This window comes from Taudactylus pleione, unplaced genomic scaffold, assembly GCF_031769625.1.
Source record: "Taudactylus pleione unplaced genomic scaffold, aTauple2 ptg000064l, whole genome shotgun sequence".
NCBI lineage: Eukaryota > Metazoa > Chordata > Amphibia > Anura > Myobatrachidae > Taudactylus > Taudactylus pleione.
This window is the reverse complement of record NW_028284466.1, coordinates 8,070,420-8,142,508: the sequence shown is the minus strand read 5'-3', so window position 1 is coordinate 8,142,508 and position 72,089 is coordinate 8,070,420.

The following is a 72,089-nucleotide window of genomic DNA, read 5'->3' as shown; positions in this document are numbered from 1 at the left end:
TGGATACTAAGTTACCCTCTGAGATTGCAATTTTATATTATGTTTCCTCCTCTCTCTAAGCAACATTGGCCCTCATTCAGAGCCACTCGCTATTTGTGGTCGTTCGTTCTAAAACAAGGGGTGGCTATTCAAATGAACCGTTCGCTGTTTGCGGTCTGTTCACGCCTCTATGTCTGAACGAGCAAACAAAACTTGCGTTCGTTTTTTGGAAAAATACGCCCCCTGGCCGCTCGCATCCTACGTCATGTCCGCTATTTATTAGATTAATCGAGTACATCGACAAGGGTATGAACTGCTCGCTATTCTTGGGGTTGGTGTTTGCTACCACAATTTTGCGAGCAGTTCTGACTATAAAATAACCCAGTGACGTGGTCAATGACGCTGCTGTTTTAAATATGCACACCCATAAAACGCCCTTTTTGACCTTTAAGCACGCCTGCGTTCTGATTTCCACTCCCCATTTTCAAGCACCTTCCCCTGTTACCACCCACATACGCCTCTTTCTGTCACTCAAAATAGCAGGCATTCGCTGTTTTGCGAGCACATGAATTTCAGCCGCACTGACTGGTTAGCGCATGCGTATAACGATCTGTACGCATGCGCAGTTGGGCTAACATCGCTCGGAGCGAACAAGCGGCCGCTTACGAGCGGCTCTGAATCAGGCCCATTGTGTCTAGCATTTACAGTGTATTGCTTTATAACTAGCAAGGATATAGTTTATATGCTTTGGAATTTTATTGAATATGTGAATCACATCTGATATATATTCCCGGGAGCTTATTTGATGGTATTTTAATAACTTTATCTATGATATATATGTTGTTTATGTGCAATTTATGATACTCTAAGCGCCACTACAAATACTTTTTTGGTGCCCGCTTTATCCCCGTATTCAATTTGAAAGCTGCGAAAACGGGACTCGGCGGAAAGATATCGGAAAAAAATTGGGAATTTTTGGGAAAGCATGCAGGGACCCCCATAATGATTTCCTGACATGGGGATCATTATGGGTACCCCCATTTTGGCCTGCGGAATATAAGTATGTTTTTTAAATAGTCGCGACAGGTGTTTTTTCCCGACAGGGAAGAAGGGGTAAAGATGAGCACTTAGCTTTTTTTTTACAAAACAAACTAGGTGCATCAAATTTGGGGTACATGAAAATGGGTGCAAGCCTATTTTTAAGTCCCTAAGGCGAATTTTTTAAATTATACAAAAATGCACCTGCCGCTACACCTGCATTTTTTAAAACACCTGCCGCATACTTGGGAACCCCTTCAGAATTTATTTCATTAGTTTAAAACTTGTTCACCATAATTTTTTTTTTAACCCGAAAATTGAACTTATTTTATTGGGGTGTCTCTATTTTTCTTTTTAACTCTTTTGTTACACAGTACAAAGAAGTGTGTATGAATGGATAGAGAAGTTCAAGAAGGTCGCACAAGTGTTAGCCATGAAGAAGGTGCCTGACAGCCGTCCACGTCTATGACTGATGACTGAGCGTGCACGTGAACTGATTCTGTTGGATAGACGAGTGGCAGTGGATTATGTTGCAAATCATTGCAGTGACAACTAGAGAGAAAAGCAGTATTTTTGTCTTATGTTGCAAATCATTTGCAAATCAGCCATGGTTCTGCCTATGCAATAATCCACAACAGACTTGGGTTTCGAAAGGTTTGTGCGAGATGGGTGCCAAAACAACTCACGGAAGAGAACAAACAGAAGTGTTTGGACATCTGCAAACAAAATTTGGACCTATAATCTAAGGAAGATGACAGTTTCTTAAAAAGAATCATTACTGGTGACGAGACATGGATTCATCACTTTGAGCCTGAGAGTAAATGGCAGAGTATGGAATGGAAACATCCTGAATCGCCAACCAAGAAAAAGTTCAAAAGTGAACCATCAGCTGGAAAATTGATGCTTCCGGGATTATGGGATTCTCAAGGGCTAGTATTGGAACATTATCAGGAAAAAGGTTCAACAATCAACAGTGCTCGTTACAGTAAGATGTTCACTGAAGAGCTGAAACTTAACAAAACACAGAGGACTGCTATCCAAGGGTGTTGTGTTGTTGCATGACAATGCACATCCGCACACCGCTGTTCATACTGTCAACACTCCAAAAACTTTGTTTTGAGATGTTAAAGCATCCTCCCTATAGTCCTGATCTTGCCCCATCAGACTATCACCTATTTGGTCCCCTGAAAGAAGCCTTAAGAGGACAAAGATTCACATCTGATGATGAGGTGAAGACAGCGGTGCATTTGTGGCTCGCAGCTCAGTCTAAAACATTTTTTAATAAGGGAATTTGAAAGCTTGTTGACAGATGGACAAAGTGTATTGAAAAGCAGAGAGATTATGTAAAAAATAATGTATTTGTCTTTTTTGAAAGTTGATTAAAATAAATTCTACAGCCAGAGTGTGGATAATTTTTGACTCATCCTCATACACTGTAATACACAAAGCTGTTGAAAGTGTACAGTGGCTACCTACAGTAAAAAGTTGGACAGATAGGTACAGTATAGAAAAGGGGAAAAAATCTGTGCTTTTGTCCGCTCCATGGCATCATTGTGGTGATGTTGTGGGGACATTGACAGAACATCTACTAACGTCATTATTGCTTACAATAGTGGCGGATGGACAAAGGCCTTACTGCAAGCAGGAACTTTTGATTTTAGTTAAGCATAAGGACAGGTCCCTATGCAACAATCAAGACAAGCAGCAGGCATATTTAAATGCCTGGAGTGAAATTCTACACACAGTAGGTCAGGAGAGGATAGCACGTCACTCCAGAGGCATTGGAGTGACCTCATAAGAAGGGAGGAGAGGAGACTGCAGCAGCTAAGGTCCCGAATAATAAGTGGTACAGTATACTTTTATTTAAATATTTATTTTTTATAATATTGTGTTGTATATGTTATAGGATTTCTTAACCTAATTCAATCATAAAATATATGAAAATTTCTGAGTGGTTTTTGGGACAAAAAATATTAGCTAGTTACTGTAATGGTTGATGTAGGAGCCAATGTGTGTGTGTGTGTGTGTTTTTTCCCATGTGGGGACATTTTATTTATTTTTTTACACTGTTGGGGTCAATGTGTTTTCTTTTCATGCAGGGAGTATTGTGTGTTTTTTTTCGACCCTGTCATGGCAATGTTTGTGTTATTATCCATGTGGGGCCAATGTATGTTTTTTTACCCTGTTGGTGGCAATGGGAGATGGAATTGTTTTGCTGGTTCTTAAAAATTTCCCTAAGCCCTGGACTCTCTATTTGGTCTAAAAATGAAAATTCCCAAAGTGTCTCAATTTCCACTTTAAACTTTGGGTGCCTATCCAAAATGTATTATTGTGATGATAAAAGTTGGTCCTTCGGCGTGCTTTTCAATTAGGAGATGGAAACATTTTAGTGGTACATGAATATTTTCTTAAGACTTGGACCCTGCATTTTGTCAAAAAATGAAATTTCCAAAAGTGTCAGAATTTTTGCTTTAAACGTTTTGGCGGCACATGGAAATTTCTCTAAGCCCCAGACTTTGTATTCCATGTGGGGCCATTGTATGATTTTTTTTTTACCCTTTTGGGACGATTTTTTTTTTCAAGTGGGGCTACTGAGTGTTTTTTTTTACCTTGTCGTGGCAATGTGTGTGTTTTTGTTATATATGGGGACACTGTATGGATTTTTTTTTATCTGGGGCCATTTTATGTTTATATTTTTTTACCATGTTGGGCTCAATGTGTATGGGATTTCTTTGTTACTCTTCTGTGGAATAATTTGTTTACTTAAAGATAGCAAATATTTTTATATGCTTATTAAAAGTATTAATTATAGATACACTGCAGCTGGATTTTTATTTTCACAGCACATCAACGCCATCACAGGCAACAGCCGCCACAAAAAGAGGAGGAGACAGGCACAAGCCATCTTCCACAGCCCAGTAAGAACTATACTGAAAAGTACAGCACGTTTAGCACGTTCTGCTACTGTACTGTACTTCTCTCCATTTTAAGAATGTCTACAGTACCTCATGACTGTAGTTTAATAAAAACCTCAATGTATTTGAAAGTTTCAAAAGAGAAGAAAAAGAAGCATCTTTTATGGGTGCACTCTAAACCAAATAATATATTAAAAGTAATATTTTTTATTGATATGCATTAAAAATAGCATTTATTTTCAGAGAAATTGTGAAATATTAAAATGTCAGTGTGAAAGAACAGTGTATTAAAATATATATATATATATATATATACTACTGTTTCTTTGTTATAGACCATATTATTCTCATCCCATAGAAATAGCTACAGTATATTGCTTGTTCTCTGTGAGAACTATGCCATAGACTGTTACATTTGTATCCTTAACGGTGAGTTTCATCAGATTGTTACTCTGTTTCTAGGCTCACATTACAAAGTGTTAGTGGTGAGATTCTAATATAGTTTCATATTCACTCTATGCCCAGTGTTAAATTCTATTATTAGGAATGATAGTCTTCAATGCCAAATATCATCAATCTATAGCAGATATAATGTACGCATGTGGGAAGATTCCCAAGATAATAAATTATTATATACCCTTATGTCTGTTTCCCATTGGCTGAGACACCCTGTCCATCAAAAGTGCTGTCCAATGATAATTCTTGAATATAGTTCAAAAATCTTATAATGCATTATAATATCCCTATTAATCCTAAACTGTTAAAATGATAGTAAACACAAATTGTGTAAAAATGTAATCTTTATTAGATATATATTTAAGTTTTTAAATACCAGTAGAGAATTTATATATACACACAGGACCTGCAGGGAAGTGGGGTCCCGTGATGTGGGCTGCAGGCTTAAATGCATTGATCAATCCATGAACCAAAACCCCATTATTTATTTATATTCCATAAGTATGACAGCTTTTGTAGAGCAGTGTAGAGAAGTGGGGGTCCTGTGATGTGGGCTGCAGGCTTAAATGCATTGATCAATCCATGAACCAAAACCCCATTGTTTATTCATATATTATTGTGAGTGATTTAACAATGGTAAGTGCTGAGTTTTCTGTTTTTATTTATTTAAGCAATGTGATCACAAGCCACTTGCACCCCATTCCTGGGAATGGAGAGTGCAGGTCTGCACCCCAAATCTGGGAGTGGCGAGTGCAGTGGATTTTTGACTTTGTTTATTTGATTAATTTTTAATTAACCTTTTGTGATCATAGCTTTCTCCTGCACCCCTGTGCAAGCTAATTTATAATAACCTGTGTAAGCTGCCTTTTTGGTAGTATGATAGAGGCTATGTTTGGTGACTGCCTTTAGCCATTAGTTGGCAGGTGAGCTTTAAACCAGTTCACAATTTTTTAGTTTAAACTCTGTGATAGCAGCTACCAGGTTTCCATTAGTATGACAGATAGTGTAGGACCTGCAGAGAAGTGGGGTCCCGTGATGTAGGCTGCAGGCTTAAATGCATTGATCAATCCATGAACCAAAATCCCATTATTTATTTATATATTATTGTGAGTGAGTAACAATGGTGAGTGCTGAGTTTTCTGTTTTAATTTATTTAAGCAATGTGGTCACAAGCCCATGCCTGTGATTGGCGAGTGCACATCTGCACCCCAAATCTGGGAGTGGCGAGTGCAGTGGATTTTTGACTATATATATATATATATATATATATATATATATATATAAATAAGTGAAGGATATATAAGCGCCACCTGGATTCTAATCACACAGTAATATAGACTGGATACCAACTAACTGCACTCTCCCATCAGGTTCTAGGTGTCAGCTTAATACAAGAGGTACAAATAGCAGTGGTAATCTGCTATTAAAAATATTATTTAAAAAGTGAACTTGTGTATACTGACAATAGTGCTTAATAGTAAATAAATAAATAATTAATGTTTAATGAATGTGAACAAGATCATAAAAAATAACGTGTCCTACTGCAATAAATAATGTTAAAACATATTAGTAAAAATAATGGTGCAAGTAAGTATAAACCAGACTTAATATTCTCTGGTTATTAAGTGTATATGCTAAGAAGGTATATCTGATATGGATAAAGTGTCATTGCAAAGAATGTGCAAATAATGCTACAGAGCATGTATCTCTATATATAAACAGACCCCAGTCATTTTCAATTGCAAATTATGGACTCATCAACTTTGTATATAATAAAATTAACAACATTTATTAAATTAATAAGAACAATATATAAAAAAGAATTTCATTCAAGCATAAAAGCGCATAATATAGCAGAAGAAATCAATTTTTAAAAGAAGGATTTTGAACTGAGCACATTAAATATTTTTAAAGCAGGCAAATTGGTAAAGTGTCTGGTGCTAATCTTATTAGTAAGTCTTCTCAGGTAAATTCATATAAGGCAGGTATGGAGCTCCCCAACGCATTTCATCCGTTCAAGGGTAATGTAGCTCCATTGGGGATTTTAGGACTATATATACTTCACTAATTGGAGTTAATTGGCAATGATCTGTGACCTCACTTCCTGTGAGTGATAATGCCCCAGTTTGTATTAATCCATGTATTTACATAGAACTTGCTCATTTAACATATACTAGATCTAACATCACTTGGAATATTAATTATGATGGTTATTAGTTATATTATATAGACATTATATATACAAGTCTCGGGCTCCGGGGACTTCTGCCCATACTTGGGTGTCATTATGTCCATCTTTATTGGCTGTCTTGGTGTCCATGCAGACCACTTCTGCCCTCACCTTCTATGCCAGACAGTCTCCATCCCGAGGCGCGTCACTTCCGGTGAGCGTCTTCTCCTGCGCCTTCAACACACGTGGCTTTCCTGGATCTCTGGTGATGCCCCTCTCTCCAGTCCTCTCCGGGACACTTCTCGTATTACTTCCACCTGCTTTCAGGTTCTCCATCGGTACATGATGTATTTGCATTGAAACATCATTAAAACCATTAGTGCCTTATATTTTGTATAAATTTATATAGGCGTATAGTGTTAGAGTCCATAAACGAGATTACTGTCTTAATGTATAATAGATTATTTGGTGGAGTGTGTTAATAAATCACTTTTAAATATTTATATTGCTATATATCTATATTAATTATGGATCTATTGAAGAAAATTTCTCTTTTATGTATATTTTTTTTCTCAGAGAGTGGTCATAAAGGTTCCATTTGTTCATCACTGGTTATCTCAAGTTTATGGTATTTGTATTTAGGTTGTTGATAGAAGATGGTCAAATTTTTCTTTTTTCTTCATTTCCTCCTCAGTTTTTCATGTCAAGCCATTTCCCATAGGATGATTCTTATATTATTTGAATGGGGGTAATCCAATTGTCGCTTCTTTTGTAGTAGTAATTCTTCATACTTGTCTTATTAGTCAAGGCTTTGGTATACCTCTAGAAAGGTATTTATATATATATATATATATATATATATATGTTAGAGCACAAAAAGGGGGCACCATATAGTGCATCAAACAAAATAACAGTTTAATGCAGTCGGTACAACAAATCCAAATCAGCATGCGTACCAAGAAGGGCGGTATAAACCACCGCAAGTATAACTGGTATAAGACAGAACACTCCAGTTTAGTCACCCACATGTCTTCAGGCTTCTTTCCGGCAACTGGATCATATAAGGAAGGTAGTGCCAGGCCACAACTCAACGCGTTTCATCGGACTTCATCAGGAGGTCGGCCAGCATTGTCCATAGTACTCTTAAATAGCAGTGGTGAGCCAATCCACTGCTTCCTCCACAAGATGATTACAATTAGCTAATCAATGGATCTCACAATAGCACTATGCTACAACTCATTTGAATGTAAACATGCCACAGTGTTACATATTAAAAATATAAATTATGCAGTATTAAAATACTTAAATTCATAAATAAAATCATGTTATTTGCCTAAATGGGCTTCTATTCAAGCCATACTTAAAAATGAGTTTAAATAACAAATCTCATAATGCAAAACAACATACAAATATCAGCATAAAATTCACATTATATAAAGAAAAAAGACAATTCTAATCAAGACTATATAAGATCATAAACTTTGTTGTCATATCAATGTATTCTCTTGAAAAGATAAACATCATTTTAATATCACAATTATGCTTAAAAAAATAAGCATAATTGTGATATTACAACTATTAAAATGAGTATATATATATATATATATATATATATATATATACACACATACACACACACACAGTGTATATATATACATATATATAGTATTTTTACTGTATTTAAAAACAATTTGTGTTTACTATAATTATAAGAGTGTAGGATTAATAGGAATATTATAATACATTATAAGATTTTTAAACTAGATTTAAGAATTATCATTGGATAGCACTTTTGATGGACAGGGTGTCTCAGCCAATGAGAAGGAGAAATACGGGTTAAAAGACAGCGGGTATGGCAGTTCTGTGTTAGAGCCTTAAGAAAGCCCGTGATGAAATCGCTGTCGGCTTCTGCCCATCTAATGTGTATGTTGTGAACCTTACTGTGCATTATATCATTGTTTAAAACACATCCAATATGCCCATGAATACGGATTGCTATCTATATGTCAAATATGGATGTCTACTGTCCTGATTAGATAGTGACCCCACAGCAGGGAGAACATAGCGATAGTCTCCCGGTGATCGCAATAGCTGGCAGATGTAGCCGCAGCCCGGAGAGAACAAACAGCATTATTAGAGAGTGACCCCATAGTGGCAAAAGTATGGCAGTAGTCTCCCAGTGACCGCGATAGCCGGCAGACGCGGCCGCAGCCCACAGGTATTAGACAGCGGGTTGAAGTTATAATAAGATTGCATTGGTGGAAATTGATGTTCTAATTTACGGTATATAATCTACGGCCCTTGGCCCAGAGACAACAGATAATGTGTTGGAGTTATCTTGGGAATCTATTCCACACGCGTACATTATATCTAATATAGATCAATGATTTTTGGCATTGAAGACTATCACTCCTAATAATAGAGTTTAACATTGGGCATAGGGTGAACAGGAAACTACTGTATATTAGAATCTCATCCTTAACACATTGTAATGTGAGACCAGAAACAGAGTAACAATCTGGTGAAACTCACTGTTATGGATACAAATGTAATAGTCTGTGGCACAGTTCTAACAGTACAAGCATAAGTCACCTATTGGTTTTATTAATACACCTTATTACTAAACCTGAACACTAGAAATAACGACACTGAGTAAATTGGATTAAAGGGGTCGCAGCCAATTAATTTATTGATCACATCAGAATTAAATATTATTATGGTGGCAGAAAAAGACAGTGCTACCTCGGCCACAGCCCAATAGATAGATTTGAATAATGTCGGCGGATCACCGCCCTAGCGCAAACTGGGTTAGACAGTACCACCTCCCCCCAATTGGCCTAGCAATAGCCCCTCCATAAGATGGAGACCAGGTCCCACCCTGAGGTAGTGACCAACCCGCCGCTCTCAGAGGAGAAATGCCACCGAACCACTCTTGCGCTCAAATAGGCCGCCGAGGAGCGCTGCTTTCCGCAGTGCTGCACCACCATTTGTCAGAAATTATCAGATTGCAATTAAACATTCCAACCACATTAAACAAACCATAGAATAGTCGGGTTGGTGGGTGTGGTTCCAAAACTTGAAAGAGGGAGAATGCCCTTTGAACTGCCTATTTATATGCCTGACTAAGGGCCTGATTCAGAGCCGCTCGTAAGCGGCCGCTCATTCGCTGCGCATGTGTATGGGTTGTAATACGCATGCGCGAACCAGTCATTGCGGTCGGAAATTGTGTGCTCGCAAAATAGCGAATGCCTGCTAATTTGAGTGACCGAATGAGTTGTTTGTGGGTGGTAACAGGGGAAGGTGCTTGAAAACGGGGAGTGGAGATCCAAACGCAGGCGTGCCGAGCGGTCAAAATGGGTGTTTAATGGGTGTGCATAATTAACAAAGCAGCGTCATCGACCACGTCACTTGGTTGTCTCTTAGCCTGAACTGCTCGCATGATTGCGGTTGGAAATTGCTACCACAAGCACTGCGAGCAGTTCATACACCTTTCGATGTACTCGATTAATCTAATAATTAGCGGAGATGACGTAGGATGCTAGCGGCCAGGGGGCGTTTTTAAAAAAATAGCGAGCGCATATTTCGTTCGCTCGTTCAGACATAGAGGCGTAAACAGACCGCAAAGAGTGAGCGCTCAATTTAAATAGCCGGCCCCTTTTTCTGAACAAGCGAGCGCAAATAGCGTCCGGCTCTCAATCAGGCCCTAAAGCCCTCCCCATTAACTAAACTGATAGGCTAAAGAACCCTGACTGACATCTCACTCCACTCTGCTAGCAACAAACATTAACCCTTACCAAACCGTGCCAAATATTCCTTAAAAAAACAGGTTCTTATATATCAGACTTATACAGTCTTCAGATACTTATATAGCTATTTCTATGGAATGAGTATAATAAGGTATATAACACAGAAACAGTAGCCGGAAGAGTTTTTTTAATACATATTTTAATACACTATTCTTTCTTTTTGCACACTGACATTTTAATACTTCACAATTTCTCTGAAAATAAGTTATTTTTTAATGAATATCAATAAAAAATATAACTTTTAATTTATTATTTGGTTTAAAGTGCACCCATAAAAGATGCTTATTTTTCTTCTTTTTTGAAATTACTGGTCAATGACTCATAGCTTCAGGTTGGTGCTGCATTGGGGCTGTATATATATATATATATATATATATATATATATAAATAGTGGAATGTATACTTCTATGATAATAAATGTAAGGATACAGAACCAATGACCTTTGGATAGTTGGTAAAACAATTTCTTTAGATACTGGTGCAGGATTATATCACTACGAGTGTCTGCATTTGAAAGTTTCTCTCATGTCACCTTTACCATCTCTACCCAGAACTATACATATATTTTAGTCTTTCCAGTTAATTTATTGTAGCAGTCTTTAATGTGGGAGCGTGTCAAAAGCATTACTAAAGTCTATTGTGACTCTGCTTACAGTATTATGTACAGTATTTGCACAAGGCTGTATTTTAGCCTTTAAAGGTGCCCACACACTAGGTAATATTTTACACAATCAACCCGATTCTGATGCATCGGGACGACAGTTCGTGTAAAATATGTCCTAATCGTGAGTCTCTACTCACGTTTACGATGCCGATACGCGTACCCGCTGGCCGTACATTGCATCTTCAGATCTTGCCTGCTACAGCCAAGATCTGAAAATCTCAGTCACGATGCACTGGAATAGTATAGGATGCACGATAGATCCTGGGTCAATTTGGGTAGTTTTTAACACTAAATCGTGCCATGACTGCAAGGGGAGAAATCGGACATGATATCGGATCGTGACCTGAACGCATAGTGTGTGGTCACCTTCACACTACACTAGAGTATACTGTAGTATTGTAGTGAGGGGCGTTTCTATAATGGGTGCGGGGTGTCCGGTGCCTGTAGGCACATATATTTTTTTTATACTCCCCTCTCCGAAGTCCCGCTTCGGCTGTCACAGCCCTGCATAAAATTCATGGAAAAAGGCTGCCACGCCCATTTTTTCTGGATTTTGCACATGAGCAGTGGGCAAATTGCCGGGAAAATAGCAGCCGTGCTTTTTCCCAGTGTCCTGTGCATGCGCAGTAGACTCTGGGCACAGATTAGTGCCCAGATTCTACTTCTGTGGTCAGTCCGCCACCGGAGAGAGAGGAGGGGGCCCCAGACATGGAATGAACACAGACCCCCTCCTCTCTTAATATGCCCATGACTGTAGTTGATACTTCTTTTGCAAGCCACACCGACTCAGCATTCCTGTATTCAGGCTTGCTAACATACTATACTGTACATATTTTATAGACCCCAAAATTCCCTAGTATTGACAGTAACAAAATACCCCTACTACTGTACATCATCAGAAATTGGGAAATCAATTAAAAGTAACTCTCACATCTGAAAGATTTTCTCTGTTGCCCAGTGTAATTCTTTCACAGTATTAGTATTCACTTGTCATACAGTATTTCTGTGTATTCATTTGTGTTGTTATTAAAGTTTTTTCTAAAGACTTGTACAGTAGTGGTTTATTTTTGTAACTCCACTGCGACATGAGGAGGAGGCATGGCCAAGCACCCCACCACAACAAAATAAGTACTGTACAGTCCAGTGCTTTCTACTAATGAACTCTTCTTCATTTTAAGAATATCTACAGTACCTGCTGTACTGTAGCTTAATAAAACCCTCAATGTACTGTATTTGAAAATGTCTATCATGTCCCACCTTTACCTTATCTGCCTTAAACTATACATACTGTATTGTATTAAGATCCCATAGTCTTTCCTGCTAATTTACAGTAGCAGTCTTTGATGTGGGAACATGTCAAAAGCCTTAATAAAGTTTATTGTGACTCTGCTTACAGTATACTGTAAAGCATTTGCTGTCATTTGGCCTTTAACACTACACTACAGTATACTTGATACTTCTTTTGTAAACCACATTGACTCTGCATTTTTGTATTCAGGTTTGCCAACCTACTGTACTGTACCCAAAATCCCCTAGTATTGACAGTAACAAAATACCCCTAGTACTGTACATAATCAGAAATTGGGAAATCAATGAAAAATAACTATTTTCACCTCAGAAAGATTTTCACTGTTGTCCAGTGTAATTGTTTTACAGTAAATGCAGAGAGAAATCCTTAGCCAGACCTACAATAATTGTATTAGAAGGTACAGTGCGTTGTATTAGAAGGTACAGTACAGTCTGGGCCCAGAGCCCAGACTTGAATCCAATTGAACATCTCTGGAGAGATCTGAAAATGGCTGTCCACCGATGCTTCCCATCCAACCTGAAGAAGCTTGAGAGGTGATGCAAAGAGGAATGGGCGAAACTGCCCAAAGATAGGTGTGCCAAGCTTGTGGCATCATATTCAAAAATACTTTAGGCTGCCAAAGGTACATCAAGAAAGTATTGAGCAAAGGTTGTGAATACTTATGTACATGTGATTTCTTAATGTTTTTTTATTTTTTTATTAAATTTGCAAAAATCTCCAAAAAAAAAACTTTTTACACATTGTCATTATGGGGTATTGTGTGTAGCATTTTGAGGACAAAAATTAATTTATTCCATTTTGGAATAAGACTGTAACATAACAAAATGTGGAAAAAGTGAAGCATTGTGAATACTTTCCGGATGCACTGTATAATACAGGGGTCTTCAAACTTCTCCCTTCAGCTGCTAAGGAACTACACATCCCAGCATGCACTGCCACCTTTTTGATATAACAGCATGCTAAAACTATGTGCAGTGCATGCTGGGATGTGTAGTTCCACAGCATCTGGAGGGCCAAGTTTGAAGACCCCTGGTATAATAGGTACCTCCATGGATGTTTCCGAATGTTGAAGAATTAAACTTCTGGATAGTGCATCAGCTTACAAGGTTTTTGATCCAAGGTGAAATGAAATAGTGAAGTTAAAGCATGAAAATATACCTATCTGGCTTGTCTGGCATTCTCATTTTGTCCCCTCAATATACAGTAAATTCTTGCGGTCGGAATAAATGGAAATGTGGTACTTTGCCCCATCTAGCCATTGTCTCCATTTCTCCAGAGCCCACTTGCTGAATACAAATTTCCTTTTACCAACATTGTAGTTCACTGCGGCTGATGAGAATTTATGAGAAAAAAGGCACATGAGTACAATTTGTTGTCTCTAGGTTTGACATGAGAAAGAATAGCCTATTCTCCTACATCAGAGGCATCAACTTCTGGGATAAAGGACAATTCGAGATTGGATGAGCAAAACTAAACAAAGGCTTTATTGACTCAAAAGCAGCCTCTGCTTCAGAAGACCGAACTGAAGGAACTGAACCGATTTTGGTCATCTTGGTGAGAGGAGCCACTATGACTGAGAAAAAATATATAACACTGCGCTAAATTCTGCGTGTTGTATTGTAATTGGTATGAATATGTCACTTGATTAATGACTGAATGAAAGAATAAAAAATATATATATATTTTACTTGAAAATTAATTCGATAATACAAAAAAATGACAAATAAACAATCAGATATCATAAATACACATAGAGAAACAGAATAAGAATAAAATCTGTTTATACATAAAAACCTTATGTAAAGCAAGGATTACGGATTCCACATCCCTCTTCTCTTCTCCAGCTTGCAGTGCAGCTCCTGCTGTTCACTGCAGCTGTGATTAAAGTATGGTGGCCTCCTAAGATAGGGCGGCCCAGGGGATTGTGTCCCCTTTAACTCCACCCCCTAAATGTGGCTCTGTGGTTGCAGACTGGGAGGCAGGTAGAGAATGTGTGTACTTTACAATTAAAGTGGTCAGGGATCATCTTTTTCGGCCTGCCCATCAGCTGGCTGCCTTATTTGTGGAGTGAGCAGCAGCACACTATGTAGATGCCCCTGTCAAAAGCCCCTAGAATTGTGGGCCCTGGGCAGCTGCCCAGTGTGCCTATACGTTAAGATGGCCCTGTCCTCAATAGTATATGAACTCTTGGTGATAGCTCTCTAATGCGTTTCTCCTCCCCCTCGATTGGCGGTTTCTTCAGAGGGAATTGTATTGCTTCTAAACAATCCAATTTTTATATGCCCAATAACCAATTAAAAAACAGCTAATAGGGCAATTATTGGACACAGGTGCTAAAGTCACATTCTCGCCTTAAGATATTCATTAGCAGCACTAATTACGACTTAATTTCATAATAAAACATATCAGTGTCACAATCAAACTACATCATATAAAATGTTAAACAATTAAATGAAATGACAATGGAAAGATAAATAACACAGCATCATTCAGGAGTCCAAAGATACAATGTTACTCATAAAAAGTATCTTTAAAGCATTCTAGCAGAAGTATAACTAATATATGTGAGCCAAATGACTCATCAGTCTAATATTCCATATTATAACAAATTATGAATAAGTTAAATATAAACCTAATCAAAACTTGTATAAGTGTAATCAAAATATTATAAAGACACTTTTAGTAAAACTAATTCCAAAAAAGTGCAAATGACAACCCTAAAAACCATGAAAAAATAAATAATTAAATAAAGAAATACATAAATAAAAATATAAAAAAATAAAATAAAAAAAAAATCTTATAATTCCAACTGAAACTAACCTTCCAACCTCAGCTCAGATGTTATTCATCTCAGTGGAGTCATTCAAATCATAAGGTCCTGTGGATGAATAGGACATACTGTACATAAAAATGTGTAAATTTGCATTTACACTTGCGCTGTATACAAAAACTCAGCTTCTGCGTCTGTGCACAGAGGACCTGATTCAGAGCCGGACGCTTTGACAGAGCGTTCGCTCTGAATCGGGCCAGCCCTCTAGTTTTTCAGAACGGCCTCCTGGCCGCTCGCATAGCTGTGGGTGACCACCCACAGCTATAGCGAGCAGCCATGATGATTTTCGCGATGGTCAAGACCATCGCGACCATCGGGTTTGCGATGAGACTCTTGTGGTAGGGTCTCGTTGCCGCAAGCCCAAGAGTCTGGGCAGCCACGCCCCTGGCCCGCCCACCAAAGGGGGCGTGCTGTCACTCAACATCGACAGCACGCCCCTTTGGTACGAGACCCAGAGCGACGGTTTGCCCGTTGCTATCCGGGTCTCGCGCATGCGCACGACGGAGCCGGCTCTGTCGTGCGCATGCGCACTGGGCCACCATCGACCCGCTTGCGAGCGCATAGCACTCGTGAACAGGTCCGAATCAGGCCCAGAGATCCATCCGATTCAGAATCAGGCCCCAGGTGTACCACCTACGCTAGATCATATATCATATTTATCTCTCAATAGCAAGGTAAATATAAGATCTAGCACAACATTTTGTAGATCACAAAAGACTATATACTTATACTGTATATTGCCTCAAACAGAGCAACAGAGCTTTCCATTGTACCTCTCTCATAAGTGCCAATCTTATTCTGAACTAGCAGTAGATAGTTGACCAAGCAGAACTCAACTCTCCTGAAATCTCTGTAAATTGACCTCTCTGTACTGGATCTGTCACTCTTCCTCAGAGATTCATGAGCAGTCAAGTGTAACACTTAAAAACTCTTGAATTTATGAAACTACTGATTTAACAAGGCAAACATTCTTTATGCCCACTGACAGGTAGCAGCCCCACATCGGTAACCATGCTTGCATTTACATGGACTAATAAATTATTAAACTTCAAATATTGCATATGCAATTTACACTATGCATTACAAATCTGTTCTCTTTATTATTTTGTTTCATACTGTACCTGACAAATTCTGTATGTGATAAATTCTCCCACCAACTGTAGCAAGAGTGTGAACATAGGTGCTACTGCCTGGCTGAACAAATACTGTACAGTAAAATATATAAAAAAATCACAAAGCATCACAGTTTGTACAGGTTTTAAGCTTGATTACAAACATTTCTAACAAGTGACAAACGAATTCTGTATGAAATACCGACGGAGAAGATGCTGGCTGTCAGTACACTGACAGAGGCATCCGGAAGGTTGGAATACTGATAGGGGAATGGTGAGTACTGTTCCCCTTGTCCTATTTACCCCTTAACCCTCCATTTTTGTACCCTCATACTAATCCTCCCTACCCTGCACCCTAACCCTCCTGGTAAGTGCCTAAACCTAACCCTCTCCCCTTAGTGCCTAGCCCTAACCTCCCCCCGGACCTAACCCCCACTTGTCTGGAGCCTAACCCTAACCTCACCCCTCCCGCAGCCTAAACCTAAGTCCCCCCGTGGTGCCTAAATCTAACCCTTCCCCTCGCGGCTAATCCTTACCTTGCCCTGGTCTCCTTACGATTTGCCGGCTGCCGGGATTCCAACGTCAACATCCCCAGACATGTCAGGATTCCGGCGCCGGTGTTCTCTTGATGATCGGGATTCCAGCACCAGGATTCCGGCAGTTGGCATCCTGTTCGTCGGAATATTAACCGCATCCCATGACAAATATTTCATTTGGATAGCATCAACTCAAATATATATTTGAAAGGCTCAAAATGATGGCAATGTGACTTTTGTTTGCATGAAGAGTTTTTACTGTAAGGTGTACATCAAAGTAGTTGCTCAAACAGTCAGTTTGTACTGAGGGCCTGATTCGTTAACGCAAATGCAACTGCACAGTCTAACGGATCGCAGTTGCTAAAATATGCAAATGCCTTCCAAAGCATAGCCGAGCATAGGGACACCCACTGCTGCCTTCTCATATCCATCTGACGACATACAACAGTGTAAACATCAGTAACATTGACATACATCGGGCATCTATGCTGCAAATACGGCATGTCTGACCAGCCGTGCACACTGCGTCTCTCCTGACACTGGTGACTTAATTAGTACCTCAGTCAATTTGATTTAACCATCAGGACTAAAGCGTGGATATCCTTAAAACCTGGACTCTAATGGTGGATTTTGGGAACCTCTGGTCTACAAGTACACGAAGTTTGGCATCAGATCATTAAAAAATAAATATTTGTAAATACATTTCAAACATATATTCAAAAGATCATATGCTAGATATAAAGAAAGAGCAAAAAATATTCAGTGAATTTATATTATGGTTTTGAGTTTGACACATTGCATAACTTACTTTAGTATAGAGGTTCCCAAATGTGGTCCTCAAGGCTCCCCAACAGTTCAGGTTTTGGAGATGTCCATGGTTGAGCACAGGTGGTTAAATCAAATTGACTGAGGTACTAATTAAGCCACCTGTGCTCAACCATGGATATCTCTAAAACCTGAACTGTTGGGGAGCCTTGAGGACCGCGTTTGGGAATCTCTGCTTTAGCATCTCAATCACCATAATGCAGTGTTTTCCTACTCCAGCCCTCAGGGACTCCCAACAATGTATGTTTTAGTGATCTCCTAAGTATCAAAATTGAAATAAGTAGCTCCACCTGTGGATCTTTTAAAACATGTGAGCCAGTAATACCTGTGCAGGAGAGCGTGCAATTTGCAATCGATTGTGTATAAAAATCTTTCCCTTTTTCAATGGATTACAGATTGCAGAATTGCCAATCGATTGAAAAAGGGAGAGATTTTTATACACAATGGATGGCAAAATGCACGATTGCTGCAATCAATCTCTGATGTATGGGGGCCTTAAGACATGCGTTGTTAGGGGTCCCTGAAGACTAAGCACCTGATTCAGCAGTGATCGCAAATACAGCTACATACGAAGATTGAGCGCTTATTAGCCATTTCACATTTGTATAAGCCGTATTGTGCGTGCACTGTGATCACACTGCTGATTACATATGCACAGAGGAATCCATCGCAGAGCAAGTGACAGGCTGTGAGCATTTGTGGGTGTTGGCGGGGGAGTGAAAAATACAGGAGTGCCTGTCTGTTTCAACGGCGTTGCTTGGGCATGTATAAATTAGCTGCATACGCAGCTTGAGAGGTCACTGCGTGCGAGGAGACTTGCAGTGTCCACGGCTGGTCAGACCTGGTGTAAATGTGGCATGAGTGGTCGATGTGTGTCAATGGTACCGATGTTTACACAGAAGAGCGACATTGGACGGATGTGAGAAAGCAGCAGTGGGCGTCTTTATGCTGGCTGAGCTTTGGAAAGCATTAGCATATTTTCTCCACTGCATTTCGTAACAAATTGCAGCTGCGAACACAATTGTGATCCGGACTGAATCAGGCCCTACGTTTGGGAAGCACTGCTATATTGTAACACCTGAAATGTAGAGCATAGAATATAAAGAACATGAGAATCCCATATTGGAAATAATTAAACTCTTCAACTAAGCTATCTACAAACAATACTGGCTATTTATTTATACACAGCAAAAACATGTAAGCCTGCACTTCTACTTTTATCATTGCAAGTGTGTATAACTGCACTCCCAGCACATTTTATAGTGCACACATACATCCCAGATGGGATGTAGTTATGAGACGGCAGCCGCTATGCCGCTGGTCTCAATACCGACAGGGAAATCCCAACAAGGGACTAAGATAGGCGTCAAAATACAGACGCCTATCTTAATCCCGACACCGGAACACCGAAGGATGCCAGCCCGAATGGGGTAAATCCAGGGCACCCTTAGCATTAGCTGCGGGGGTGAGGGTTAAGTTTAGGGAGCGTAGCAGAGTTAGGGTTACATTTTGGGTGGGAGGTTAGGGTTAGTCACCACTGGGGGGGGTTAGGATTAGGTATGAAGGGGGGGAGGGTTAGGTTTAGGCACTAATGGGGGAGGGTTAGTGTTAAGTTTTGGGGGGGAGGTTAGGGCTATGCACCACCGAGGGGAGGGTTAGGCTTAGGCACTAACGGGGGAGGGTTAGGGTGGGGAGAGTTAGGGTTAGGCTACAAGAAGGGAGGGCTAGGGTTAGGGGGGAAGGGTAAGCATACTTACTCGACCCCGGTTGGGATACCAACCATTGGGATGCCGCTGTCGGTATTGTGATGGGAGGCATCTTGACAGCCGGCATTACATACCCATTCCATGTCAGACTGTCTTGTTAAAAAGGGTATGGAACTACAAATTTAGGAATGTAGATCCACCAACAAGTTTGCATTATTCTTGCTGAATTTCTCCAATCCGGGAGAGTGCCTGGAGGGGACATGCAGCTGATCACTGAGTGGGCCATGAACTGGCGCTTCTTAACATGGAGCCCCAGCCTTTGTGACATAATGCCATTAGAAGGGGCTGTGCTGTTTGGGGGCAACCCCAGCTGTCAGTATGGCTGATCAGCCAGTGCTGTGGATGTGCCTCTGACTGTGCCTGCCTGTGATTTACCATCAAGGGGTGGAGCCTTGTCACTGGGGGCTGCTCAAATTAGAGCAGTCCAGCATATATGGTGTAATGGTTAGCATTACTGCCTCACAGCACTGAGGTCATGGGTTTGATTCCCACCATGGCCCTAACTGTGTGGAGTTTGTATACTCTCTCTGTGCTTGCGTGGGTTTCCTCCGGGTACTCCGGTTTCCTCCCACACTCCAAAAATATACTGGTAGGTTAATTGGCTCCCAACAAAAATTAACCCTAGTGTGTATGTGTGTGTGCATGTGGTAGGGAAATTAGATTGTAAGCTCCACTGGGGCAGGGACTGATGTGAATGGCCAACTATTGTAAAGCGCTGCGGAATATGTGTGCGCTATATAAATAACTGTTAATAAATAAAAATAAATAAAATAAACTGTTCCTATGGTGGGAATGCCTAATGCTGCTGCTGTTTCCCCAGTTATGTGGCCTGAATTAATTACAACAAAGGCAGAACCTCCACGGAGGTGGAAACAAGTGGTCCACTAGCTTCATATCCATTTCACCCTCCCTTTGCTCATAGGGTTGCTGAACCTTCTGACTTAGCTCGCTGTTCCTGACTGTGGTAGGCACTAGTGGTGTCCGGGTCTCCCCAATGTCCAGTGCAACACCGGTCTGGGTTTTGCGGTGGGTTCTGCAAGGTAATGAGGGCTAACAGTGGTGCACACACAGCAGTATCTCACCAGCAGTATTGTACTGTAAGCAGCCTGGAGCATACAGGGTTTGCTGATCATCACTGACATTTACCTGTCCAGAAGGAGGATCTGTCTGGTGGTCACTGCAAAGCTCCAGAGTACAGAGAAGAAGAGAGACAGGCTACAGGAGAGGAATGGGCTACAAGGTCTTGGACAGGGACAGGAAAATAACATAAACTAGATAAACAGGGCTGAGGATAGGAAGAAAGAGGATGGACGTATAGTCTCAGGTAGAGAAGGGAGAGAGTACTTGGGCATCTGCAGCACAGCACAGGCACTGGCAGCTGGTTTTCAGAGTAGGACCCAGCTACAGTACCACTAATTAATCAGCACACCAGTGGAACTGGCTCCTCCAACTGGTGTCCCCAAACCTCCATCACCAGGGGTACATGACCCATCTGTCCCCCCCAGCTTTGTCCCTGGATCCCGGCCATTAGACTCGAACCACCCTAAAGCTGGCACTGGGTTGACACAAATGGGCTTCCATAGACAGGCAGCACCTGTGCATTAAAGAATGGCAGGGGTCGGGGATGGCGCAAGGGGTACAGTTGAGACTGAACTCATCAGGAACCTGCCCCTGCCCAAAAGGAGACACCCTTGCCAGTTAGAAATGTATGGATGGTGTTACAAGCAGCTTGGTTCCCTATCATTGCAGAGCGACCTGAGAAACTGTCATCTAGCAGTCTCATAAGATGAGACAGAAGTTAGGATGTGGGTTTCCCCTTTTCGTTCCTCTTACCTATAAATTTTTATTCTGGCAGATAGTGACAGTAATTGGAGGCAGCAGAAATTTAATTGCTGCTCAACATTCCCTAAGAGTAAATATTTGACATCAGGCAACCTACTTTTTGTGATTGTGCAGCATATGGAAACTTTGATACTAAAAACATACTTGATTTGTCTTCATGGAAACCTTACTGTGACAATAACATAAGAGGGTCTGTCATGTAGATTTTAGCAACACATGAAAATGGATAATATGAATTTTAGTGTATTCTTATTAGGGGTGTGCACCGGCCACTTTTCGTGCTTTGTGTTTTGGTTTTGGATCTGGATCTTTCTTCGTGTTTTGGATCTGGATTGGTTTTGCCAAAACCACCCTTCCGTGTTTTGGGTTATGGGTTTTGTGTTTTGGATCTGTATTTTTTTTAAAAAAAGCATAAAAACAGCTAAAATCACAGAATGTGCTGATTTTTCTGTTCCTATGCTATTATTAACCTCAATAACATTAATTTCCACTCATTTCCAGTCTATTCTGAACACCTCAAACCTCACAATATTGTTTTTAGTCCAAAAGGTTGCACCAAGGTAGCTGGATAACTATGCTAAGCGACACGAGTGGGCGGCACAAACACGTGGCCCATCTACGAGTGACACTGCAGTGGCAGACAGGATGGCAGTTTGAAAAACTAGGCCCCAAACAGTACATAATGCAAAGAAAAAAAGAGGTGCACGATGGAATTGTCATTGGGCCCTCCGACCCACCCTTATGTTGTATAAACAGGACATGCACACTTTAACAAACCAATCATTTCAGTGCCAGGGTCTGCCACACGACTGTGGCTGAAATGATTGGTTCGTTTGGGCCCCCACAAAACAAGCTGGCAATTAATCTGTCCCTGCACAAACTGGCGCTACGGAGGCAAGATGTAGTCCTCATCCTCCTCATCTACCGATTCTTCTCCCTCTTCAGTGTTGTGTACATCCTCATCCTCACAGAGTATTAATTCGTCCCCGCTGGAGTCCACCACCACAGGTCCCTCTGTACGTTCTGGAGGCTGGTCTCTCTGGAAGACTTGATAATTCATTTTTATGAACATCATCTTCTCCACATTTTGTGCAAGCAACCTCCTACGCCTTTCGCTGACAAGGTTCCCGGCTGCACAAAACACTCTTTCGGAGTACACACTGGAGGGGGGGCAACTCAGGTAAAATAGAGCCAGTTTGTACAGGGGCCTCCAAATTGCCTCTTTTTCCTGTCAGTACAGGTATGGACTGTCTGACATCCCTACTTGGATACTGTCACCAATGTAATCCTCCACCATTCTGTCAATGGTGACAGTATCATATGCAGTGACGGTAGACATGTCAGATATTGTTGGCACATCCTTCAGTCTGGACCAGATGTCCAAACCGGCCCTTGACTTATGACACAGGTGCACGCTTGGCGCTGCTATTGGGTTGGTGCACGTGCGGCTACAGCGCACACAAGTCACAAACACAGAAAAAAAATTGTTTTTTATTTTTTGGAGCACTTTGGGGTTACACCACCCTTCAACAGACGAGCCAGCTGGCCCTTGATTTATGACACAGGCGCACGCTTGGAGCTGCTACTAAGTTGATTCACGTGCGGCTACTTACGCATACATTTCGCACACAAACAGAAAAAAAAAGAATTGTTTATTTTTTGTGGAGCGCACTTTGGGGGTTACACCACCCTTTAACAGACTTATGGGACACAGGCGCATGCTTGGCGCTGCTCCTTTGTTGATGGACGTGCGGCTACAGCGCACACAATTCACAACACTGAAAAGAAGACTTTTTTATTTTTGTTGGAGTGAACTTTGGGTGTTACACCACTCTTTAAGAGATGAGCCAGCCGGCCTTTACTTATGGGACACAGGCGCACACTTGGCGCTGCTCCTTTGTTGATGCATGTGCAACCACAGTGCACACAATTCATAAACACAGAAAATATTTTTTTTATTTTTGTTGGAGTGCACTTTAGGGGTTACAGCACCCTTAAAAGGTCAAGCCAGCCGGCCCTTTACTTATGACACAGGCGCACGCTTGGCGCTACTTTGTTGATGCACATGCGGCTACAGCGCTCAAAAGGGGTCATTCAGACCCACTCGTGAGTGGCAGTACGCTCGCAAGCGGGTCAATGTTCCCCCACTGCGCATGCGCACGATGGAGGGAGCTCCGTCGTGCGCATGCGCGAGACCCGGCGAGCGACGGGCTCTCCATCGCTCCGGGTCTCGCACCAAAGGGGGCGTGCTGTCGATGTTGATTGACAGCACTCCCCCTTTGGTGGGCGTGCCGGGGGCATGCCTGCCAGACGGAGGCGTTCCCATGGGAACGCCTACCGTCTCAAGCCGGCCCCACTGACATCGCTAGTGATGTCAGTGGGAGTGATTTTGGCTCTGATAGAGCCAAAATCACTCCAGGGCTTGCGGCAGCGAGACCCTACCGCAGGGTCTCCATCGCAAGCCCGATGGTCGCGATGGTCAAGACCATCGCGACCATCATCATGGACGCTCACTATAGCTGTGGGTGGTAACCCACAGCTATGCGAGCGTCCATGAGGCCGCTCCAAAAAAAGGTAGGAGGGCCCTGATTCAGAGCGAGCGCTCTGGTCAGAGCGTTCAGCTCTGAATCAGGCCCACAATTCACAAACACAGAAAAAAATATTTTTTTATTTGTTTGGAGTGCACTTTGGGGGTTACACCACCCTTTAACAGATGAGGCAGCCGGCCCTTTACTTATGACACAGACGCATGCTTGGCGCTACTTTGTTGGTGCACGTGCAGCTACAGCGCACACAATTTACAAACACAATTTTTTTGTTATTTTTGTTTTTTGGAGTGCACTTTGGTGGTTACAGCACCCTTTAACGGACAAGCCAGCTGGCCCTTTACTTATGACACAGGCGCACGCTTGGCACAACTTTGTTGATACACATGCGGCTACTGCGCACGCAGGGCCTGATTCAGAGCTGGACGCTCTTACAAGAGCGCTCGCTCTGAATCAGGGCTGTCCTACCTATTATTGGAGCGGCCTCCTGGCCGCTCGCATAGCTGTGGGTGACCACCCACAGCTTATGCGAGTGGCCAAAAAGATGGTCGTGATGGTCTGCGGTAGGGTCTCGCTGCCGCAAGCCCAGGAGTGCTTTTGGCTCTATCAGAGCCAAAAGCACTCCCACTGACATCACTAGTGATGTCAGTGGGGCCGGCCCCAGATGGTAGGTGTTCCCATGGGAACGCCTCCGTCTGGGCAGAAACGCCCCCGGCATGCACACCAAAGGGGGCGTGCTGTCACTCACCATCGACAGCACGCCCCCTTTGGTGTGAGACCCATAGTGACGGCTTGGCCATCGCTATCCGGGTCTCGCGCATGCGCATGACGGAGCACCCTCCATCATGCGCATGCGCACTAGGGCACCATCGACCCGCTTGTGAGCGCTCAGCGCTCATGAGCGGGTCTGAATCAGGCACACAGGCCCTGATTCAGAGCCGGACACTCTGACAGAGCGCTAGCTCTGAATCAAGGCCGTCCCTCATCCTTTTTGGAGCGGCCTCCTGGCCGCTTGCATAGCTGTGGTGCCGGTGGGGCCAGCATCAGACGGTAGGCGTTCCCATGGGAACGCCTCCGTCTGGGTAACCACGCCCCCGGCACGCCCACCAAAGGGGGAGTGCTGTCAATCACCATCGACAGCACGCCCCCTTCGGTGCGAGACCCATAACGACGGCTGTCGTTATTTGGGTCTCACGCATGCGCATGACAGAGCCGCCTCCGTCGTGCGCATGCGCACTTGGGCAGCATCGACCCACATGCGAGCGCTCAGCACTTGTGAGCGTGTCTGAATCAGGCCCACAATTCACAAACACAAAATTATTTTTTTTTTGGAATGCACTTTGGGGGTTACAGCATCCTTTAACGGACAAGCCAGCCGGTCCTTTACTTATGACACAGGCGCACGCTCGGTGCTACTTTGTTGATGCACGTGCTGCTACTGCGCACACAATTCACAAACACAAAAAATGTTTTTTTGGAGTGCACTTTGGGGGTTACAGCACCCTTTAACGGACAAGCCAGCCGGCACTTGATTTATGACCCAGGCGCACTCTCGGCGCTACTTTGTTGATGCACGTGTGGCTACTGCGCACACATTTCACACACAGAGACTTTTTTTTTTTTTTTGGAGTGCACTTTGGGGGAGCACCTCTGATTGACAGATCACCCCCTGGACAACACTACAGCACCCCTTTATGACTACAGCCTTTATGGGACACTGCATAACACAGTCCAGCCAGCCCCTATAGACTTTGGAGTGGACACAGCCCCTATGGACAACAGCAGCACAACACAGCCCAGTCAGCCCCTATGGACAACAGCAGCACAACACAGCCCAACCAGCCCTTGCTCCCACCCTCGCTCTTCACTGTCCACAGCCGGAGTGAGAAATGGCGCCGACGCGGGGACCTTTATAGAATCCAAAACCCGCGAGATCTGGAAGGCAGGATGATGACATTTTGCCTCGATTTCAGTTCCGAGTCAGGCGGGAAAACCCGTGCCGGACTCGGTTCCCGGCTCGGATCGGGGGTGCTCGGGGGGGTTCGGATTTCAGAAATCCGAACCCGCTCATCCCTAATTCTTATAAACTGAAATGAGAGAATAATGATTAAGGGCTTTTATAAACTTTATTGCAACAGCATTCAGCTGCTGGGGTAAGTAACATGGATTCATAAGTGAACAAGACAGTGATCCTGAGTGTTGTTATGCTGCTGGTATAAAAGAGAATCATGCAGGATACAAAGAGTTGTCTTACTACAGCATGAGTTTTTGGAATATATGTGTTTGTCTGTATAACAGTACATTTATACATGCATAGTGTATATTATCTACTGTATGCAATGTGCCATTTATTGTTTTGAAATATAATGCTGGCCACACATCTAAAGATTATCTGTCCAACCAGCCAACTAGGTGATTGGTTGGAATGAAAATCTGGTAAGGTATGGGAGTAACTGATAATCTGCAATTTGCTCCTAAATGCCAGAAAATGGACAAAAACTGTTGTTTGAACACATTTTTTAAATTGAACATTTAACAAACTTGTCTGACGTCCATTTCCATCTGTTTTCTGGCATTTAGGTGCAAATTGCTGATCATCAGTTACTCCCATACGTTACCAGATTTTCATTCCAACCAATTAACTAGTTGGCTGGTTGAACAGATAATCTTTAGATGCGTGGCCATTTTAAGTCTTTACTACCTGTGAAAGCCTGTAATCATAATGGAATTATAAGAGAAGTTAATCTACTATGTTGTTTGGTGTGAAAAGCAAATATCCTCACAGGCTAAATATAAAATGTGTTCTTTGGTCTGGACTTCTATAGTTTGCCAACCTAAACCACACAGTTGCACTCCATGGTATTAACTCCACTGTATTCCACCTGCAAAGAGTCCATAAATAAAAGTTGATATTCTGTAAATAAGATAATAATAATATGTGTATGATGGCAACTAGGAAACTATATATGATGAAAGGCAGTGACTAGGATTCTCTCATTATATTGTAATATATATTGGCATCTGGAATGCTACCTTTATTGTATTTTGGCAACTAGGATGCTTACTTTATTTTAAGACAGGCATAAGAATATGATCTGTATGTATGGTGGTCTATGGAATGCTTTTTATTGTATATACTGTAATTCAATGGAATGATCTCTTTATTGCATATCAGTTTATGGAATGCTGTCTGGAGTGTTTGTCTGACTTTGGGTTTCTTCTTGAATTATATAAAGGTCTCTGGGATAATCTCTGTTTTTTACAGCAGGCTTTAGAATACTCTCTGTATTGTATATTGGCCTATGGAATGTTCTCTGTATTATATTGCGGTCACTGGAACTCTGCATTATTATATATTGGTCTCTGGAATGTTCTATGTATTATGTATCAGTCTTTGTAATGATTTCTGTATTATATGCCAGTCTCCAAAATGCTCTATCCATTTTATATTGGCCTCTGGTATACTATTTATCGCACATTGGTGTCACGACCAGGGTTTCTTAAGGGAGTTCAGAGCTTCCCATAGTTGCCAGTGCAACATGTTTCCTGTGCTTCTGAATAACCTGTCTGTTTGAGTGCTCGCCTGTGCTCCTGCTGGATCCCAGCTTCCAAGTAGCCAGCACCGCTCTGCCTGCTCCCAGTCTCCTGCTGGAACCATCCTGCATTTACCCTTTCCCTGCCAAAGGACCTGTGTCTACAGTTACTCTGAACCTACACTGCCTCCATTTACCTAGCTCTACACTGAGTCATCTAATTACAAATCTCCACTTAATTCCATCAGCTGCTGCTAATTCAATTACTCCATAACCTCTCCAGATATCATGTCACCAGTATCAATCAGTAACGATTTGGATTACAAGTACTCTTATTAATTCTGCTACTAGCTGGACATTACCCATTCATACTTTACTACAGTTTCTAATCATCTCCATCCTCTTAATATTCTGGACTTTATTTTATCTGTATACATGTGTACAAATTCACCCATTAAAAACCCAATTTTCAATTTAAATTTTTTCAGGTGTCTGCTCCTATTACCACCCCAGGTCCACAACAAACCCAGATCCTAACAATTGGTCTATGGAGTGTTATTTGTACTGTATGTTGTCCTCTGGAAAGCTTTTTGTATTGTATGATAGACTCTGGGATGTTCTTTGTATTCTATTGTGGACTCCGGATTCCTCTATTGTATGGCGGTCTCCGTAATGCTCTTGTCACGGCCAGGGTATTTCAGCATGGCGCTAGGCGGGTGTTACCTGTGAGGTCGTTGTGGCGCGAGCTGTCTGGTGGCGGAGCTGGTGTCTGGCGGGGGGCTTTGGCTGCGCGCGTTGTTGTGCGGCCCTGTTGTCACTCTGCGCTGGTGAGGCCTGGCGGCGTCTCCGTTCAGTTTTGCATGGGCACCGCCATCTTGCCTTCTGGCCATGTGATGCGGCTGGCCAATCCTGGTGAGTCACATGTTCCCTCCGGCCAGTAACAGCACGGCATGGGGTATTTAGGAAGGGTCAGTGCCTTCCTTCTTTGCCAGTGCAACGTGTATCTCAGCCTAGCTGAGAGGGAGTTCTCTGTGCTTTCCTGTTCCTGTGAATTCGTTGTCTGCCAGTCTGCCTGTCAGCTCCTAGTTCCCACTGGACTACCCCGCTTCCTCCATCACCCTTGCCCATACCAGAGTGCCTGAGCCTGCTGACATCCTGCGCTTCAGTTCACTACCTGCAAACCTGGCTTGATTATTTTCAGTTCACTACCTGCAAACCTGGCTTGATTATTTTCAGTTTCACTACCTGCACACCTGGACAGCTCTAATTGTTTCTACCTGGACATTAACCCTTTTGCTCCCACCACAGAACTCTTGTGCACATTTATATTTTCCTGGACTTTTATTTACTGCCACATTATATGTCTACTCAAGCACTTATTAAAAATCCTAGTTTTATTTTCAAATCTGCTTTGGTGATCGCTCCTGCTACCACCCCGGGTCCACAAGCAACCCAGAACATAACAATTTGCACTGGCCCCATGGAGCCGGCCACGGATCAGGAGTCAGGAGTGGATTTGTTCAGGTGCATTTGTGGTCGTTTAGAAAATCTGGAAAACATGCAGCATCAGATGGCTCAATTTCTGCAAGAGATGTCCAAGCGACAGGATAGTTTGCAAACTTCCTTTTCTACACCTGAAGTACCAGCATCTACATCCACATCAGCGTCTGGGAATACAGGAGGCAGATCATCTCCTCGCTTACGTCTTCCTTTACCAAATAAATATGACGGCAATCCTAAACTCTGCCGAGGATTCCTAAATCAGTGTGACATACATTTTACCCTGCAGCCTGACAACTTTCTAACTGCAAGAACTAAAGTGGCTTATATAGTCTCTCTGTTATCCGGCCAGGCCTTGGAATGGGCTTCCCCACTCTGGGAGTGCTCAGATCCGCTGCTGGATAATTACGCAGGCTTTGTGTCATCCTTCAGGTGGATTTTCGATGAACCTGGGTGAACTGTATCAGCATCATCAAACATCATGACACTGAGACAAGGGGTCCGTCCTGTCAGTCAATAAGCCGTGCAATTTCAAATTTTAGCATCAGAGCTCAAATGGAATGAGGAAGCCCTCACCTCGACCTTCTGGCATGGGTTGTCAGACCGACTAAAGGATGATCTAGTCACTCGAGAGCTTCCTACTAATCTGAACGACATGATTTCATTGTGTATCAAAGTTGACCTACGCTTCAGGGAACGTCAGGCTGAAAAAAACAGAACTGACCGGCAAAGGTCATTTACCCCCTCCATTTCTACCTGTCCCATTCCTTCCCCTACTGAAGAGGAGCCTATGCAGGTGAATCATACACACCTCTCTAAAGAAGAACGTCAGAGAAGAATGCAAAAGAACCTCTGTCTGTACTGCGGAGAGTCCGGTCACCTGCTGATCTCCTGCCCCCGTAAACCGGGAAATGCCAAATCCTAACTGACCCTAGAGACATCAAGTTAGGAGTTATGAACCCGTCTCCAAAAATTAAAGATTTCACGATTACCCTAGCCCTGGATCTTAAACCCAAACCTGTCTTTGCTACTGCTCTACTCGACTCGGGAGCAGCCAGAAATTTCATAATGTCTAGTTTCATAGATACATTTCAGATTCCTTGTTTGTCTCTCAACCATGCCATCTCTCTGACCTCTATAGACGGACGCCCTCTAACTAACGGGATAGTCACCAAAGAGACTCAACCAGTATTGGTCCGAATTGGGGCACTTCATTCTGAGTCCTTAAAATTCCTGGTGATATCAGAGGCCTCTCAAGAAATTGTTCTTGGTCTACCCTGGTTACGTCAATTAACTCCAGGATTGATTGGAGTTCTATGCAGATTCTGTCATGGGGTATGGACTGTCAGAAATCCTGTCTTCCAAAAATTCGACCTGTGAGAAAGACAGTTCCATTAGTTTCTTCTGCCATTCCCAAGGAATATCAGATGTTCGCCGACGTTTTCTCTGAACAACAAGCAAATATCTTACCCCCTCATAGGGAATGGGACTGTCCAATTGAATTGATACCTGATAAGATACCACCTCGTGGTCGTACCTATCCGCTGTCCTTGCCTGAGACTCAAGCCATGACCGAATACATCTGGGACAACTTGGCAAAGGGGTTAATTCGCCCCTCTACTTCACCTGAAGGAGCTGGGTTTTTCTACGTTGGCAAGAAGGACGGTGGTCTAAGACCATGTATCGATTATCAAGGCCTTAATGACATTACTGTAAAGAATCGATACCCTCTTCCCCTGATAACTGAGTTGTTTGATAGGGTCAAGGGCTCTGTCATTTTTTCGAAATTAGATCTAAGAGGGGCTTACAACCTCATTCGTATCCGAGCTGGCGATGAATGGAAGACCGCTTTTAATACCAGAGATGGACATTTTGAGTATTTAGTAATGCCTTTTGGATTGTGTAATGCCCCTGCTGTCTTTCAAAGTTTCGCTAATGAGATTTTCCGGGATCTGTTATATGTTTCGGTTGTTGTCTATCTGGATGACATACTGATTTTTTCACCCTCTGTGGCTAAACATCAAGAACATGTTAAAGAAGTTTTGACCCGTTTAAGAGAAAACCACCTTTACTGCAAACTGGAGAAGTGCATCTTTGGAGTGCCCAGTGTACCTTTTCTCGGCTATGTAATATCTGGCTCCAGTTTAGAAATGGACCCCAAGAAGGTACAGGCAATTCTGGATTGGACCAGACCTCAGACACTGAAGGCCATCCAGAGATTGTTGGGCTTCGCAAATTATTATAGACACTTCATTAAGGGATTTTCTACACTGCTGGCTCCCATTAAAGCCTTGACCCGCAAAGGTGCTAATCCTGCCCAATGGTCACCTGAGGCAGAGTCTGCCTTTCATCTTCTAAAACAGGCCTTTATCTCAGCACCAGTTCTTCGAAAACCCGATCTGGACAGGCCTTTTTTGTTGGAAGTAGACGCGTCATCTGAAGCTGTGGCAGCAGTCTTGTCTCAACGTTATGAGGACAACCGAGTCCATCCGTGTTGGTTCTTTTCTAAAAAATTCTCTCCTGCCGAAAGGAACTACGCCATAGGTGAGCAAGAACTACTAGCTGTAAAGTTGGTGTTGAAGGAATGGAGATATTGCTACAAGGCGCCAAGTTTCCATTTACTGTATTTACGTACCATAGAAATCTCCTATTTCTCAAAAACCTCCAATGTGTGAGTCCTCATTTGGCCCGCTGGGCAATATTCTTTGCCAGGTTTCAGTTCACCCTGACCTTCCAGTCTGGAGCACTTAATCAGATGGCTGATGCCCTATCGAGATCTCTCCTCTGTGATGATCAATCTGAAAATCAAAGCAATACCCCTGTCTTGGAATCAAGAGTTTTCCCCGCATTACAACTTCAGCCTCCTACGGGAAAATCATTTGTGGCCCCGGAATTAAGGAAGCAGCTTCTCACTTGGGCACATTCCTCTCGCTTCGCAGGGCACTCAGGCACTCGGAAGACCTTGGAGTTCCTGAAAAGACACTATTGGTGGCATTCTATGAAGGCAGATATAATGGAGTTTATCTCTTCCTGCTCCTCCTGTGCCCAGCATAAATCATCACGACAAGCTCCAGCTGGGGAATTGCTTCCATTACCTACTCCATCACGTCCATGGACGCATCTCTCCATGGATTTCGTCACAGACCTGCCAGTCTCTCAAGGTTTCAACACTATCTGGGTTGTAATAGACCGATTTTCTAAGATGGTCCACTATATACCGTTGAAGAAGTTACCTTCTGCCCCTGACCTGGCACAGTTGTTTGTCCAACACATATTTCATCTACATGGCCTTCCTGCTGAAATTGTCTCTGACCGTGGTGTGCAGTTTACTGCAAAATTCTGGAGGGCTTTGTGTTCTGTTCTTCAAGTGAAGTTAAACTTTTCCACGGCCTACCATCCGCAAAGCAACGGCTCCACCGAGAGAGTTAATCAAGATCTTGAGACTTTCTTAAGAATTTTTATGTCATCTTCCCAGGACAATTGGGCTGCCTTGCTGCCGTGGGCTGAGTTTGCACATAATGCTTCCTACCACTCGTCAACTAACCAAACGCCATTTCAGGTTGTATATGGCCTTCATCCTCGTGTTCCCGAATTCCGAAGCCTGCCTGTTTTCGATGTTCTGGCCGTGGAGGACACGGTGCGGAATTTTGCTGCCATCTGGACTCAAGTACGGTCTGATTTGTTGAAGGCATCCTCTCGCTATAAGACCCAGGCCGATAAGAAGCGTAGAATAGTTCCACACATGCAAGTAGGAAACCAGGTCTGGTTGTCTACTCGGAACCTTCATCTAAGAGTTCCATCTATGAAATTCGCACTCCGCTTCATCGGTCCCTTCACCATAACAGAAGTCATTAATCCAGTGGCCTACCGTTTACAGTTACCCCCATACCTAAAAATTCCCAATTCCTTCCATGTTTCCTTATTAAAGCCCCTAGTCCTGAATAAGTTCCATAATGCTCTACCTGCTTCTCCTCGAGTCCAGACGGAGAGAGGAGTTGAGTTTGAAGTCGCCCAGATCTTGGACTCACGTCTGCGCAGAGGTCATCTTCAGTATTTGTTGGACTGGAAAGGTTACGGTCCAGAGGAACGTTGCTGGACCGATGGTCGTGATGTCCACGCTCATCAGGAGATTCCATTCTGCCCATCCGGAGAAGCCTGGTGAGTGTCCTGAGGCCACCCCAAAAGGAGTTTTCAGCAGGGTATTTCAGCATGGCGCTAGGCGGGTGTTATCTGTGAGGTCGTTGTGGCGCGGGCTGTCTGGTGGCGGAGCTGGTGTGTGGCGGGGGGCTTTGGCTGCGCGCGTTGTTGTGCGGCCCTGTTGTCACTCTGCGTTGGTGAGGCCTGGAGGCGTCTCCGTTCCGTTTGGCATGGGCACCGCCATCTTGCCTTCTGGCCATGTGATGCGGCTGGCCAATCCTGGTGAGTCACATGTTCCCTCCGGCCAGTAACAGCACGGCATGGGGTATTTAGGAAGGGTCAGTGCCTTCCTTCTTTGCAAGTGCAACGTGTATCTCAGCCTAGCTGAGAGGGAGTTCTCTGTGCTTTCCTGTTCCTGTGAATTCGCTGTCTGCCAGTCTGCCTGTCAGCTCCTAGTTCCCACTGGACTACCCCGCTTCCTCCATCACCCTTGCCCATACCTGAATGCCTGAGCCTGCTGACATCCTGCACCTCAGTTCACTACCTGCAAACCTGGCTTGATTATTTTCAGTTCACTACCTGCACACCTGGACAGCTCTAATTGTTTCTACCTGGACATTAACCCTTTTGCTCCCACCACAGAACTCTTATGCACATTTATATTTTCCTGGACTTTTATTTACTGCCACATTATATGTCTACTCAAGCATTTATTAAAAATCCTAGTTTTATTTTCAAATCTGCTTCTGTGATCGCTCCTGCTACCACCCCGGGTCCACAAGCAACCCAGAACATAACAGCTCTTATATTGTATGGAGGTCTCTGAGTGCTCTATACATTGTATATTGGTCTATGGTATACTTTCTGTATTATAATTGTTCTACATAGTAAATCTGTATAGTATATCGGTCTCTGGAATGCACTCTATATTGTGTGGTGGTCTCTGAGATCCTCTGTACAGTGTATATCAGTCTCTAGAATACTTTCTGTATTATAAATTGGTTTATAGAGTGTATCTGTATTGAGTGTCAAACTTTAGAATGCTATCTGTAGTGTATATTGCTCTATGGAAAGCTCTCTATATTGCTTATTGATCCATAGAAAGCTTTTTCTCCCTTTATTGTATGGTGATGCTCTCTGAATTGTCTTCCAACTCTGGGATGCTCCTTGTATTGTACGGTATATAGGTCTTTAAAATGTGTGTTTTTGTGACTTCATCTATCATTGCATGTTTCGTTAGCATCACCTACCAGGTTGGTGCGGGGGGGTGCAGACTGCAAATGGTGTCACCCTCAGAGAGGATGACACTAAAATAACGGCTCCTCCTCAGTGACCGGGAGCTGCTCTGCATATGTTATTTTGCTGTGTCTGGCTCCTATAACTGAGGAGGAGCCAGCAGTGTGGAAGGAATCTCTGGGGGCATCCGGCATCTCCAGGTGTACTAGGCACACCTCCAGAGTGATGAAATGGGGGGGTGTCATGAGACCATGCCCCCTTACCATGAGGCCATGCCCCCTTTTCAGAGGGTCTATTGGCCGCACTGGGTGTCACCGACCTCAGTGATGCCACTGTCACCTACCACTAATATGATTAGAGATTATGGGTGCTAACTCTGCCTACCTTTGTATTTGCTTCACCTACAGTTGAATTGGAGCCTGCTTTCAAAACCTTTTCCAGGCCCACTGTAAGATCGCAATCTGCTGCTGCCCATGATAATTTATTTATTAACTATCTTATACAAATAGTATTATAAACTTTTATGAGAAATGATGTGTGTGTTTTTTTACTACTGAAGATCATCAAAAATAAATACTTCTTGTGCTGCACAAATAAAACAGGTAATCCCCAGAGTTTCCAATGCGTCATTAGAATGCTGTCCTCTGTATCAGGAGAATATATATGGATTCCATTTACATTTTTGCAGCTCACACTTTTTGTCTACTTGGTGCAGTTATTTTGATGGAATTTGGGCCTGATTCAGGTTGGATCGCAACTGCGATTACGCACGCTATTTGTTGATTGTTGCATTCTGTGCCAACATATGCATCAAAGTGCACATACACGAACCAGCCACTGCGATAGGGACTGCGATCACAGTGACTATGCAGACCCATCGCAGAGTGATTGACAGGAAGTACCATTTGTGGGAGGTGACGGGGTGGTGGTTAGCAAAATGCAGACATGCCAGTGCATTTGAATGTTATTGCAGGGGCGTGCATAAATTAGGCACTGTGATGGCATATGCAGTCTGAGCTCTCACTGCATTCTGGAAGGTTAGCAATTTCTGAGTAAGGTCTGACCTTGTACAAGTCTGCATGAGTGTTATGAATCTAGGAGAGTATTCACCTTTGAATTAAGGTAATATGGCTGAGAATTATATAAAGCGATGGGAGATACTGAAAAGGAAATCCTTGTCAGGAGTGAGGCTGGGTAGTCCAAAATTGAAGCAATAGTGCTGAGGATTATATGAATGCGATGGAGAAAGCTGAATTGATAGTCCTAAATGGAGGTTGACTGAATGTCCCACTTGCAGCCTTGAGGGACAATAAATACTTGGCAGAGATGTGGTCTCAGGGCCGAATTGCAGCCTTGGGGGCAGGAGTACATGTCTAAGTTGTGGCTAGGAACCGAGTCACAGCCTTGAGGGCTGGAATACCTCGCTAGGTGTGGCCTAGGGACCAAGTTACAGCCTTGAGAGCTGGAATACTTGGCTAGGTGTGGTCTAGGGACCAAGTTTCAGCCTTGGGGGCTAGAATACTTGGCCAGGTGCAGCCTAAGGACCGAGTTGCGGCCTTGAGGACTGAAATACTTGGCTAGGTGTGGTCTAGAGACCAAGTTGCAGCCTTGACGTTAAGGAGTAGAAAGTACTCACAGTCGCTAACATGCGACTGCGACTGCTGGGATGTAATTTGCAGATGATGCACACAAATGCAGGACTACAACTGAGACTGCGGATATATGTAATATGCAGATGGCATACACAGCGCAGGAGTGTGGCTGAGAATGCTGGGATGTTATTAAATGCAGATGGTGTACACAGTACAGGAGTGTGGCTGAGAATGCTAGGATGTTATTATATGCAGATGGTATACACAGCGCCAGAGTGTAGCTGAGATTGCTGGGATGTTGTAGTATGCAGATGGTGTACACATAGCAGGAGTGTGGCTGAACGAGCTGAGATGTAATAGCTGACAGGAACACAATGCAGGAGTGTGGCTGAGACTCAAAACAAAGACACATGGAGGCTTGGAAACTGGAACACACACAGGAGCAAGAATCCCCACACAGGAACCAGTGATAGCATGTACAGGATGCTATCACTGGCATCTGAGCAAGGACCAGTGGGAGAGAAAAAGGAAGAGGAGACAAATCCGGGCATACAGATCTGCCCAGCTATTTTGTTGCTCATGGCGTGGCGTGAGTTGTGCCATGGACTTGTGGCGTGGCGTTCAGGCCTCTGAGTCGCGCCATGGACTTGTGGAATACCGTGGCTATGGCATGTAATACAGTGCTTAACCGCTGGGTGGCGAGTGCTCCACTTTTGTAATTGCATGTAATATAGTGCGTAACCGCTGGGTGGCGAGTGCTCCACTGTACTGAATGCCTTGTATAGAATGCCATAATGTTAAACTTACAGTAAATTGGGTGGATATCACATTCACAGCATTTTCATGTACGCACAACCCATACTGTATTTTTAATGTCGCATAATATATATATATACAGTATACACTGTAGTACTGTACCATACGTAACATCTTATAACAGGAAGCAAATCACTGCACATACTGTATTATACATACGGTACGGTGCAGTAACTGAATAGTAGAGAAGTTGCCTGAGTTGTTGTCACGGTATAACCAATACTGTAGATTAATGAGATGCATGCACAGCTTTCACTGATATGGGATGCATTACAGTATGGCAATTTTTTTTCATCTTTATTAAAAAACAGCAACGGGAGGAGTGCACAAGGATGAGGCCACTCTCTGTGGTTCACTGTAGCTGTCGTGTGGGCTAGTGGTTAGGTGATCACTTTGGTAGAATTATGGTCCTGGGTTCGATCCCTGGAAAAGAATATACCGTACCGTATATTTTTTTTTTGTCACTGTCACTGACACTATAGTGAAACTACTGAATGGCGTACAGTATGTACATAACTGCAGAAACTGCTAGTGAATCTACTGTCTAGAATGTGAGACAGGGCTCTGCATCACAAACTGTGCAACCAAAACCGCAAAACGCAAACATGCGACAACGCATAGGCGGTCTCAGCCGTGTTCACTATGGCTACGTCCCTTGGACTGTGTCTGAGAGTGGTTTCCATCTGTGAGAGAGCGCTCTGTGTTCAAAGCTGACTGTGCGTTTGAAGCGCAAAATAGCGTTGCATCGCAAACTTATGACATTGGTGATGCTGCTCCAACCTTGCACACTAAGTACGGTAGTAGTGGGATCTGTATGAGAGAGAGCTCTCTGTATTACACGGTTGGCGCTATGGTCGCTGTCAGCCATCTGCGATGGATTAGAAATGGAGGGGGGTACAATGGGATCTGTGGCGCCAACCCATACGCCATGTAGCGCTATGCTATCACTGAGCATGTGCAGTTGGCTGTATTCCTGCAGTCGGTACAGTATTGTACTCTATGCTGTTGCATATCCATTTCTGGCGGGCGCATGCCCAGTAGGAGGGTTGCGATGGGATTTCTGGCGCATGCCCAGTGGGCCGAGAGTCATACACAGTGCATCAGGTCCCTTCCCCCAAAGCAAGCAAAGAGCCTCACATTACCATAATAAAGGAAGCTTTGTTAATCCATTTACTGTAAGCAGTCAGCTCTGCCCTAGTGTCCTGAAAAATGCTACGAATTGTCACCATTGCCAAGGACACCATCCCCCGTCTGCTAGGACAACTAGTGTGCCGCTATGAATGTGCCTGTACTGAATATTCAAAACTGACGGTGCCGTACAATTTAGCACCACAGAATAGTGATTTCATAACTGCAGAAACTGCTAGTTAATCTACTGTCTAGAATGTGAGTCAGGGCTCTGCATCACAAACTGTGTGACCAAAACCGCAAAACGCAAACATGCGACAACACATATGCGGTCTCAGCCGTGTTCACTATAGCTACATCCCTTGGACTGTGTCTGAGAGTGGTTTCCATCTCTGAGAGAGCGCTCTGTGTTCAAAGCTGACTGTGCGTTTGAAGCGCAAAATAGCGTTGCATCGCAAACTTATGACATTGGTGATGCTGCTCCAACCTCGCACACTAAGTACGGTAGTAGTGTGATCTGTATGAGAGAGAGCTCTCTGTATTACACGGTTGGCGCTATGGTCGCTGTCAGCCATCTGCGATGGATTAGAAATGGAGGGGGGTACAATGGGATCTGTGGCGCCAACCCATACGCCATGTAGCGCTATGCTATCACTGAGCATGCGCAGTTGGCTGTATTCCTGCAGTCGGTACAGTATTGTACTCTATGCTGTTGCATTTCCATCTCTGGCGGGCGCATGCCCAGTAGGAGGGTTGCGATGGGATTTCTGGCGCATGCCCAGTGGGCCGAGAGTCATACACAGTGCAGCAGGTCCCTTCCCCCAAAGCAAGCAAAGAGCCTCACATTACCATAATAAAGGAAGCTTTGTTAATCCATTTACTGTAAGCAGTCAGCTCTGCCCTAGTGTCCTGAAAAATGCTACGAATTGTCACCATTGCCAAGGACACCATCCCCCATCTTCTAGGACAATTAGTGTGCCGCTATGAATGTGCCTGTACTGAATATTCAAAACTGACGGTGCAGTACAATTTAGCACCACAGAATAGTGATTTCATAACTGCAGAAACTGCTAGTGAATCTACTGTTTAGAATGTGAGACAGGGCTCTGCATCACAGATGCCGTGCGTCGTGCGATGTACGACGTGCGTCACTGGCTAGTCAAAATGGACCGTATGGAGCAACAAACTACAGTACTGTAGCTGGGCACATCTACAGTACAATAGATTGATTTTTGTAAGGGTTGGATAACAAGACTGAACTACAGTACTATAGTGAACATTAAAAAAATAAATTAAATTATAAAGGTCTCGAACATAAGGAGAGAAGTGTAAGCAAGACGGATCACCTAAGCCCTTGCTCACAAGTCTCTCCTAGTCCTCTACAGTACTTTATGTGACATCTACAGTACCATACGATGAAGTACAGTACTCAGGCGTCTATAGCGTAGAGGTAAGAAATCGAACTTCTACATTGCAGACGTCTGTACAACCCGGGTTCGAAACCAGGAAGCTTAATAATGAAACTTTTCATTATTATTAGACAGTCAAGGTTACACTTTTTATTTTTAATATTATTATTACACAGTCAGTGTAATAATAATAACACACTTTCACTGTGTGTGAATCATGACCCGGTACTCTACAGTATGATATTCCATACTGTACGCCATGGCGTACAGTACATAGCCATAGTGCTACAAGGGTATGGCTATGGCGCAGCACCACTGGTAATGCATTGCAACCCCGCCACTGGGCACGCGCCAGAGATCCTATTTGTACCGTAACCCATCAGAACTGGTTATAAGTTACCACAACGCAAACTGTGCTGACATTGACGCAATTTTGCGGTTTAAACGCCGAGTCAGTTTGTACTATAGAGAACCCTCTCTTATACACAGTCAACTATCAGTTACTAAACATATTAAATTACTAATGTTTCCAAGTCTAGGACAGCATTTTCATTGACGCAAGTTTGCGCTCTGCATCTGCCCTACAAACTGCTGTTAGTCCACTACTTTAGCACCTTATGTAGTAATGAATTTACTATTGTGTATACTGTGCGGTACTGTAAGTCTCGGACAGTGCAGAATGGCACTAGTGTGAAAATTCAACAGTACTGTTAGCAATACAGACAACTGGGCATGCGCCATAAAATAGCGCTACTTAATGTATGGCTTGGCTCCACTGGACATGGGGCACACATTCCATTGTGATTAAAATCCGACCACTGGGCACGCGCAGACATTGACGCAATTTTGCGGTTTAAACGTCAGTTTGATATACAGAAACCAGTCTCTTTAACAGGGCCCATTGCCACTTGATGGTCATAATAAATCACTATAATGTCCACGTTCATGTCAGCGCCGGCATTGACGCAAGTTTGCGTTCTAAGGTACAGTACTGTATGTACAATAATAAAAATCCTAGTTTCGCTGTTTGACTCCCGAAGCACTGGGCAGACATGCGCTCCACATGTACAGTATTGAATAGTGAATATTTTAAGTGAAGATTTTAAAAATAAATTAAAAAAACATACTGTATTTTCAAGGTCTCGAACCCACGGAACAAGAAGAGGGGAGAAGCAGTGAGACTAGGCATTAGACCACTAGGCTACACGCTTCACCCATTACTAGAGTTCTGTAGTTTGTAAAGTCTAATGTCTAAGCTTCTGTCAAACAATCATCGGCCGGTGATACAGAACATACCATACGGTACATTGGAAAGTGACACCTGGTGGGCAAAATGTTTTATTACACGTAATTAAATCACACGCATGCGCTATGTAGTTTAGGAAAAGTGACACCTGGTGGGCAAAATGTTGTATTACACGTAATGAAATCAGACACATGCGCTATGTAGTTTAGGAAAAGTGACATCTGCTGGGCAAAATGTTGTATTACACGTAATGACTTTTTTCACTAATAAACTTTCTTTGTGGCGCGACTCATGGTGTGGTGTGTGGTGCGCCATGCATGGCGTGAGAGATAGCGCTGTGATGCCACGTTACAGCTGGGCACATCAGTAGCGGAGATGACGAGAGAGGCAGGTAAGAGAGCCAGGTAAGAGGATCTCACTAAGAGGTGACTCTGCATCCCTGTCTCCCAGTAACAACCCAGCGAGAGCCACCTAGAGCAGTGCCATCTGACAATATGCAGCAGCAGGCCGTGACAGTACTCCCCCTTGACAAGGGATTAAATGACCCCTAGAACCAGGTTTATCAGGGAAGTTCACAGAAAATCTTCTTTTCAGGGTAAGAGTGTGCAAAGATCTTTCAGAAACCCAAGAGTGCTCCTCTGGTCCGTACTCCTTCCAATGAATCAAGAAATGTAAACCTCCTTGTGAAAATATGGAATCTAGGATTTTCTCCACAATAAACTTGATGACCCTGGATGAAAACAGGAGAGGGTCTCAGTGGACGTCAGGAACTAGACCTGGTAGAAGAAAAAATGGTTTACGTAAGGAACAATGGAAAGTATTATTAATCTTGAGTGAGTTGGGTAACTTCAGGCGAAAGGCAACAGGATTGATCTGAGATATAATTTTGAAGGTACCAATCAATTTAGGACCCAATTTCTGTGAACGTTGGCGAATGTTGATATTCTTCGAGGATATCCATACTAGATCTCCAACCTTGAAACTGCATGGCTTACAGTGTCTATCAGCCCATGCCTTGGAGTGAAAATATGCCTTGAGAAGACACTGGTGAATCTTCTTCCAAACCAAATGGAGTCTAGAGACTGAATTAGAGAATGAAATTCCAACTGAATCAGTTTCAAAAGAAATAAGTCTAGGATGCAGACCAGAATTACAAAAGAATGGAGGAAGAAGTATGGCAAGAGTTATTGAAAGCAAATTCTGCTAGTGGCAAATGAGAAACCTAGTCATTCTGATATTTGGAAACAAAATACTGGAGATATTGCTCCAAAGACTGATTGACCCAATTGGTCTTTCCATTAGATTGGGGATGGTATCCAGAAGACAAAGTGAGATTTATGCCGAGAAGAACAAAAAATTTTCCAAAAATGTGCAACAAATTGAGGACCTGATTCAGACCCACTCGTTAGGATGCCTTCGCACGCAGCCAGCCGATTGTTTGCATTCTGCACATGCATACACATCACAAGGCGCATGCACGAACCACTGTGAGCGATCGGGAAGCACAGAGTGAGTGACAGGTGAAGCCGTTTTGGGTGGTGACAGGAGCTGGTTGCTAGAATTGGGGGAGTGGAGGTGCGAATGCAGGCGTTCCTGAGCATCTTACCACCAATTCAGAGGCATTACATAATTAAGAGGCAGCATCATAGTGCACGTCACTTGGCTGAATTTTACACTGAAGCGCTCGCAGTGCTTGCGGTAGGGTATGGTCAACCACAAGTGCTCTGTATGCATCCGATGGTACTTGATGTTACCGATGGTTGCATACACTTCCTGGAGATGACGTGCACAAGTGGGCATCTTAAGACAGGCTGGTGGGTGTCTGCATACACAATGCGATCGCATGTTAAGACTAGGGATGAGCAGGTTAGGATTTCCAAAATGGGCCTGACTCAGGTTGGATCGCAACTGCGATCTGAGCCGGGATCCGAGTCAGGCTCTGGTTTTCCTGCCTGACTCGGACCTGAATTGGAAAAAGTACGTCATAATCCTGCTGTCGGATTCTCACGGGTTTTGGATTCTATAAAAGATCCCGTGATCGCTGCCATTTTTCATTCCGGCTGTCAGTTAGGAGGGAGCTGGGAGCTCAGTGTGTTAGACGGACTGTTATAAAAATAAAAAATAATAAAGTATGGCTGGCTACTGTGAAGAGGGAGGGAGCTTCTGCTGACGCTAACAATAGACTGACGCTGACCATAGGGGCTGGCTAGCTACTGTTTTCCATATACAATACATAGGAGCTGGCTGGCTACTTTTGTCCTTGTCCATATAGGGGCTGGCTGTTGTCCGGTCCATAGGGGCTGGCTGGTTGGCTGTGGTGCTGTGTTGTCCAGGGGCTGCCCTGTCTGCTGTAGGGGTGCACTCATACAAATATTTTTTACAGGGGTGCCCTGTCTGCTGTAGGGGTATGCTCTTACAAATATTTTTTACAGGGGGTGCCCTGTCTGTTGTGGGGGTACACTCATACATATAATTTTTTACATGAGCTGCCCTGTCTGCTGTAGGGATACGCTCTTACAAATACTTTTTACAGGTTGGGGCTCTGTCTGCTGTAAGGGTACCCTCATACAAATAATTTTTACAGGGGCTGCCCTGTCTGCTGTAGGGGTACGCTCATACAAATCATTTTTACAGGGGCTGCTGCCCAGTGTATATCCAGTCCAATTAAAAAGTGGTCATTTAATTCATCCAAATAATTTTTACAGGGGTTATTGATTTCATCCAAATAGTTTTTACAGGGGCTTCCCTGTGTGGTGTAGGGGTATGTTGCTCTGTGCCGTGAGTGCCGCCCACTTGTGTCACTTAGCATAGTCATCCAGCTACCTCGGTGCAACCTTTTGGCCTAATAACAATATTGTGAGGTGTGATGTGTTCAGAATAGACTGGAAATGAGTGGAAATTAATGTTATTGAGGTAAATAATAGAGTAGGACAGTTGTTGATATTAAAATGAACCTCTATATACCCCTGCCTGTACCTTCTAAAACCCTTCCTATAAACCTCTAAGGATGACGCTAATTTGCGTACGCAGTCATACCATAAATAAAGACTTAGACGTGGAATCTGTGGTTCGAAAGCACAAGTGATATTCAGGTAAAAGTTCAGACAGTTACACGCAATTGATCAAGACACAATTTAGGCGCAAAAGGAAATTATACAGACCCCAAGTACAGTATACATACGCAGGCGCTTCCGGACCCGGAGATAGGCATCAGCAAGAGACCCCTAGTCATACAGCGTTCAGCATGAAGACTGAGAACCAGTGTTCATGCACTCATATTTATACCCCCCCAGAATAAACAGGACAATAGGGAAGTCTGTTGCTGATATCATTGGTTCCCAGGAGAGAAGCATCTGTTACAGCACATTTAACAGGCTGGTTCAAACAGACTCTCCCTGCCTCTAACAGGTGGGGATCTTCCTCTTCACACCCCCTGCAACATCCTAACAGCTGTTCCTAAAATATACATTTTGTTGCTTGTAGGCTCTGCGATCAATAACTCGAGAATGCATGATGCGATCTCCTCACCGTTAACACCGGAATACTGTAAAAAGAATACGCATCAGTACAACTCCAAACACGACTTGTTTAGCATGTATAATACCTTAGTTATCAAATAACTTTATTTCTCAGCATTTAACTAACTGAACCAACTTAAATCATACACTTTAGAGCTTATTGAACCTTATGTGTGAATATGTAATGTGTGGGTATTCGGGGTTTGATATAAGGACACTAGTTATTAATGGGTGAGATTTAAGTGCATAATTTCTCATACATGAAGTGAACATCCAGCAGTGTGGATTGCTGAGCATTGTAGTTCCACATGCCCTCTGTCAGCAGGCCCCCACCTGTCCTGTGTTCAAAGGAAAAAAACCTTTTTTGTTCTCCCAGACTCTTGTGTGAACTGTGAATCAAGCTGTGAAGTTGGGGCCATCCTGTCTGTGTGTGGGGCTAAGACCTGTTTAGGATTCAGACAAATACAATTGTGTAGATCAATGTCTGGATTATATTACAATTGCCACAACTATACTTTATCTGCATCCAGGGATTCCCAATTTGTATGTAAAAATATCCATTGTCTATTCTATTTACTTTTACTCAGAAAGCTTGTTCTTCCAGTTGCCCTTGGTAGATTAACAAAAACATTGCCATCTGTTCTTAGCTCCTGAGTTGTAACTTGAAATGACGTTGGTCACAAAATGGCGTCTTGCAGATTCTTGTTTCTAAAATGGAGTCTAGCTGCCATTTGCAAGATGGCGTCGCGCACGCTTCAATTTTAAACTGATCTTGTCTCAGCCAATTATTCAGCTTCGACACAGTGGTTCCCAAACTGTGTACCGTGGCACCCTGGGGTGCCTCGGGACACTTGCAGGGGTGCCTCAGGTTGGTGGTCCAGCACCAAATTAAATTTTTTATGGTCAATGTAATGTAAATATGTGGACAAACAAAAATGCAAACCTGTCCACCACCACATAACTGAACCTACGGATGACAGATAAGCACAATTTGCTCCACTTTACTACTTCACTGCATTTTTTAAACATTTCTAAATAACAAACTTTTGGTTTAGGGGTGCCGTGAATACAATGCTGATCCAGTAGGGTGCCTTGCTTCAAAAAAGTTTGGGAACCACTGGCGAAAGAACAAAAACCCCAAATTCTGTGATTTTAGCTGTTCTTATGCTTTTTTCCAAAAAAATACAGATCCAAAACACAAACCACAAAACACAAAACACGGAAGGGTGGTTTTGACAAAACCAATCCAGATCCAAAACACGAAGAAAGATCCAGATCCAAAACCAAAACACAAAATATGAAAAGTGGCCAGTGCAAACCCCTAGTTAAAACATAGTGGCCGTGCTAATGCCTTGCCGTGCGATCGCCTGCCATGCCGTGGGTTGGCCAGATTTGCATACACTGGAGTGTGAGTGATTGCATCTAGCAAGCGGGTCTGGATCAAGGCCTGAGTTCCTCGATCAAAGACAATGTCCACTAGTAATCTATGAAGTCTGAAAATATGTTGAATGAACAAAACAGATAGTTCTTTGGTAGAAGGCAGTTTGGAGAGTGGAATGAAATGAGCCATTTTACTGAAACGGTCAACAACAGTCCAAATGTCCAAGCAACGAGAGTATGAGGGATGATCAACAATAAAATCCATTGCAATATTAGTCCAGGGTTTTAACGGAGTAGGAAGAGGAAGTAAAAGACCAGAAAGAACAGTAAGAGGAGATTTATTCCGGGCACAGACATCACAGGCCAACACAAATTCACAAACATCCTGGAAAATGGATTGCCACCAAACTGAGCGGGAGAGTAATTCAGCAGTTTTAGAAATGCCCAGGTGAACAATTGCTTTGGGGGGATGGAAATCCAACAAAACTGCTTTACAAAAATTTTCAGGAACAAAGAGTAATCCTGGTGGTTTACCAGAAGGAGCTTCGGACTGACAGACATGGAGAGCATTCGCTGCATTCCTAGTCAAGGCCAGATGGATATGAGAAGCTGGAATGATCGTGTCCTCCGAAACCGTAGAAGGCTGGATGGGTTGAAAGCTTTGGGCATTTGCCTTGAGATTTTTGGTGCCAGGACGGAAAGAAATGATGTAATTGAAATAAGTGAAGAATAGGGCCCAATGTGCTTGTCTAGCATTTAATATTTTAGTGGTTTCAATATAAGACAAGTTTTTATGATCAGTCAAGACAGTAATTACATGATTAGCTCCCTCCAGCCAGTGCCTCCAGTCTTCAAATGCCCACTTGATGGCCAATAATTCCCGATTACTGACATCATAATTTCTCTTGACAGCAGCAAATTTCCATGAGAAAAAGGCACATGGATGAAACTTATTATCGCTAGGATCTTTTTGAGACAAAATGGTGCCAACACCAACTTTGAAAGCATCCACCTCAACGATAAATGGGAGATCCAGATTGGGATGATGAAGGATAGGAGCTGAGCCAAAAGCTGACTTCAGAGAATTAAAGGCTCGAAGTGTCTTGACAGGCCAGTTGGTAGTATCAGCCTCTTTTTTTGTAAGTTCAACAATAGGAGCAACAATGGAAGAAAATAATTTAAATCAAACTATAGCCACAGAACTTAAGTGGAACAATGAGGCATTAAGAGCAGCATATTGGAATGGTGTCTCTGAGAGACTTAAAGATGAGTTGGTGACTCGGGATTTTCCTGAGAGATTGGATGAGTTAATTTCATTGAGTGTTTTAAAAATTCTCTTCCCCAGTCTTGCTCTGTTCATGGTACATCAGATGAGTCTATGCAAATGAATAAAGCCAAATTGTCTGAAGTGGAGAAGCAACGTAGAAGGCGTTCTAATCTGTGCTTGTATTGTGCATCCTCAGAATTTTTTTTGGCTAAATGTCCAATGAGGCCGGGAAATGGTCGTCCCTAGTTGATGGAGGGGAAGTCAAACTAGGGGTACTCTCTAAAGTTTCATCCAAAAAAGATTGTTTAATTTTTGTGAGCATTCCTGACTTTGGTTTTTCATGTCAAGAGTTTTCTGCATTGCTAGATTCTGGAGCAGCTGGCAATTTTATTTCATTGTCTTTGGTTCAAAAGTTGAAAATTCCTGTTGTCAAATTAACCCATTCTTTTTCCCTTTCTGCATTAAATAGGACTAGAATTTCTAATGGATATGTGACACATCAAACAAAGTCTGTGAAGTTGAGGATAGGAGTTTTGCATGAAGAATGTTTAGAGTTTTTGGTATTACCTATTTCTATGTATGATATAGTTCTTGGTTTATCATGGTTAACTCTTCATAACCCTCATATTCATTGGAATTGTTCTCAAATTCTTTCTTGGAGTCCCAAATGCAAATTAAATTGTTTGATTCCTGTGGTACAATTGGCTGAAGTGAAAGTAGATGTTCCACCTTCACTACCCACAGCCTTATTATGAATTTGCTGATGTATTTTCTGACCAGGCGGCAGACGAACTCCCACCGCATCGTCCCTGGGATTGTCCTATTGAACTTATCCCTGGTAAAATGCCACCTAAAGAACGAGTATACCCTCTTTCTGTTCCTGAGACTCAAGCCATGTCGAAGTATGTATGAGATAACCTACGAAAGTGGTTTATCAGGCCTTCTTCTTCAACTCCCGCTGGAGCAGGCTTCTTTATTGTAAAGAAAAAAGATGGTGGTCTTCGTCCATGTATTGATTTTAGAGGTCTAAATGAGATTACGTTAAAAAATAAATATCCTTTACCTCTCATTACAGAACTGTTTGATAGAGTTAAGGGTTCTCAACTGTTTACTAAACTTGATCTAAAAGGAGCTTATAACTTGATCAGAGTTAAAGAGGGATATGAGTGGAAAACCGTGTTTGATAAGCGAGATGGCCATTATGAGAATCTCGTCATGCCTTTAGGTTTATGTAATGCTCCTGCGGTGTTCCAGGAGTTTGTGAATGAAATTTTCCGAGACATACTTTACCAGTTTGTTATTGTTTATCTTGATGATAATTAGATTTTTCCAGGAAACATTCTGATCATCGTACCCATGTTAAAGAGGTATTAAGTCGTCTTCAAGCTAATAAGCTTTATGGTTAGATCTCCAAGTGTGTTTTTGAAGTTCCAGTTATACCCTTATTGGGGTATATCATCTCCAGTTCTGAGCTTCAGATGGACCCTGAGAAGTTAAAGGCTATTCAAGATTGGGTTTTGCCCACTTCGTTAAAGTCTATTCAGAGATTTTTAGGCTTTAGAGAAAGTTTGTCAAAGCATTTTCAATGATTGTAGCCCCAATTCTGCTATGACAAAAAAAGGGGCTAATCCCAAAGTATGGTCCCCAGAGGCATTGAATGTCTTTTAGACTCTTAAAGATGCATTTTCTGCGGCCCCCATTCTAGTTCAACCTGACGTTGAGAAACTATTTATGCTAGAAGTGGATGCTTCCACTTATGGAGTTGGGGCTATTTTGTCTCAAGTGGCTGCAGATGGGAGAACAGTGTCTTGTGGATTCTTTTCACGAAAGTTTTCTACTGTTGAGAATAATTACTCCATCGGGGACCAAGAATTGTTAGCTATTAAGTTAGCTTTGGAGGAGTGGAGATATTTATTAGAAGGCGCAAAACATCCTGTTACTATTTTTACAGACCATAAAAATTTGTTGTATTTGAAGACTGCCCATTGTCTGAACCCACGACAAGCTCGTTGGGCACTCTTCTTTTCTCGTGTTGATTTTGTCCTCAGGTATCATCCAGGTTCTTTGAATGAAAAGGCAGATTCTCTCTCACGCTCAATGTTGGAAGAGAAAGAACAAAATGAGGATCAAAAGAACCCTATTATAAACACTCTGGCCTTTTCTTCAATTTCCATCTCTCCTGATTTCCCTCCTGGGAAGATATTTGTGGCACCTGAGTTACGAGGTAAACTTCTTTCCTGGGCTCATAATTCTTGTTTCTCTGGACATCTAGGGGTTCGTAAAATGTACTCTTTTTTGCAACATTCCTATTGGTGGTCTTCCATGAAATAAAATGTCCAAGAGTTTATACATTCTTGTTCCTTGTGTGTACAACTTAAGTCCTCCCGGCAGTCTCCAGTTGGTCCTCTCCATCCACTACCCATTCTCACCCAGCCATGGACCCATCTTTTCATGGATTTTATTACAGATCTTCCTGAGTCTAGGGGGTGAACAGTTATTTGGGTAGTGGTGGATTGTCTTACCAAGATGGTTAATTTTTGTCCTTTGGCTCGAATTCCATCAGCCCCCAAATTAGCACAAATATTTATCAAAGAGATATTTCGTCTTCATGGACTTCCTTCTGAGATAGGGTCTGATCGGAGTGTCCAGTTTGTTGCTTGGTTTTGGAGGGCTTAATGTACATCATTGCAAATTAAATTACAGTTTTCTTCTACATATCATCCCCAGTCAAATGGACAAACTGAAAGAGTGAACCAAGAGTTGGAGACCTTCTTAAGAATGTACATTCTTCCTCCCAAGATGATTGGATGGATCTTTTGCCTTGGCCTGAGTTTGCTCATAACTTTCGACATCCTCGAGTTCCTGAGCTTCAGTCAATTCCTACTGTGGACGTCTCAGCAGGTAAAGCTACCCTCCAATATTTTTCTGGAATTTGGAGACAGGTACATAAGTGTCTTAGGAAAGCCTCTCATAATTATAAAACCTTTGCTGATAGAAAACGTTCGGCTGTTCCTAAATATTCTGTTGGGTATTGTGTCTGGTTGTCTACTGGTTCACTACCATGAAGTTTGCTCCCCGATATATTGGTCCTTTTCGTATTATAAAAATTATCAACCCAGTGGCATGTAAGTTACAGTTACCTCCAACCATGCGTGTACCTAACTCCTTTCATGTCTCTTTGCTTAAACCATTGATTCTTAATCAATTTCATGACAGCTTGCCTAAAGTATCTCCCATAACAACTGCTTGAGGTCTGGAGTTTGATAACGATAAGTTTCTGGATTCACGTAAGCATCAAACTCAATTGCAATATCTTGTAGACTGCGAGGCAAGGGTTATGGCCCAGAAGAGAGATCTTGGATTAAAGATTCTGATGTCCATGCTCCTAAGTTGATACATAATTTTCATGCTAGATTCCCTTTAAAACCTGGTTGGTGTTCGGAGACCACCCAAAAAGGGGGGGGTACTGTCATGACTGCGACTATTTCAGTACATAAAGATAGACTACTTTTGCCAAAGTTCCATTGTGGTTGTTGGATGAGCTATCCTGCTTGCTGGCATGCTTCTCATTCAGGGGATAGAGTGTTAAAGTGATCATCTGTTTCCCAGGTGTCGTCAGGTTGTGGGATTCCTATATTGCTCATTATTTTAAACCTGATTCCATTTGGGTCACATGTTCTGAAACTTCCTATGGATCACAGACCTCTAGTATAAAGCCTGTTACTGTGTCTCAGTGTCTGTGCAACATTGCTTTAAGGTCTTTTCTTGGACTCCTGCCAGATCCCCCACTGTGCCTGTTGATTGCTGTGGACTTTGTTATATTCCAGATGAAGTTCTGATGTCAGTTATCCACTGCACTACAGAGCCCAGCATTCTTATTGTCTAAGTATTGCTTTTTGCTCCACCATTGTGCTTTCATCATTTTGCTGCACTTTACCTGTTGTCTTTATGTTCCTGTGGATATTGAACTCATCCTTGTTACAGTTGTCAACTGCACCATTACAGTGTCATCTCCACATCACGGGGCTCAACCTTGCTCCCTACTCTAGCCACACCACAGGGCTCAACCCTGCTACAATCTTCTCCATATTACGGGGCTCAACCCTGCTCCGAACCCTAGCCACACTACAGAGCCCAACCCTGCTGCAATCTTCTCCACGTCATGGCGCTCAACTCCGCTACAATCTTCTCCGCATCATGGGACTCAACCCCGCTACAGTCCTCTCTGCATCACGGGGCTCAACCCTGCTCCAAACTCTTGCCACACTGCAGGGCTCATCCCTGTCTGGGAATCTCATCGTCTTACAGGGCTTAACCCTGCTCTGACTTCACTACTCCACAAGGCTCTCACTGCACCACAGGGCATGGCCCTATCCCGGAACTATACTATTCTGCAGGGTCTGCTCCTCGTCTCCAGATTTCCTTTACTACAGGGTTCTACCTTGGCAAAGGTCCTTAATGTCAACCTGAGGTGTTAGCCTCATATTGGACTCTGGGTTCTCCACCACGTTAGTTCTTATATGGTAAAGACTGCATATATATTTGGGGATTCTCTCCTATACTTATTATTGCATATATGAATCTCTGTCTGTTTGAGACTTTATATGAGACCTTGCTGATTATAATTCTTTTGTGAATAAATTCTATTTTACTTTTATCCTGTGCTACTGAGTTTCATGGAAAGGTCATTCCTAAGACCACCCCAGTTTATTGTGCCTAGTAGGCCTGCCTCCCACCAGGAGTCTTGTGTTGGCAACTGTGACAGTCACTGTATGATGTAGACACCCGTGGATGTGAATATGAGGAGAATGTGGTGGACTATGAAGATCTTCTCCTGGCTTAGTATGGTCCCAACTCCCATAAGAATCACCCAAATGTGAATGTGGAGTTCCTTACATGTATGCTTACTTGTAAGGGCGATGTATGGAAATATAAAGGTATCCTTATTTTAAGAAACCTCGACCTGTGGTCCTTAACAGAAAGTGGAGACTTTCAAGTCGTGAAAGGACAGGGTAAAAAAAAAGACCGTCATCCAGTACAATGAAAGACAGATATTTATTATACATAAAAACATATATAAAAATGCAGCAGTAAGCCCATACCATCAGATGGTAATATTATGCAGATTCCTATTGCCCTACAGAAGATGGACCCAGATCAGTAAGGGCAAATGGGTAGCTGCTGAAACAGAGCTTGTATTAGGGAGTGAAAGGACAGTCATCTTGAAAAAGGCGCCGCAGCGCACCAAAACGCGTTGAAGAGTGTTGCTTCACCCATTGTATGCAGTATCCTATCCATTCTGTTTGCCATGGGAACTGAGACACTGGCTCCAAGGGGATCGCAGTAGTAAGCTGAGACACGCCCCCAAAATGGCCGCGACGTGCCTGCGTTTCTCCCCGTAACCATCCCAAACAGTCCTTTAATGTGAATCACTTTGCAAAGAAATCCTCAATGCGAGTGGCATCACTAAAGTAGCTTGGCGCATGCGCAGTGTGACCACAACTTATGCGCAGTCGGCTGATAGCCTCTCAACTGCGTAAATATCGGCATTGTATCCGCAACTGAATCAGGCCCACTATCAATTTGTAATTGGACTCTCAGATGTAATCAGATACAGGCTGATGTGCAGTTTGCAGAATTAAAGTATTTAAAACAAATAATTTAGCATCACGCATGAGACTGATCTGGTTGTGGCACAGTCTACTCAAAGCACTGTCTGATTACTCTGAGAAGACATAACACAGTGTCAGGGTGTTCAGAAAGCTGCTAATAACTGTGAGAGCGACAGTCAGATATACAATCTAAAATGCTGTACTCCTGAAAAAAGAAGGGCAAATATGATTGTTTCAGGCTTGGTACACACTTATCGATATATAAAACTTGTTCGATCAATGATCGATATATCGTGAGTGCATCAGTTCACAGACATATCATTTGGCCCTGCAGTACAGCCAATGCCAATATATATTGCAGACATATCGGTATGTCTGGCTGGCATAGGCGAAACTAGAGATCTGGTAATGGGTGGTCCCAGTTTTAGCACCATGTCAGATATTGGAAAAAAAACACCAGAAGCATCCTTCCCCATGATGTCACCAGGTGCAGGGAGGTATGTTGTGCGCCGTGTGCCGCCAAAACAGGGGGTGTGGCCTCATGAACAGGGGGCGTGGTCATTTGAGAAGGGGGAATGGCCTCGCGGCCCGAACCCCAGTGGTCTGGTGTGTGGAAGAAGTACGGGTGAGCACTGTGCAGTGCCGGCTCCCTCACACCATCAGGAGCCGAGTGCTGCATTTAATGCTACAGTGCAGCACCCGGCTCCTGTCACCTTGGTGTTTGAAAGTCTATTCTTACCTATATGGTGGTTTCTCTGTAACGGGGAACCTCTGAGGAATTTTAGCCTCACTGGGCAGCATCTTCAGCCGGCATTCACTATTCATGTAGGAGATGACAATGTCTGGAAGATGCCTGTTTAGGTAGAAATATAATCCATGTCATTATCATAACCAGATAATATATACTGTAGTAACAGCAGCTTTTGTGTCGGAAAAATGTGAATTTCCCTGATCAAACTTCTGTGTCTCTCCAGGCTCCCCTGTGTTACTTCAGACCCCCCAATGTCTCCATCCCTAGGCCCCCCTGTGGTTCTCCAGGCACTGTGTCTCTTTATCTCCAGGCCACCATGTCTCTGTATCTCCAGGCATCCATGTCTCTGTATCTCCAGGCCTCCATGTCTCTGTATCTCCAGGCCCCTACCCCAGTGTGTGTCTCTCTGTCCCAGTGTGTCTCTAAGCACCATTTCCCCGACCCCAGTTAGCATCTCTCAGCCCCAGTGTGCATCTCTCTGCCCCAGTGCATCTCTCAGCCCCATTCCCCCGGCCCCAGTGTGCGTCCCTCTGCCCTATTCCCCAGCCCAGCCCCGTGTTAACTCCAAACCCCCCAGCCCTTTGCAGTCAGCTCCAACCTCCCCCCAAAGCCCCCTGTGCAGTCAGCACCAATCCCCCACAGCCCTATGCAGTCAGCTCCGACCATACCCCCCAGCCCACTGTGCAGTAAGCTCCAATCCCCCCCCAGCCCTGTGCAGTTAGCTCCAACCAGGGCCGCCATCAGGGGGGGACTGTCGGGACTGGAGTCCCAGGCCCGAACACTCAGGGGGCCTGTCCGGCATCTGCTGCTGCCCGCGCGCCTGCCTGCCACTAACCCCCTGCAGTGAAAGGCCCGGAGGGGGGGTTCTGGCCACTCCTACCAGTATGCTGCAGGCCTGCAGCTGCCAATGCAAGTGCCCACCACTATTCCCCCCCACTGCACAATATAGTGAGTGAGTAAGTGATTCATTGTTGTGAGTCACTTCTCACCCAGCCCCAGCCGCGCTGCAGTCCTGCATTGGACACTGTGCCCACTATCTTGCCCCCAATAATGTTTTTTTTTACACCGAAGCAAGTGCGGCGTGACATCATGTCGTCCCTCCATGCCACTAAATGAAAGAGAGGAGCCACAACGGGCAGGTAGTGTAAGGAGCCGGCATCCGGAGCATAGAGGCTGAGACAGAAGGAGTGATTTAAGTTAAGTGTATGTGTGTGTCTGTGTGTGTCTGTGTCTGTGTCCTTTCTCCCAGACCCGGGCCAGGCCATTTTTATGGCAATGGATACAGTTATTGGGACTGAGGGAGAAGGGGTGGGGGTCCTGCCTTTTTTGATAGTCCAGGGCCCCATCATTTCTGATGGCAGCCCTGGCTCCAACCTTCCTCCCCAGTCCCCTGTGCAGTCAGCTCCAATCCCTCCCTCAGCACTGTGCACAGCTCCAACAATCCCCCCCTCCCCCCTCAGCACTGTGCACAACTCCAACAATCCCCCACTCCCCCCTCAGCACTGTGCACAGCTCCAACAATCCCCCCTCAGTACTGTGCACAGTTCTAACAATCCCCTGCCTCACTGTGCACAGCTCCAACAATCCCCCCCCTCCTCCCTCAGCACTGTGCACAGCTCCAACAATCCCCCCTCAGCACTGTGCACAGCTCTAACAATCCCCCATCCCCACTGTGCACAGCTCTAACAATCCCCCCTTCCCACTGTGCACAGCTCCAACAATCCCCCCTCCCCCTTCAACACTCTGCACAGCTCTAACAATCCCCCCTCCCCACTGTGCACAGCTCCAACAATCCCCCCTCCCCCTTCAACACTGTGCACAGCTCCAACAATTTCCCCCTCAACACTGTGCACAGCTCCAATCCCCCTCTACCTCCCTTCCTGCAGTCGCCGCCAGCACTTACCTGCTGCTCGTCTGTTTTGCTGCTTGTGTGAAGAGCTGCTGCTGGTCATGCGCAGCAGCTCCCCCGGTGGCCCCGGACCACCCCCAGTTTTGCCTATGCTGGCTGGGTGTACGGGTGACCTATACACTGGGCCTGATTCAGACCCGCTCACTAAGATGCATACTCTCGCTGCTGCTGATGGTATGCAGTGTGTATCCATTGTGCGAATGTGCATACCTTAGCGAAAGTTCACAATGCACTCGCTCGCTGCGCATAGACAGCCCAGCAGAGTGAGTGACAGGGGAAGCAATTTGTAGGTGGTAACGGGCTGGCCATTAAAAATGGGGGAGTGGAGGTGCAAACGCAGGCGTGACTGAGCATCTCAACGGCGTTTTAGAGGTGTGCATAATTATAAGACAGCATTATACTACTCGTCACCTGGCTTGTTTTTACACTGAAGTGCTCGCAGTGCTTACAGTAGGGTATAGTCAACCTCAAGCGCTGCAGTAGCATCCGATGTTACTCGATGTACCGATGGTTGCATACACTTCCTGGACATGACGTGCACAAGTGGGCATCTTAAAACAGGCTGGTGGGTGTCTGCATACACTATGTGATCACTCTCTAAAAAATACTGGGCGTGCTAATGCATTTTTGTGCGGTAGCACCATTTACGCAATTTGCATACACATCGTGTGAGCGATCGCATCTAGCGAGCGGCTCTGAATCAGGCCCACTGGCTGCAGGGACCAAGTTAAAATAAATATGAATTTAACATTATATTTCAATGTTTCATGTTTTTAAAAAAATACTTTTTAATGTCATCATTTTTCACCAATATATCAACTAGTATATGTCCCTTAGTCATGCTCATAGATTACATACGGAAAGGGGTTTTTTTTAGATTTGAAAAGGTTAAATAGCTTAAAGGAAGTTACACATGTATTCATCTTCGGACTTGTATCAAAATAAATAGCTTGCTCTGTCGTATTGCTTGAGTCTTTGTCGATAGGGAATATGATTATGTTATAGATGAGATGGATAATACAATTATATCTCGTGACCCTGTAGAAAACATACGATCAACAGGCCTCAAGGGTTTCTGTGTCTTGAACTCTATTTGACAGACTCTCAATACTCCCAACATTTGAAATACTGTAATGCTCCTTACTGGTATAAATAACCTAAAAACATCTGCCAGAATATATATATATATATATATACTGAGGTCATCGCAACAGGTCATCATTTATTAAGGGCAATGCATTGAAAAGTAAACCTGACAAAACAGTTGTCAGGGGGTAAATTTACTAAGAATCGTGTTTCTGCAAGATTAAACTCCAACAGGTTCCCACAAACACTCATGAGTTTTCCCAGACCAAACTCGCAAATTTACCAAGAAGTGAGTTTTGCAAAATCTTGTTTTTCGATGGTGAATGCAAACTTGTTTTGTCGTGCAAGTTTTTGGTAAAACACGTGCGAGAGTGGCTGTGTTTATAAAACACACATGAGAATGCATGCATCATCCTAGAGACATGTTCTGATTGAAGCAGTCACGCCATGTACACACTGCCCAAGCATATAAAAATGCCACAAACAGCCCAACCATTGAGGGTTTTTTTTGGTTGGAGTTTGCAGAGGGACAGTGAGGAGTGTGTTTAGTGGTGTAGGAGAGTTTTTGGCTTGTGGAATCGATTGTTGCTTGGTATGTGGAAATTGTTTCCTGCTTATTTATTGTCTTGTCATAAATCTGTTTGTCTCATTTTTCTATATTTCTTGATTAGGTTTTTTTTCTTTAGCCCTGTCAGTGTTTTTATGTGTGTGCATGTGTGGGTAGTAGAAGAGGAGGTTTATGTTAGTTTGTCTTTTTTTGTGTGTATTTTGTGTTTGCATAGGGAGGGGGACAAGAATATGTCAAGGGCACAGAAGAGGCAGGGAGAGAGTGAGGTGAAGGAGGTTGTATCTCAAGAGGCCCTATTGAACAGTACAGACAGTAGTGATGTGATGTCCAGGCAGAGGAGCAAGACCAAGAAAGGGCACAATGTGAAATTCTTTGTGGAGAAGAACATGGTTTTTGTGCAGGAGGTCATGAAATCCCACCATGTGGTCTCTGAACAAAAGGCTGCCAGGACATTGACGCGCCACAAGAATGCCATATCACTCAGGGAATTAGGCATGCCCGCAATGCTAAAAAGAAAGCTACCCTGACTACATGCCACTGTAACTCCTGGCTAGGTAAGCAGTTACAGGTATCCTTTAGTGGATGAAATGCCACCATTACCTGAGTTAGGTACCATGAGAATGTTGAATAGGCTATCCCGAGAAATCTACTGGTCACAGACAAAAATTACCAGTAGCCAGAAAGTGCAAAACAGCCAGAAGCTTATGCAGGCCTGAGACTTGGTCATACAGATGGAATATGTTGTTACGGTTCATCCGACACATCTGTATGACCTCACAATCGGCCAATGCATTCAGGTTCAAACACCTCCTAAGAAACAGGGGGCGGGATGTATTAACCTTGTGGAGTACATCCCGCCTGTCACTGCATCCCTACTGATCGCATATGTACTAACATATGCGATCAGTACAGCAAAGGACAGCTCTTCCGATAAGAGCTGTCCTTTGCAATCAGTGCTGTTCCCTGTACTTCTTGGTTTATGACCCGGGAGTCCATCTGCGCATACGCAGAGTGATTTGGCGGCTGCGGGTCATGCTGGGAGGGATCCGATTCGATCCCTCATACTGGCGCAATGCAGCAGAAGCCCATAGGCTACTATAGGGTAAGACCAGCAAAAGCTGGCGTTACCCCCTCTGCATTGGAGCCAATAATACATATGGAAAATGCGGTAAAACACCGAAAACGGGGCCTGAGCAGCCTTTGTGGTACCTGTATTACCTCATGAGCCTGCTCTGTTTCTTGCTCCTGGGTCCTTTCAGCCTGGTGGTAGAGTCTCAGAAATCCCTGCCACATACAATGAATAGCACTGGTAGTATATATTGCCATTTTTTGCTTCACACAAATCAATGCAGCTGATTTAGGGCCTAATTCATTATGGATCACTATTGCGATCGCAGCTGCAATTACACATGCAGGTCTATTGCGCAAATATGCTAATAACTGCAATCACAAAGCTATTATAGAGACACCCAAAGCTAGCACAGAGACTCCCACTACCACTTTCGCACATCCGTAATACATTGCAATCCTGCTTATACATCGGGAACATCGAGTAACATCGGCCCCTGACGCACAATTACAACAGGTCTGACCTTACTCAGTAATTTTTAACCTCGTCACACGCAGTGAGTACCCAAGCTGCGTATGACGTCGTAGTGGCTAATTTATGCACGCCCCTGTAACAACGTTCAAACGGCCAAGCACATCTGCGTTTCGACGACCACCCCCGTCATCCCTATGTGTTTATGTCATATCACTTATCGTGACGCTATAACTCTTCCTGCTTTGCCACTTTACTGAGACGAAGCAGGAAGCACAAATAATGAGATGTATTGACATCTCATTGGCCGGAGTGGGGGAGTGAAAATTCACCCCCCCGGCGATCCCTGCTAGAGCCCACAGTGCATCAGCCTAGTGCTGATGCGCTGTGTCTCAATCCTGGCCGGCTCCATAGAGCATGCGTGGGATCTCGCAAGCATTGCAAGATCCTGCATGCAGCCCTCGGAGCCGGCCACCGCCGCAGCAGGGACAGCAGCAGCTGGTGGAACGGTCAGATGAACTGATTGTTCATACATAGCCCAGCACATCGATAAACAAATAGATCTTTTAATATGATGATAGGAGAACATCTACAAAATATATAAAAAATGTGTAGAATATCACTGTATGTCGGTACATTTAAAAAATTGTCTTTAATGTTCAATTTACTTAATGAGGTGGGATGCATCAAGCATCGTATTGTGGATGCTTTGCATTCTGCCATTGATCACATGCGTAACGACATTTAGTAATGCCGTATGCATGAACATTTAAGCAAAGGACAGCTCTTCCAATAAGAGCAGTCCTTCACGGTGTGACGACTTCTGGGATTATTACCCAAAAGTTCCTCTGGTGTCCTTCTGTGCATACGTGGCCTTTGCCCAGCACATGCATGAGCTGCGGGAACCCTAGGAGGGATCCTATTGGATCCTTCCCACTGCAAACTCCATATAGAAAATAAAAAGTTTTTATTGTTATTGCCTACCGAGACCAAGCTTGGTGCATATGGAAAATGCGGCCACAACTCAGAGAACGGCATTTTTGGAGGTTTGACCATATTTTTTGCCTTTGATGCATACCGCCCATCGTGAGTTTTAAAATGACTGAATAAGTGAAAGGTGATTGGAGGCTTACCAATATAGAAACAGTCCTTGACAAAGCAGATATGCATTGGATTGTTAAACTTGCCACTTTGGGGCATATTCAATTGGGTGCCTGATTTGCAAAAAACCGGCACCTGCGAGGAGTTTTTTGCAGTTCAATTAGGTGCAGTTTATTTATTTTGTTTTTGTGAGCCGGGAGCTTTTTTTCCACACGCATCCAGAGCAAGCGTCATTTTTCCTAAAATCGTTATTTTTAGGAAAAATGACTGGGACTTCCTCTGGGACCCCGGCATCACCCCCCCCCCCTTAGGACTAATTAAGCAATTGTAAGTTTCCAATTAGCTTAATTAGTCCTTAATTGCTTACCTTCTGCAGCGCTGTCTCCTGCATCTAGCATCGGGAGCCGGCTCTTCTGCAGCAAGGTGAGTATGTTAGTGTGTGTGGTGCTTGTAAGTGTGTATGAGTGACTATGTGTGTGCATGAGTGTGTGTGTGAGACCCCCGGTGTATGTGTGGACCCCAAGGAATGGACGCTGGGAGAACTACATCTCCCAGCAGCCCTTGTCTATCCCACCAGCCCCTGGAGCCTACCAGCATCCCCCGGGACTCCCAGAATCCCCCTATCTAGTAAGAAGATAGAGGGGAGGCCACCAGGAGCCGCAGAGACTCCCAGACAGGTGAGTGAAGAATTTTTGTTATTTTTTTTTTCTGCGGCACTGGGTTTTCAGAGCTGAAAAACCCACGACCACAATTTTTTTTAATTGAATACCATGGATATCGGGAGCACACATACCTGCGGTATTCCTAAATTGTGCGCAAGGGGCGCAAAGTTTTTTTCCTCCAAATAGTTTAAATTCAGACTCTGAATGTGAAATTCGAGATGTGCGCCGAACCCCACGTTTTGGTTTTGGTTCTAATTCATCGTTTGTTTTGGTTTTGCCAAAACCACCTTCACGTGGTTTGTTTTGGATAAGTATTTTTTTTTTTTTTTTTTAATTATAAAATGTGCTAAATTCACATAATGAAGTGGCAGACAGGATGGCAGTTTATTAAACTATAAATATGTTTGTCGTCTATGCAAAAAGACAGTCACAAATGCCCCAAACAGCGCATAATGCAAAGAAAAGATGTGCAAGATGGAATTGTCCTTGGGCCCTTCCACCCACCCTTATGTTGTATATTAAAAAGGACATGCATAGTTTAACAAACCAATTCCTTCAGTGACAGGACTGCCACTTTTGTAGCTGAAGTGGTTAGTGTGTTTGGACCCCACAAAAAAAGCTACCAATGGGCTTAAGGCAGCTAACAGTGCTGTTAATGGTCTCTTTTCTACAGTGGCAAGATGTCGTCATTACATAGAAACATAGAAACATAGAATTTGATGGCAGATAAGAACCACTTGGCCCATCTAGTCTGCCCATTTTTAAACATATTATTACATCAACCCTTATTGATCCTTACTTCTTCTGAAGGATATCCTTATGTCTATCCCATGCATGTTTAAAATCCTCTACTGTCTTAGCTTCTACCACCTCTGATGGGAGGCTATTCCACTTGTCCACTACCCTTTCTGTGAAGTAATTTTTCCTCAAATTTCCCCTGAACCTACCACCCTCCAGTTTTAGAACATGTAGTCTTGTTCTAATACTTCTCTTTCTTTGAAGAATGTCTCCTTCCTTTACCTTGGTAAAACCCTTTATATATTTGAACGTTTCAATCATGTCACCCCAATCCCTTCTCTGCTCCAAACTATACATATTAAGATCGTTTAGTCTTTACTGGTATGTTTTGTGGTGTAGACCTTGCACCATTTTAGTTGCCCTTCTTTGTACAGTCTCTAATGTATTAATATCCTTCTGGAGATATGGCCTCCAGAATTGAACACAGTATTTGAGATGAGGATGTACCAATGACCTAACACAGTGGTATTATCACTTCTTTCTTTCTGCTACTGATTCCTCTCCTTATGCAACCAAGCATCTGACTTGCCTTCCTCATTGCTTTGTTACAATGTTTGCTTGAATTTAAGTCACCTGAAATAGTGACTCCTAGATCCCATTCCTCTTCAGTACTTTCCAGTATAGTGCCATTATTACTATATTTAGCCTTTGGATTTTTGAGACCCAAGTGCATGATCTTGCGTTTTTTGGCATTAAACTGTAGTTGCCATGTTCTTGACCATTCCTCTAGTCTACCTAGATCATCAATCATTTGTTTTACCTCTCCTGGTGTGTCTACCCTGTTGCATACCTATGTGTCATCTGCAAAAAGGCATAGGCCCTCATTCAGAGCCACTCGTTAGCGGCAGTACGCTCGTTCCGAGCAATGTTCGCACATCTGCGCATGCGTACGGTTTTTAGTACGCATGCGCGAACCAGTCAGTGCGGCCGAAAATCGTTTGTACGCTATATAGCGAGTGCCTGCTATTTTGAGTGAGAATGAGGCGTATGTGGGTGGTAACAGGGGAAGGTGCTTGAAAACGGGGGAGTGGAATTCGATTGCAGGCGTGCTTAAAGGACAAAACGGGCGTTTTAAGGGTGTGCATAATTAATCCAGCAGCATCATTGACCACGTCACTTGTTTTTTTTAAACTCAGTACTGCTCGCAAAATAGCGGTTGAAAAAACCAACCACAAGAATAGCGAGCAGTTCATACGCTGTACGATGTACTCAATTAATCTAATAAATAGCGGACATGACGTATGGTGTGAGCGGCCAGGGGGCGTTTTTATCAAATAAACGAGCGTATGTTTTGCTCGCTCGTTCAGACTTAGAGGTGTGAACAGACTGCAATGTGCGAACGGATCATTTGAATAGCCACCCCTTGTTTTTGAACGAACAACCGCAAATAGCGAACGGCTCTGAATGAGGGCCATAGTTTCCCTTCAATACCATTTGAAATGTCACAAATAAAGATATTAAAAAGCACTGGTCCAAGTACAGTTCCCTGAGGTACTCCACTGGTAACATTTCCCTCTTGAGACTGCACTCCGTTTACTATAACTCTCTGTTTCTTATCCTGCAGACATGATCGTATCCATTCAACTATCTTTATATATAATCCCATGCTTTCCAGTTTATTTAACAGTCTGCGATGTGGAACAGTGTCAAAAGCCTTACTAAAGTCTAGATAAGCTATATCTATGCCCCCCCTTTTATCTATTTCCTTAGTCACCCAGTCAAAAAAGTTAATAAGATTTGTTTGACATGATCTCCCCCCAGTAAATCCATGCTGTTTGGGATCCTGCAAATTGTTGAATTTGAGATGATCTATGACTCTTTCTTTTAAGAGTGTTTCCATAAATTTCCCCACTACTGATGTAAGGCTCACTAGTCGGTAGTTGCTTGCCTCTTCCTTGCTTCCACTTTTGTGCAGTGGGACAACATTTGCTCTTTTCCAGTCCTCTGGAATTACTCCAGTAGCTTGTGACTGGTTAAATAATTCTGTTAATGGTGTTACCAGCACCCCTTTAAGCTCTTTTAGTATCCTTGGATGTATTCCATCTGGCCCCATTGATTTATCCACTTTCAGTTTTGAGAGTTCTGATAGGATCTTCTCCTCTGTGTTTGTTCCTACCCCACTTTTCTGATTACACCTGCAACTTAACTGTGGCCGCTTTCCCTCTCTCTGTTAGTGAATACTGAACAAAAATAATTATTAAGATGATCAGCTATTACATTGTCTCCCTCAACAAAGCTCCCTCTTTCTGTCTTTAGTCTTTATATACCACCATTTGTTTTTCTCCTTTCGCTTATATATTTAAAAAAAGTTTTGCCCCCTTTACCCACTGACTGTGCCATCTTCTCCTCAGCTTTTGCTTTTGCACATCTTATTACTTTCTTAGCCTCCTTCTGCTTTACAAGATACTCCTCTTTGTCTTCATTATTTTGTGTCAACTTGTATTTCCTTTCACAATACTTGCTACCTGCAAGTATTCAAGATGCTGACAACCCTTGGACCCTGACAAATCAAATAAAAGACTTGATCTACAGGTGCAACAGACCATCGCAACAATCACCTGGTCACTCGATAAAGCTGTGGGTGGTCACCCATAGCTTAGTGAGTGGCCAGGAGGCCAGCTTTTAAAACAAAAGCGGCCGCCCTCATTCAGAGTGAGCGATCGCTTTTTTGCGTGCAGCTATGAATGAGGGCCTTTGTTTGTTTTCACAAATGACAACTCACACTATGGACTCACAGTGCTTATATTTATAAATGCGGTGCAGCACGGCACCTCCATGTGCTACAAATTGCATTACACATAACGCGTGAGCCCCATGTGGCTCGGTAGCACCAAGCGTCTTTTCTTGCGGCATGCCTATGTTCTGTGTGCGACTTCGGATTTATCTGCATGCAAAATTCTACATTACAGTGTCAGTAGCTGTGACACTGTAATGTAGCGTTTTGCATTTAGATACACCTGCAGTTGCACACAGAACTTATGCATGCCCAGTGCTATTTTTCAGCAGGAACAAGCAAGAACTCATTTCCTGAACCTGTCATTAACTGTCCTGGGCCAAAATGTATTTTCCATAAGATAAATTTTATTTTAAAGGCACTTTTGAGTGCCTTTTTTTCTAAATACTATATATATGTATATAATATATATATATATACAGTATATATATATATACATATGTATATATATTATATATATACCGTACCTCCCAACTGTCCCGCATTCAGCAGGACTGTCCCATTTTCCCACCTGCAGGCCGCAGTGTCCCGCGGTGGGGGGTAAGTTGGGGAGAGCATACACCCACAAAAGGTGAACAGATGCCGTGCACATGCACACAGCATCTGTTCACCTGTGTAGGGAGAGCCAGGGGGCTGCCCAGCATCTCGAAGAGTGCTGGGCACGCCCCCTATAATGACACAAATATGGGTTTCTGCAAGGCTCCGTCCCGTTTCTTAGATGCCCCGCCCATTCTAGTGAAGCCCCGACCCCTTTTTCTCCCACTTTGAGGAGTAGAAAAGTTGGGAGGTATGTATATATATATATAATTGTTTTTCTATATACTCCACCCCCTGTAGCTCCACCCACAGTTCCTGAACCTATTTTTCCAGAAAAATAGCCATGAGTATTCTGCATATCATTTTAATCATCAGAAGCTGCTTGTGCATTCTATTCACATTACTTTGCGAATAGGATGCAAATGAAGGTAAAACATTGCATGAAAAGACACTTGGCACTACCAGGTCACTTCACGGCATGGCGCGGCTAGAAAGGGCTGTTTAACGAGCAAGGAGGCTAGATGTATGTGGACACATCTGCAATATTAAAGTAATGGTTGCACACATCAGTGTGCACCAACAATGGGTTAATGCTGCACTGTGGGCAGTGACAAAAAAAACACCAGTGTGCTCTATGCAGCAAGGGTTAATGCTTTCCCTGTATGTATTAGGAATTCTGGGCTGTGCACCAAGGTGCTGAAGTTCAGGTACAGCACCAGTGGGACACACAGCCAAAATGCAAGTAATAATAGATGAGATGTTCCTTCCTGGACTATTAAAAAATAAAAAATAACGTATTACATCTTGGAGGCTATACAATACTGTGTTTAGTCTCTTGAACTTCTATCTACATTCTTATGGTTGTTGTAATGTGTTACTAAGCAGTACTATACCGTGCCTTTTCATGATAAAAACGTAAGGCATTAGATCTCTTTTTATGTTTTTGTCATTGTATGTACAAAAGATTTGAGTTATGAAATCCGTACACTGGATGAAATGGGAAATTAACAGGAATAAAGAATACATTGTTTCTGTGTATACATCGCTCTAACATTATTTACTCAAGTAAATTTAAAAGTACTTTATGTAGGGTGACCAAGTCCAGAATCAATTTTGCATATCGAAAAAGTAACTCTACAACATGAGAAAATCAGAGACACACTCAGCACTACATTAACAGCAATTTATGTCAATTAGTATTCTTGTTGGAAAGGACAGTTTTTCCTTTAATTGCTGTGGTCAGCTGCAGAGTGATCAGAAGCGCCTCAGCAAGTTTGTCTTTTTGTTTGGTATAAGAGTAAAAAATGCACCTAGACCTACATACTGTAAGAACTTTTTGTGTTCAGGTGCAATACCAAAATTTGTAATTTGTGCTAAAATAAAAGTTCACTTACACTAAATCTGGCCACACACTAGACCAACTTACATCCAACCATCCAACCAGTTGATTGGTTGGAATGAAAATCTTGTAAGGGATGAAAGCAAATGACAATCAGCAATTTGCTCCCAAACGCCGGAAAATGGACAAAAACTTGTTTGAACAAATTGTTTAGATCATCATTTACTCCCATACCTTACCAGATTTTCATTCCAACCAATCAACTAGTTGGATGGTTGGATGTAAGTTGGTCTAGTGTGTGGCCAACTTTATCCTGTTTTTCCAAGACTATAGTAGGAAGAGACAAATTTGTTTGCAACTAACATATTGCCTTAGACTGTCTCCATTTGCATACAGTTGTATTAGCATTAGGGAGATGCTACCATGATGGTAGATGGAGGACTAAACCTAGTAGAAAGTAGTACATAATAAATAAATGCATAAAAGTCCACATTATTTATTAAAATGTATTTATGTAGCACCAGCATATTCTGCACAGTGTTGAAATATAGGACCTGATTCAGAGTTGTACGTTGTTAAAGAGAGATAAATTCTCAACAGCGTGCGATCGCAGAAATAATCTTGCAGATTAGATTCTACCTGTTTTCCAGATCTGGGTGAACACTCACAAATGCTCAGCCATGTCCAGCCCACCACCTTTAATTACATACGTGCGCAATCGCTCACAAATCCAAAATGATTTGCACATGCAATGTTTTAGAGCATCACCTGTCTGCACACTAGAGATGTGCACTGAACCCCTTGTTTTGGTTTTGGATCTGTATTTTTTTCAAAATGGATAAAAAAGCTAAAATCATATCATTTGTGCCTACAGTATTATTAGCCTCAATAACATTAATTTCCAGTCATTTCCATTCAGTTTTGACCACCTCACAGTTCACAATATTGATTATGTTATGAGCCATCATGGCTCATCCCTCCGCCTTTGCCAAGCAACCGGGATGCCACATCATGCCAGTCACATGGGCAAATGGTCCCTACGGTTGCTATGCAACTGGAATTCCAGGCAGCCATGGTGACTCTTGGTCCCGCTGTTGCCTAGCAGTCGGGACATGGACCATGTACATGTAGCTTCTCAACTGCATCAACTTATTCAATAGAGGGCTGGTCTCTGTGGAGGCTTGTAAATGACCCATGTTCTTGTTAAAAGGCAGTCAACCTTACACTTTTTTGCCAGTTACAGTTTCATGCTCTATGTCTAGCTAATCAGCCTGTTCATGTTTTCCTGGTGATAATTTGCACTCCACAAGTCCGGTTACTTACTGCTGTGTGTGTGCTGGCCATGCTTGCTATTTCTGTGTCATTACATTTACCTGAAAAAACCCTTTTACACCTTCCACTGGAACTCTGCTTCAAGTATTTGCCGCTGCTGCTGCATTACCACCTGTATATCTTTAGAATTCAGTCCTGCTTTGTGATCACCTATTAATTTTATAAGCCCCTATCATCCTGAGTTTAAGACCTGACGGCATCTCAGTACCGGCGAGTACACAGAAACTGTAATAGTGTTTTTACTATTATCGTGACTTAAAAACTAAAATACTGTAAAATAAAGTTAGGATGGTCAGGTATGCACTTATTGTTATTCAGTACACTACACCATGTGTATTTAGTGTTTTAAAATACATTTCACCAAAATATATATTTATTGAGCAGCTGGTCACCAAACATTTTAGACTTAAACAACATTCTTTGGCATCCTTAAAATATATGGTTATAGATCATGTCCCCCCAAACTTGGAGGTGGTGACAAAAATCTCAACCTGGCAAGATTGGAAATGCTAGACAATAAAATATAACTTTTAATTGTTATGCATTCAAAATTAATCCCATCTCACTTATGGTTTTGTGTATGTGTATAATTAAATAAAATTTGATCTGTTATAACCCCTTTTTGGGTTCTGAATGTTTCTTAAGTGTAGAGATGATAATAGTCCACAAATGGACTGGGGTGAAATATCAGATAATAGATTTAATGATACAGTTTCTCCTATATATAGGAAGATAATGCATGGTTGGTTTTAACTGAACATATGCACCTTTGGAAACATGAAATCTATCTCAATATGAATGCCCAAACAGAAAAGGACATAACATATAAACACCAAAATGTGCCAATATTGATAAGAACCTCTCAAACATTATGCATTGTTGCAACAGCTGCCTAATATCCACATATTTAGAGATACATAAATATGTTTGCCTCTGGTTACAAAAAGTCAATTAATGGTTTCAGTATTATGATGGAAAAAGTTGATGGGAACACCCGAGTCAGGGCTCAGTTCGACTTGTAACCACTAAGTTAGGGTGCGTTTAGATTCCAGGAATCTGAACCGACACATCTTTATGCTTACATTGGAAGCTACTGACATTAGCTCCAATGGCCAGTTAGTGCTGTTCGATTTAACATGTAACTTTACCTAAACATCCACTTAGTACGTGAAGTACATCAATGATTGTGCACAATTGTGTTCCCCTGTTACCAAACACAAACGGCGCTATGCGTCACTCAAATTAGCGTCCAGACTGTGTACTATGAGCGCACAATTCCCGAGTGCCATGAGTGACTCACGCACATACATATTGATGCATACGCATGCGCAAATATGCGATTATCGGCCATTGTGTTAGTTAGCGGCTTAGCGTCCAGGTCTCAATCAGGCCCAGTGTGTACAGTATGTCCAATCCGTCATTCCCAGCTGTTGTTCAGTGAATCGTCCCATCTGCTGTGCTGCACATCAGATAGGATGGTTCCACTGCCAATGCAGTGTTGTTACATGCATCATGTACAGTAATGATATGTCGCACCATCATTTAGCGGATCGTGTAGTGTGTATGGTGTAAATGTATCATTGGGTTGCATCGTACCCAGCTTAAGGTTAATGTTATCCCTCTGGTCAGAAGATGGATAACTAAGAGTCTGCTCCCCATGACATAATATCCCAATACAGTATGTGCCAGTTACACATGTTTACATGGACGCATTTGGATTAGGATGGTAAGATGGAGTCCTTTACGATGGAAGTTAATTTTGTGTTTATGATTAGAGGAACTAAACAATTATGGGTATATCAGGGCATTCCATGGAAGCTACTGGCAGTAATGTGCCTATTTCTGTACACAGATGCAATAAAACATTGTGTAGCAGGCTAAAGTATACTAATACACTTCAAGGGGTGGAGAGTGAACATTTTTGGAGGTTTTGAGTATTTGGGGACTATTTAACAAATAACATTTGCTGGATATCCCACTGAAAACATCTGTTTTCGAAGGTACCCACTACTCACAAATATTAACGATCCCCTGAATTTAACAAGGAGGGACCACAGCAAATATCTACATTGCTGAATTCAGAAGCAGACCTCTATGGGACTGCCTGACTGTCATATTTACCAAGCTCCAAAATGTGCAGTGAGGAACATAAATGGATGTCCTTAGCAAATCAGCATAATGGGACTATCAATGTCACCAATTGTATCTCATTTTCCTCAATTGCAAAGCACAATTACAGAATATATTTCTCACTATACATTTTATTCATATTTATTATTTATTATTTATTTTTAAGTGACCATCGAATGCATTGGAATATTGAAAATGAAACAATATATTTTATAAACACCTCCGGTGAAGGTGACATTATGGGAATTGCAGAACTTCAAGAGGACAATGAGTAAGACAAGGAATGTACTGTACGTAAAACTTGAGTAGCATACAAAGATTTTGAGAGTACGATAGTGGCCGGGAGACTTGATCACATTTCTGGGCGGCCGGCAGTGCCAACCGATTTTCGGGAGCCTCCCGGCTGTTCCGGGAGGGTAAGCAAGTATGTGTATGAGAGGACAACTTGAATATAGAAACTGTACTACATCACCAGCTATCTAAACCAGATAATAATTATTTATTTCTTCTACAAAGTGGGCACTACTAGGTATTTATTTTACTAAGGTAGCCAACTCTAGCAGTTAACACTTGTTTCACTGCAATTGTCAGTAATAGTTCTGTATATTTATTTACATAACACATTCCTCCCAATAGGATAGAAAGCACTTTACATTATCACAGCAGGTATTACAGCCATCTTGGGCACCCTCAGTTGCTGTTCTATACAATCATTCACTTTAGTCCCTGCACAATTGGAATTTACAGTCTAAATGTGTTACCACCCCCACAAATACACACATTAGGATTAATTTTTTTGTCAAAAGCTATTCATTCTATCAGTGTTTTTGTCACTGCATGCTGATACTTGTAGTGCCATGAGTGCTTGCACTCTTATTTTATTTTTTTAACAATATTAGCATTAGGCTGATAATTTTTGGGTGTGGGGGGTATGTGTCTTTTGGAATTCACTCCTGCAGAGCAGTCCTGATGCACAGCAAAGGAGGGAGGATTTATTTTGTAAATTCTTTATTAATGTATCTATAATTTACAATTCTGTCAGGTAAGATAGCTCTTACAGCATGAAATACCTCCTAAAATCTCCAGGGTGAATATTACATTTTCATGTGCACTCTCTACTGTACTGAGATTATGCCTCCCCCTGATCCACAGTTCCAGGCATAAGGGGCAACAAGTGTCATTTACATCCAAATTTTATATAGGTTGAGTCTCCCATATCCAAAGTGCTTGGGATCAGAAATATTTTGGATAGCGTACTTTTCTGTATTTTGGAATATTTGCATACCATAATGAGATATCTTGGGAATGGGACCCAAATTTAAACACAGGATACATTTATTTTTCATATACACCTTATACACACAGCCTGCAGGTAATTTTATATTTTTATAATTTTGTGCACCAAAGTTTATGTACATACATTAAATTAATTTGTTTAATATACACCTTATACACACAGCCTGAAGGTCATTGTATACAATATTTTTAATAATTTTGTGCCTTAAACAAACTTTGTGTACATTGAACCATCAGAAAGCAAAGGTTTCACTATCTCAGTTATGCCTAAAAAAATTCTGTATTTCGAAATATTTAATATTTCAGAGTATTTGGATATGAAAGACTCAACCTGTACAGTATATTTTGCTGCATATTCACATTGTAGAACAGCATATTCTTACATGCTGCAAATGGACTTATGCTCAACTCGAGGGTTGGAGTGGCCATCGGGCAGTTCTGGCAAATGCCAGAAGGGCCGATGGCCACATGGGCCAGTTCAGCCGAGCAGCAGCTGTTTTCTCTTGCAGAAACAGCGTAGGACTCGGGAGCAGAGAAAATAAACCACACCCCTTCTGTGATGTCAGCGGAACTGTTCTTTAAGCAGTCTGCATTACGCGTTGCCTCAGGGCTCCGGCACACCTTCCAGCCAGCCCGATGGTCTCCGTCCCCTTAGTCCAACTCCTGTCACATGGGCTGCCAGTCACCGGGTCCCCGCCGCTCCACACAATGCCTCACCAGACAGCGCTGTACTCAACTCCCACTCGGCTCCGTTCACCATTGGAAGCCAGGTAAGTGGCATAGCAAAGGTCCTTTCCTCCTCATATCCACCGCAGGGCTCCTAACAGTGTTCCTTCAGGTCCTCTTGAATGCGCCGGCTACACTACATCCCATCCTGTCAGAGGCCCGTAGCTTTGCTCTCTCTCCCCTTATGATCCCTCCCCCATTTGTGGCACCTCCCGACCCCTCCCCCCTTCCCCCACACAGGTTTTCCTCTTGAGCTCTCTCTCCCCTAACAGATCCAACCCTTCCCCCATCCGTGTCACCTCCTGACCCCCCCTTCCCCCACATAGGTTCTCCTCTTCAGCGCTCTCTCCCCTCACAGATCCAACCCTTCCTCCACCCGTGGTACCCCCCGAACCCCCTTCCCCCACACAGTTCTCCTCTTAAGCTCTCTCTCCCCTCACAGATCCAACCCCTCCCCCAGCCGCGATTCCCCCCGATCCCCCACAGTTAGGTCTAGAATACAGAGCTTCAGGGGACCTATGGCATCACACACACGTGACCCATCATGAAAGGGCGAGGGGCATGGATGATAACGGGGGGCCAAAAGTATCCCCTCACGGGCTCGCTGCACTCGCCATGCTTCGGGCACAGTGGCTCACTGCGCTCGCCACAAAAAGTTATTCCCCCTCTATGCCCACGTGGATGGTAACACAGGAGCAATCAGGCCCTCCTGCAGAGGTCACGTGACTGCAATGTCACAGAGGTCCTTTCTAGCAGCAACCCTTCCCCCACACAGGCTATCTTCTTCAGCTCTCTCATCTCATAGATCCAACCCCTCCCCCATCCCCAGTACCCCCTGACCCCCCCCCCTTCTCCCACACAGGTACTCTTCTTCAGCTCTCTCTCACTCACAGATCCAACTCCTCCCCCATCTGTGGAACCCCTCTGACCCCCTCTTCCCCCACACAGGTTCTCCTCTTCAACTCTCTCTCCCCTCATATATCCAACCCCTCCCCCATCTCCGGTACCTCCCGCACCCACCCCTTCCTCCACACAGGTTCTCCTCTTCAGCTCTCTCTGCCCTCACAGATCCAACCCCTCCCCCATCCGCGGTACCCCCTGGTCTGCCCCCTTCCCCCACACAGGTACTCTTCTTCAGCTCTCTCTCACCTCACAGATCCAACCCCTCCCTCATCTCCAGTGCCCCCCAACTCCCCTCTTCCCCCACACAGGTTCTCTTCATCTCTCTCTCACCTCACAGATCCAACCCCTGCCCTATCTGCGGAACACACCTGACCCCTCCCTTCCCCCACACAGGTTCTCCTCTTCAGCTGTCTCTCCCCTCATAGATCCAACCCCTCCCCCATCTGCGGTACCCCCGCACCAACCCCTTCCATCACACAGGTTCTCCACTTCAGCTGCCTCTCCCCTCA